Source organism: Girardinichthys multiradiatus, chromosome 14 (genome assembly GCF_021462225.1).
Source record: "Girardinichthys multiradiatus isolate DD_20200921_A chromosome 14, DD_fGirMul_XY1, whole genome shotgun sequence".
In the NCBI taxonomy this organism is placed as follows: Eukaryota; Metazoa; Chordata; class Actinopteri; order Cyprinodontiformes; family Goodeidae; genus Girardinichthys; species Girardinichthys multiradiatus.
Genome location: NC_061807.1, coordinates 26,046,014 through 26,114,929, shown reverse-complemented (window position 1 = coordinate 26,114,929; position 68,916 = coordinate 26,046,014). Strand labels below are relative to the sequence as shown.

The window sequence follows — 68,916 nt, the reverse complement described above, 5'->3', positions numbered from 1 at the left end:
TGTGGTGGGAACAGCTGTAGTTGTGGTTGGAGTAGCTGTGGTTGTGATTGGAGCAGATGTTGTTGTAGTTTGAGCAGCTGTGGTTGATGTCGGAGCAGCTGTGTTTGATGTCAAAGCAGCTGTGGTGGATGACGGAGCAGTTGTGGTTGTAGTAGGAGCGGTTGTGGTAGGAGCAGTTGTGGTTGTGGTTGGAGCAGCTGTAGTTGTGGTTGGAGCAGCTGTGGTTGTTGTAGGAGCAGCTGTGTCTGTTGTCATAGCAGCTGTTGTTGTGGTCGAAGCAACTGTGGTAGTGGTCGAAAGGACAGTTGTTGTGGTAGGAACAGCTGTAGTTATGGTTGGAGCAGCTGTGGTTGTTGTCGGAGCAGCTGTTGTTTTGGTTTGAGCAACTGTGTCTGTTGTTGTTGCAGCTGTTGTTGTGGTCGGAGCAACTGTGGTAGTGGTCGAAAGGACAGTTGTTGTGTTTGGAACAGCTGTAGTTGTGGTCGGAGCAGCTGTGGTTGTGGTAGGTGCAGCTGTTGTTGTGGTTGGAGCATCTGTGGTTGTGGATGGAGCAGCTGTTGTTGTGGTTGGAGCAATTGTGGTTGGGGTCGGAAGGACAGTTGTTGTGGTGGGAACAGCTGTAGTTGTGGTTGGAGTAGCTGTGGTTGTGGTCGGAGCAGCTGTTGTTGTGGTTTGAGCAGCTGTGGTTGTGGTAGGAGCAGCTGTTGTTGTGGTTGGAGCAACTGTCGTTGTGGTCGAAAGGACAGTTGTTGTGGTTGGAACAGCTGTAGTTGTGGTCGGAGCAGCTGTGGTTGTGAATGGGGCAGCTGTCGTTGTAGCTTGAGCAGCTGTGGCTGATGTTAGAGCAGCTGTGGTTGATGTCGGAGCAACTGTGGTTGTGGTAGGAGCGGTTGTGGTAGGAGCAGTTGTGGTTGTGGTTGGAGAAGCTGTGGTTGTGGTTGGAAGAACAGTTGTTGTGGTTGGAACAGCTGTAGTTGTGGTTGGAGCAGCTGTTGTTGTGGTTTGAGCAACTGTGTCTGTTGTCGTAGCAGCTGTTGTTGTGGTCGGAACAACTGTGGTAGTGGTCGAAAGGACAGTTGTTGTGGTTGGAACAGCTGTAATTGTGGTCGGAGCAACTGTGGTTGTGGTAGGAGCAGCTGTGTCTGTTGTCATAGCAGCTGTTGTTGTGGTCGGAGCAACTGTGGTAGTGGTCGAAAGGACTGTTGTTGTGGTTGGAACAGCTGTAGTTATGGTTGGAGCAGCTGTGGTTGTTGTCGGAGCAGCTGTTGTTGTGGTTTGAGCAACTGTATCTGTTGTTGTTGCAGCTGTTGTTGTGGTCGGAGCAACTGTGGTAGTGGTCGAAAGGACAGTTGTTGTGTTTGGAACAGCTGTAGTTGTGGTCGGAGCAGCTGTGGTTGTGGTAGGAGCAGCTGTTGTTGTGGTTGGAGCATCTGTGGTTGTGGATGGAGCAGCTGTTGTTGTGGTTTGAGCAGCCGTGGTTGTGGAAGGAGCAGCAGTTGTTGTGGTTGGAGCAATTGTGGTTGGGGTCGGAAGGACAGTTGTTGTGGTGGGAACAGCTGTAGTTGTGGTTGGAGTAGCTGTGGTTGTGATTGGAGCAGATGTTGTTGTAGTTTGGGCAGCTGTGGTTGATGTCGGAGCAGCTGTGTTTGATGTCAAAGCAGCTGTGGTGGATGACGGAGCAGTTGTGGTTGTAGTAGGAGCGGTTGTGGTAGGAGCAGTTGTTGTTGTGGTTGGAGCAACTGTGATTGTGGTTGGAAGAACAGATATTGTGGTTGGAACAGATGTAGTTGTGGTTGGAGCATCAGTGGTTGTGGTCGGAGCAGCTGTTGTTGTGGTTTGAGTAGCTGTGGTTGTGGTAGGAGCAGCTGTTGTTGTGGTTGAAGCAAATGTGTTTGTGTTCGGAAGGACAGTTGTTGCGGTGGGAACAGCTGTTGTTGTGGTTTGAGTTGCTGTGGTTGTGGTTGGAGCAGCTGTTGTTGTGGTTGGAGCAACTGTGGTTGTGGTCGGAGCAGCTGTTGTTGTGGTTTGAGCAGCTGTGGTTGTGGTAGGAGCAGCTGTTGTTGTGGTTGGAGCAACTGTCGTTGTGGTCGAAAGGACAGTTGTTGTGGTTGGAACAGCTGTAGTTGTGGTCGGAGCAGCTGTGGTTGTGAATGGGGCAGCTGTCGTTGTAGCTTGAGCAGCTGTGGCTGATGTTAGAGCAGCTGTGGTTGATGTCGGCGTAGCTGTGGTTGTGGTAGGAGCGGTTGTGGTAGGAGCAGTTGTGGTTGTGGTTGGAGCAGCTGTGGTTGTGGTTGGAAGAGCAGTTGTTGTGGTTGGAACAGCTGTAGTTGTGGTTGGAGCAGCTGTTGTTGTGGTTTGAGCAACTGTGCTTGTTGTCGTAGCAGCTGTTGTTGTGGTCGGAGCAACTGTGGTAGTGGTCGAAAGGACAGTTGTTGTGGTTGGAACAGCTGTAATTGTGGTCGGAGCAACTGTGGTTGTGGTAGGAGCAGCTGTGTCTGTTGTCATAGCAGCTGTTGTTGTGGTCGGAGCAACTGTAGTTGTGGTCGGAAGGACAGTTGTTGTGGTTGGAACAGCTGTAGTTGTGGTTGGAGCAGCTGTGGTTGTGCTCGGAGCAGCTGTTGTTGTGGTTTGAGCAACTGTGCTTGTTGTCGTAGCAGCTGTTGTTGTGGTCGGAGCAACTGTAGTTGTGGTCGGAAGGACAGTTGTTGTGTTTGGAACAGCTGTAGTTGTGGTCGGAGCAGCTGTGGTTGTGGTAGGAGCAGCTGTTGTTGTGGTTGGAGCATCTGTGGTTGTGGATGGAGCAGCTGTTGTTGTGGTTTGAGCAGCCGTGGTTGTGGAAGGAGCAGCAGTTGTTGTGAATGGGGCAGCTGTCGTTGTAGCTTGAGCAGCTGTGGCTGATGTTAGAGCAGCTGTGGTTGATGTCGGAGCAACTGTGGTTGTGGTAGGAGCGGTTGTGGTAGGAGCAGTTGTGGTTGTGGTTGGAACAGCTGTGGTTGTGGTTGGATGAACAGTTGTTGTGGTTGGAACAGCTGTAGTTGTGGTTGGAGCAGCTGTTGTTGTGGTTTGAGCAACTGTGTCTGTTGTCGTAGCAGCTGTTGTTGTGGTCGGAGCAACTGTGGTAGTGGTCGAAAGGACAGTTGTTGTGGTTGGAACAGCTGTAATTGTGGTCGGAGCAACTGTGGTTGTGGTAGGAGCATCTGTTGTTGTGGATGGAGCAGCTGTTGTTGTGGTTTGAGCAGCTGTTTTTGTGGTTGGAGCAGCTGTTGTTGTGGTTGGAAGGACAGTTGTTGTGGTGGGATCAGCTGTTGTTATGGTTTGAAGGTCAGTTGTGGTTGGAACAGCTATAGTTGTGGTTTGAGCACCTGGGGTTGTTGTCGTAGCAGCTGTTTTTGTGGTCAGAGCAGCTGTGGTTGTGGTAGGAGCAGCTGTTGTGTTTGGAAGGACAGTTGTTGTGGTCGGAGCAGCTGTGGTTATGGTTTGAAGGTCAGTTGTGGTTGGAACAGCTGTAGTTGTGGTTGGAGCATCAGTTGTTGTGGTTGGAGCATCTGTGGTTGTGGTTGGAGCAGCTGTTGTTGTGTTAGGAGCAGCTGTTGTTGTGGATGTAGCAGATGTGGATGTAGTTGTGGTGTTAATGGCTGTCAGGTTTGGAGCAAAACGTCTGTTTTATTATTATGGAATCATTTTAATTAATCCTTTTTTTGAAAATGTCTTGTAATATTTAAGAACTGAAATTATAATATTTGTGATTGTAATATAATCGCTTTCTTACCTGTTAGTATTAGTAGAAACGGAAAAATCTTTTCTGGCCCCATTATTTTTCAATCTTTTTTCTGTAATATTAGGTACAACAACCATCTTATTCAAACATTAATCCTTCACATATCTGAGTTTTTACTACAAGTACCTGTATGTTTTTTTAATACTGAATACAACTTGCAGACATACCCCTAATGTCACCTTTTGCCATTTTTTTAAAAGGTTAATACAGCACAATGAAATCAACAAATTACAGGTTATGCAGTCATTAAGATGAACCCAAAGGCATGCTAAATATCATAAAATATAATAAGAGTAAAAACACAAAAATAACATGAAACAAATAGCATCTTGTTCATTTAAATTGCCAGGATCGATTGTTCGTTTAATTTCTGCTATAGAAATACAGTTTTTTTTTATTGAAAATAAATTGTAATTATTCAGTGACTTTAAAGTTTAAAAAATTGAAAAATATTTAGCCATGAGTGTTGTTCATTACGTACCTATTCACCTATACCCATACTTGACTTATGTAAGTAAGGTAGTTTTTTGAATATATAAATTAGTAAGGTAATTAAATAAGGTTGCAGGTGTTACTTCAGCAATTTCTGACTCTTTTTTCCCAAACCTTTCATTAATGTAATATTTAATTGTAACAGTGATGAACTATTCAGTGTGATTGGTCATGATACACTGACTGGCCAACAAAAAAGTTCCCACTAAAAATTAAAAGGTCACATACATACAAAATATTTCGTTGGACTACCTTTAGCTTTGATTAGCTCTCAATTTTTAGATCAGTTTTCAGACCTTTTATCTGATTTAGTGTTAAATACAGATAAGGTTATTATAGTGGGGGATTTTAACATTCATGTTGACACTGAAAGTGATAGCTTAAATATAGCCTTTAATGCTATCTTAGTCTCAATTGGCTTTGCTCAAAACATTAACAAACCCACCAACCTTTGTCGTCATTCTCTAGACTTTGTGCTGACATATGGCATTGAGTGTAAAGACATAACAATATTTTCTCATAACCCTGTCATGTCTGACCATTTTTTAATAACCTTTGAGTCTAATTTAAACAGAGTACTCCACACCTGAAAGAAAATTTCATTATAGTAGATCACTATCAGACAATGCTGTAACAACCTTTAAAGAATCTGTTCCACTTTTGATTTCCTCATTATCACAGAAAAGCACAGTGGAGGGCAATCATTTTGTTTCTGCCCCTTCACAAATTGATTCTCTTGTTCATAGTGTTACTTCATCATTGTGTGGTGCATTAGACAATGCAGCACCCTTGAAAAAGAATTTAATTATTCATAGGAGGTTAGCTCCATGGTTTAATTCAGAGCTGTGTACTTTAAAGCACAATGTTAGAAAATTGGAGAGAGAATGTTGCTCTACACACCTAGAGGATTCCTACTTAATCTGGAAAAATAACTTACTGTTGTATAAAAAGACACTTCACCAAGCTAGAACAGCTTATTTCTCATCATTAATAGAAGAGAACAAGAATAATCCTAGGTTTCTCTTTAGTACAGTTGCTAAACTTACATAGAGTCATAGCTCTGTTGAGCCATCCATTCCCTTAACTCTCAGCAGTCATGACTTTATGGGATTCTTCTTAAATAAAATTGATTCTATTAAAAATGAAATCTTTGACATACTCCCGAAGATGATTACTTCATCCTCAGCAAGTGAGACAACATTGTAAGTAACTGTAGAGCCTGATCTGTATTTGGACTGCTTTGATCCTGTGGAGCTTCCTGAGTTATCACAAATATTAGCTTCATCTAAACCTTCAACTTGTATGTTAGACCCAATCCCAACCAAATTATTTAAGGAAGTGTTCCCTCTGATTACCAGCTCCATTTTAGGTATGATTAACCTATCCTTATTGAATGGATATGTACCACAGGCTTTTAAGTTAGCTGTATTTAAACCTTTACTTAAGAAACCTTCGCTTGATCGAGATGACTTGAAAAATGACAGACCTATATCCAATCTTTCATTCTTATCTAAAATTCTTGAGAAAATAGTTGCTAATCAAATGTGTGAGCATTTACACAGCAATGACCTGTTTGAAGAGTTTCAGTCAGGCTTCAGAGCTCATCATAGCACTGAAACAGCTCTGCTGAAAGTCACTAATGATATTCTCATGGCCTCAGATAATGGACCCGTGTCTGTACTTGTCCTGTTAGATCTTAGTGCTGCATTTCATACAGTCAATCACAATATTCTCTTAGAAAGGCTGGAACATGCTGTAGGGATCAGGGGAACAGTGCTAGGCTGGTTTAAAACTTATTTGTCTGACAAATTCCAGTTTGTTCATGTAAATGATAAATCATCTTTAAACTCCAGGGTTAATTGTGGAGTACCACAGGGCTCAGTACTTGGACCAATTCTCTTTACTATATATGCTTCCAATAGGTAAAATTATCAGGCAGCATAGAATAAATTTTCACTGTTATGCTGATGACACTCAGCTTTACTTATCCATGAATCCTGATGAGCCCAACCAGTTAAATAGACTACAAGCATGTCTTGTAAACATAAAAACTTGGATGACTTTAAATTTTCTGCTTCTAAATTCAGACAAGACAGAAGTTGTCGTCTTTGGATCGGAGTCTTTAAAAAAGAAACTGCTTAGTCAATCACTTAACCTGGATGGCATTAAATTGACCTCCGATAATAAAGTAAAAAGTCTTGGTGTTATTTTTGACCAGGACATGTCATTTAAATCCTATATTAAACAGGTTTCTAGGATTTCCTTCTTTTTTTGTGTGCCAAAATTAGAAATATCCTGTCCAGGAGTGACACTGAAAAACTAGTCCATGCATTTGTTACTTCAAGGCTGGACTATTGTAATTTGTTACTATCAGGATGTCCACAAAATGCAGTTAAAAGCCTTCAGCTGATTCAAAATGCTGCAGCAAGAGTTCTGATGAAAATTAAAAAGAGAGATCATATTTCTCCTATTTGGCTCCCTGTTAAATCCAGAATAGAATTTAAAATTCTCCTCCTCACATATAAAGCCCTTAATGATTTAACTCCATCATACATCAGAGATCTGATTGTTCCATATGTTCCTAACAGAGCACTTCGTTCTCAGACTGCAGGTTTACTGGTGGTTCCTAGAGTCTCTAGAAGTAGAATGGGAGGCAGATCCTTTAGTTATCAGGCTCCTCTCTTATGGAACCAGCTCCCAGTTTTAGTCCGAGAGGCAGACACCCTGTCTACTTTTAAGGCTAGACTTAAAACGTTCCTTTTTGATAAAGCCTGTAGTTAGAGTGGCTTAGGTTATCCTGAGCTATCTCTGTAGTTATGTTGCTATAGGCTTAGGCTGCTGGAGGACATAACGACCACTTTCACCCTCTTTGCTACATTCTCAGACTACTCTCTAATTCTGCATTATTTGCTGTTATTTCAGTTTTTAACTTTATGTTCTCTCTCTTTTCTCTTCCTAGAAGCTACACCTGGCCTGACTCTGTGTCTACCTGTAACACCTTTCTGGAGAGGGGCATCGTCCGAGCTTCTGCTGGCAACAACTTAATGCTCACCCTCTACCGATGACCCACATGGCCCTGTCTTTCAGTGTTTAACACTTTCTCTCTCCTAGACATGGCAATTGACTGAGCTTTTACTTTGACTAACTCTATGTGCTCTCTTTCAGACTCTAACCTTGAAAACTGGATCAGAGTTTATCTGTTCTTTCTTTCTAGGTGAAACGACTAAAGGAGCTACATCCATTAACATTTACTTTTCCTTCCCATAGAAAGTACTCCTGGATCATTGCTTCTTTGTTCTCTTTGTGTCTCTGCTCTGTTCTCTCAAACCCCCAGTCGGTCGTGGCAGATGGCCGCTCACACTGAGCCTGGTTCTGCTGGAGGTTTATTCCTGTTAAAAGGGAGTTTTTCCTCTCCACTGTCGTTACATGCATGCTCAGTATGAGGGATTGCTGCAAAGTCAACGCCAGTGACTGTCCACTGTCTCTACATGCTCATCCAGGAGGAGTGAATGCTGCAAGTCACTGACTGGATGCAATCTGCTGGGTTTCCTTAGACAGAAAAACTTTTTATCCAATTTGAATAAATAACTGAATCTTAGTGCACTGTTCAATGGTTAGGATTAATTGGAATGTATGTACCTAACTTTTGTGAAGTGCCTTTAGACGACATGCGTTGTGAATTGGCGCTATATAAATAAACTGAATTTAATTTAATTTAATTGATTACAGCACGCATTCGCTGTGGCATTGTTTCGATAAGCTTTTGCAATGTCACAAGATTTATTTCCACCCAATGTTGCATTAATTTTTCTCCAAGATCTTGCATTGATGATGTTAGAGTCTGACCACTGTGCAAAGCCATCTCCAGCACATCCCAAAGATTCTGAATGGGTTAAGGTCTGGACTTTGTGGTGGCTAATCCATGTGTGAGAATGATGTTTCATGCTCCCTGAACCATTCTTTCAAAATTCAAGCCCAATGAGTCCTGGCATTGTCATCTTGGAATATGCCCGTGCCATCAGGGAAGAAAAAAATCCATTCATAGAATAACCTGGTCATTCAGTATATTCAGGTAGTCAGCTGACCTCATTCTTTGAACACATACTGTTGCGGAACCCAGACTTGACCAACAACAGTAACCCCAGATCACATCAGACCGTATGACCTTCTTCCATTGCTCCAGTGTCCAATCTTTATAATCCCTAGCAAATTGAAGCCTTTTTTTCCAGTTACCTCACTGATTAGTGGTTTTCTTAAGGCTACACTGCTGTTCATTCCCAATCCCTTAAATTCCCTTTGCATTGTTTGTGTTGAAATGCTCTTACTTTCACTATTAAGCATAGCCAGGAGTTCTACTGTTGTTCTTCTTTGATTTAATTTCACCAAACGTTTAAGTGATCGCTAACGTTTAAGTGTATCTGGTTTTAACTAATACTCCTCATTAATATAAGCACATTGGAATTTTTGCAAAATGACGAGTGACCATTGTGCTGTAACGGCACTTTCACTTGGTGAACTCCCAAAGGACAGATGTTTCATTGTTTTTAAACAGCATATTAAAAATTTTTGGCCTTTCTTCGTGACCTTTGGGAAATTGACTGGAGAAAAATGTTTCTCATAAATGATGTAGACTTGGCTTCGAAATATTTTTACAATGCTTTCATGCCAGCCATAGACAAACATTTACCTTTTAAAAACTAAAAAGATCAAACCTTTGATTCTCCTCCGATCTGTCTGCTTTGAAACAGGAAAGTGATGTTGCATAGGCAAGACCTAGAAAATCCTCATCCCAGGATGGCTGACTGACCTTTAGACAAGTTAGAAATCATTGTACTTCTCCCGTGAAGAAGACTAAATCAGATTACTATCTTTTAAAAACAACCAACAATTTAAAGAATCCCAAGAACTTCGGTAAGGTAATCAAATCCGCCTATGGAGAAGGACCCATAAATGACAGGTCTATCTAAAATAGGTCTGTGATTTTTGACTCGTAAACACTTTGTTTAATATGGGCACTTGTTTGATTCTGAATAACCTGATCTGCATCAGTCAGGACCAGGGGGTTAGTCAGTGCCTTCCTCATCTGTCTGTGAGGCCCAGTCTGTTATGTTTACTTTTTTACTGTATCTGAAGTTCAAAGAGTTTTAGTAAATCTTGACCTTAGCAAATCTGCAGATTCTGACAAGCTTGAGCCCTTTTTCCTTAAGGTACCTGCTGATATCAATGCGGAACCAATGGCCTTATATTTTTAATTGGCCTCTTGCCAACAATGTCATCCCTGAAATATGGAAGGCAGCATTTGTTCTTCCTCTATTAGGCAATTCCTGTTATTAAGAACTATAGACCAATTTCTAAACTTCTATGTGTCCTGGCTAAAATCCTGGAAAAACTCATCAAGATTTTCTAGACCAAACTGATGTTCTGTCACACAATCAGTCTGGTTTTAGAAAGCAGCACAGTAAGGCCACAGCTGCCATCAAAGTGGTCAATGATATGATTGCGTCATTAGATGACCAGAAACACTGTGCTGCTCTGTTTACGGATCTAAGAGCTTTTAATACTGTAAATCACAATGTTCTGTTAAAAGGCTTTTAGAAATGTACTTGTCTAATGAGGCTGTTCGCTGGTTTACAAACTATTTACATGGTAGAACACAGTGTGTGCAATCAGCACGATTCCTGCTACTCAGTTGTCCACAAAACAAAGGGTGTTCCTCCAGTTTCAACTTTAGAACCACTCCTTTTCATCATTTATGCTAATAATCTATGTTAATTACCAGACCTCATAATGGATTCACTTTCTATGAGCACATAGACAGTCTTGTGTCTAAGTCAAACTGGATTTCTTCTTTAGAAAAAAGTTTTCGTTCTCTTGGAAATTACTTAATTTCAGCAACTTTTCTACCCATGCTGGTCTATGTTGACTTGTTGTATGTGAATTAATCAAAGCAGAATCTAAAGGAATTAGAGCCAGTATACCACTCTGCATTACATTTTATTACTGGGTGTGGACATTGAGTCTGCCGGTGTCATTTGTACACTGTTGACTGTCCTACTCTGTCTGTCCAGGCACATTTACACTGGCTGCTTTTCGCATACAAATGTATTCTGAGGGTACTTCCCTCTGACCTCACTGCTTTAATGACAAGGCCCCTTAATCATCATGGACTCTCTGGTTTTTTATCACCTGACTGTTCCCACAGTCAGAACTGAACTGGGTAAGAGAGCGTCTAAATATTCCAGCCCCTCTGCCTGGAATTCCAGAAACACTCATAGCTGACAGAGCTGGGGTAACATTTATAAACGCTGTGTCCGCACAAAACTGTGCCTGAAATTGCTGTACGTCACTTTCCACAAACAAGAGCGCAAATGCCGTATGGTGAGTTGATCAAGTGTCTTAATAACAAAAGGAAAACTTACAAGGAGGCAGGACAGAGAAAATGAGTAAAGGAACGGGCAGGAAGCAGGCAGTCGACAGTATAGTCCAGTGACAAGAACAGAAAACCAGAGTCTAAATACTGAGGAATGGTGGAGAATGGACCAATGAACATAGGGAGCCAATCAGAACAGAATTAGGAACAAATGGTGGAAAAAGTAATGCAGGCCATTGAAAGAGGCTGGTAAATTAACACTAATGACCAGGGAATCCAGAGAAATAACAAATCCTCTAAGTGGACAGAAACAAGTAAACAATGAAACTAACTGAAGAACATTAACAGGGAGAAATAGAACTTCAAGGACATACAAACTAAAACATCTAACAAAGGAATCCAGGAATTTATTATGATAATTTAAAACATGCTGCTACAGATTTTTAGTCATGTTTATAAATTAGACACGAGAAATGCATAATTAGAGACACCATATCCATCTCTCATATTACTATTTGTATGATTTTATGAAAATGGCACATCAATGACCACATTATTTACATTATTTTACAGTGAATAGTCTACTCAGTGCAGACAATCTTTCTTCAGTGATTAGGATTTGTCCTCCCCTTCATACTGAATGCTTGAAGTGGCAATATACAAAGCACTGAAGTGTCTCTGATGGTGATTTAATTATTGAACATGGAGGAAGTAAAATCATCGCTAATGCATTTTAAATAATTTCTCTGTTACTATCAAATTTAACAGACAAGATATTGTCTTTTTAGCTGACCAGCATTTTAGAACAACTGCTAAAGTAAGAATTCAACAAAAATAGAGATATGTACTCATGACCTCCACTAAGGAAAAGCAGCTCTTTGAAAGTTAAAAAGAATTTTAAAAAAAACTAAAAGTAAAAACGTGTTTATAGTGATAGTAATTTCTATGGTAGAACCTTGAAATACTGTAATCTGTTTTACTCGAAATATGGAATGGGCTCCAATCAGCAATGAAGTATTTTTGATTTTTAAAAATTCCCAAATTTAAAACTGGATTGTACAAAAAAGATAAATAAAAATGTTAAAACAAACATTTCTTAATAAATCAGATCCATATGGCAGAACCTTGCAACAATAGTTTTAAAACTATATTTTAATTTTAAAAATATACCTATTAACACGACTCAGAAATTACTTACCTAAAGCAGTAACTCACTTCAAAAGTTCCTTAAATCTCTCCTGCTGCTCATGAAACTTGTTTTTCTAGACCTTTGTTCAGCCTTATATATTAGCTGCATGTTATTATTAGCATGACGCCAATAAGGAATTTCTTTTGAAACAATTGTAGGTGTCTCAGGAGTGCCTTCATTCCACTCAAGTGAACAACCCAGATATTTTTTGTTTTTTTGGGTGGAGGTGTTACAGTTATGAGACATTCAAATCATAATTACAAAATTGTTAAAAGAACTGTCCTATATCCTTGTCCAATTAATAAAAAAGACAAAAACACTTTTGCATCACCTTAAGGTTTCTTGAGGTTCTCTTTGCTTAATCACAGAAGATTTTAGTCTTAGTACCAATTCTAGAATGTAGAAAGGTCTCTCAGTGGCATCAATTTTAGGTGCATGTACAGAGCTTGATCTGCTTAAAATATAAAAACAATTAATTCACATTGACCTTTTCTTATCATTTAATAAACTAAGTTTTATTTTAACAAGCTGCAAAGCGAATTTGTTGAATGTAAATTACAAGTGAGAAAATGTTAGAAGTGTGGTTGCAATGTCATCTTGTCTGCCATGTTGACATCTTTAGACTCCATGTGTGACTCCATGTTGATTCTTTAGAAAATCCAAATTAAGCATCGATGCTTTATGTTCCAAAAATCCTTAAATTAACTCTGACATTATTCTTATATGATACGTTAGATCAGGTTCAAACCAAACATACTTAAGTTCACAAAAGATTTATGTTGTGGATCTACAAAGTAACAGACATTAAATCAGAAATTTGAAATGTATTTTTATTTTTTACTAGTCCAGTACAATTTAATTTGAAAATAGACTGGCCCAAAACAAAAAGCGGGTCTACTGTTACAGCCTTCATTGCCAGCTGAGAATGTAATGGGGAAAGATACAATAGTATTTATATTGAAGTCAAACAATAGTCAAACATACAATAAAATTAGACCTCAGTGAGTTTTAGAGTTAAAAATAAAACCCTAGTCACATATTAATTAAATTCAGTACAATTTGTAAGAAGATAACATGTATTCACATAATTTCAGCCATATTATTACTGTACTATGTTTATGACAACAAGACAGCATTTTCCCTTAAAACAAAATAACTTTCTGAACAGTGTCATGAGATAGGCACCATTTACCTTACTAAAGTTGTAGATCAACTGACTCTAGATTTCACTATGTAGAAATATGCTTCAGCAAACAAATACAATAATTTGACCACAAGAAATATTCGGAAAGAAATTATAAATTACTCACAGCTTGGAGTGAAAGTTCTGGAAGATCTCTAGCAGTTGAGAGATGTTCAGTTGTAGATATAGCTTTTAAATGTGGCCTTAAAACAGATATTTCAGATTAAATCAAAATAAAACAATTACAGATTAGAGCAAGTTTTAATGATTTATCTGAAATAAATCAGTTACTTGAGATTACCAGAACCAAAAAGGCTATCGATGGCTCACGAAGAACCAGGATGTTCATCACTATCATTAGGTCACCTTTAGCTGAACTGTAAAATTATTCTTTAAACAGAAAAAAATAATAAGAAAAAACAAATAGTGTAGCAATAATCACAATGTAAGATTAAAGTGTTTATCTAAACAAGTAATAGCACAAAACAAACTTTGAATTAAAGTCAAACATGCACAGGTCATTTTGTTTTTTAAACTGGAGTCCAGAATCTGTGGCAAAGTACAACAGTGTAAACTAGGACGAATGTATAAAAACAATAATACAAATCAGAATAAGAGAATCAGGAACGAAAACGGCTTTTAAAAGTCTGGATTCTGAAAATTAACATTCTGAATTGAAATAAAGTGCTCATTAAATTTTCAAATGTTTCTGAGATATGCATGCAAAGAAAATCTTTGCATGCCTGACAGATGCCTGGGTAAAATTTATGTCACCATTCGGCCATCCTACTCTGAGTTATACAAAACGTGACAAATTTACAACACTAGATGGCCCCATTGTCTTACAAATATATATCCTGGAAAGTGCAAAACAGGTATCAGTGAATCTTGGCAGATATCTTCAAAACTAAATCTTGAGACCCTCCATTATATTAGAATATTAATGGCCTAAAATGGGTGTATGATCCAAAACCCCAAACTGTCACCTAACATCAAGAAATGTTTTTAAAAATCCCACATTTGAAATGAACCGATAACAGTTTAACACTATTTTATACAGTTCATCATTGGTTCCATACCCCCTAGTAAAATTCGAAATGTTGCATTGCTCAGTCAGCCGTTTGTATCCGGGATCTCGTTCTTTTGGTCATGACCCTGGATACAAGCGGCTGAAATGAGCTTCCTCCGTAGGGTGGCCGGGCGTTCCCTTAGAGATAGGGTGAGGAGCTCGGCCATCCGGGAGGGGCTTGGAGTAGAGCCGCTGCTCCTCCACATCGAGAGGAGCCAGTTGAGGTGGCTCGGGCATCTATACCGGATGCCTTCTGGACGCCTCCGTTGGGAGGTGTTCCAGCCACGTCCCACCAGGAGGAGGCCCAGGGGACAGCCCAGGACACGCTGGAGGGACTATGTCTCTCGGCTGTCCTGGGAACGCCTTGGGCACCCCCCGGAGGAGCTGGAGGAGGTGTCTGGGGTGAGGGACGTCTGGGTGTCTCTACTGAGTCCGCTGCCCCCGCAACCCGGTCCCGGATAAGCGGAAGACGAGTACGACGAGTACAAGTACGAGCATTGCTCAGTTAAATAAGCAGAAATCAGCATGAGATTTATGCCCCATGATTGAAACTCTCCTGTGTTTCTGTATCAAAATGTATTACCATAATCCACAAGGGGGTGCTAGAAATTTGAGGAACTTGAATTACTGGCTAAAGTGAGCATGGTTTACAGTCATGATTAATAAATTCTAGGCTTTTATATATTTTGCACATATTCATGGTTTTGAGGCTGTATTTGATTTTTAGCTAACCTTTCAATTTGCGCTTTATCTGTTTTTAGTAAATACCAAAACTGCAATCTGTGGTGTGTGATTTTGATCACCTGAGAGTAAAGCAAAAATGACTAGAGAGTCATATCAGAATCACTAGATGTTAAAAACCATGAATAGATAGATGTTGTACTGTTTTTTTATTTACCATGCTTTTATGCACAAGGTTTAGGTAGAAATATATTTGCAACACTTACAAAAATCAAACAGAGCAGCAATTTACAGATTGAATAAATTAATAAAATGCTGCAGTTAAAGGCTGCTGACTAGAATGATGGAAACCCGATCTTCTGGAGCAACTGCAAGTTCAGAAGGAGCCAACCAGAGTTGGACACTCTTCAGGCCAGGTTCTTGAAGACAACACCACCACACATACAGACAGTCAAAGATATTCTTTACAAAATATGACACTCCAAAAACTCACTCACACAGAAAGCAGAGCTCTATGCACTTTCCTGGAATCGCCATGATTGTAATGGTCTACACAGCATGCTGTAATGAAGGGGGGGCAATGTGGCTTTCTCAAATGTGAGCTTGAATATGTATTTTTGTGGCACTATTAGCTTTTAGTTGTCTTATTATTTGACAGTAAGCTGACAGGACATGTGAGGAGAGAGGGGGAAAGCATGCAGCAAAGCTGAGGACTGCCGGACCTCTGAATATAGTTTGCACATTTTACCCCCATCTCCTCCATCTTTGCCATAATCTGCAGTTGAAGTTTCTTCATTTAACTTTATATTAACAGTCTGACAGTGAGGCAACTTAATTATGAATCTACATCTATTATTTCTGATGCTATTTAAAAGGAAATGAGTACAGCCTCATACATGATCAATTTTGGTACGCTTGTGGTGTAGAGGGTGTGGATTAAAATGATCCCCTGTGATGCTTTTGGGTTGTTATGGGAAATTAGCAGTTCTATTGTTAAAGATAAGAGCATTCAACTTTGGTGTGTTGATCTATAAAGCTTCAGTTTGGTCAACCAAAATGCTTATGCCTTCTTGAGATGTCTCACTTGAGTTGTCAGAAGGTGGCACCATTGTAAACATTGGCTTCTGCCCCTGCTAAATGGTGTTGCTGGGCTCCAGACTTCCCTTCGTAGTGATTGAAGGATTTAGCAAATTGAATTTCAACTATTGTTTTTGAAGAACAGTTTAAAACAAAAGGTGTTTTTTTGGTGTTTGCACCACAACAGACAAGTTCAGAATTAAGAATGTCACAACCAAAATAAAATTAGCCTTGTTTTCTTGTTATTGTACAATCAATTGTACAGCCTGTCTTGAGGGTTAGAAGGATTGCTGGTTAGTCAAAGCTTGCTCATATACCTCTCTGACCTAAAAAGCTCTGCTCAAAGGAGCTCTACCGATGAAAACCAAATCCCTCTCTATATTGTGCTAAATTTCTTTTACCATATTTACCATTGTCTTTAACTAAATTATGCCATCACTATTTCTTCTTTATGTACTTATATATGTTTTTCATGTGTCCTGTTGTGGCATTTCAGACATACCATAAAGAGAAGTTGGGTTCTTACATGTGCCTATATGCCACTAGTATTTTTGATGTGATGTGAGATTTATTTGCTCTAGGACATCTTTCACTATAAGTAAATCTCATCTTTTTAAATTTTAATATGGGAAACTTCAAAAATTAAATGAGACATGACAGTGTTTGTCTATATATAAATACCCTTAATGAAAACACCTACAAATGTAACTTTTTTACATGTTTAAACTTTAGATTATTTAAAAAAATATAACAACAATTAATTCCATGGCTTTAGTGTGTGTTTACTTTTTCAAATGATCTTTATTATATTAATAGTTATACAGAAATAATAGCAGAAATAATAGGCGGAATGCTTTACAGAATACTGAATATAGAATATTTTGTGTTATAAATACATTAAATACAAAATAAAAACTGAACGATCATGCGGGACATTCCTTTGACAGCTTACATCTGGTTTACCTTATAATGTTCACTGAGAGAGAAATCTTAAGGATTGCATGATCAGTCACAAAACTAAATAATCCTTAAGAAACTACCTTCATGTTTACGTTTAAAGATGATAAATTATATAACTGTTACATAATAGTTAATTTTGCATAAATAAATAAAACAAAACTGACATGAGCAAGTTTGAAAAGCCCGACATTTTAACTAAACAAACCCTTTGTTCTATGAAATCAAGTTTAAATAAATGTTTTAAAGTTTAATTTTAGGAGTAATTCTTGGTTTCCAATTAGAACAACATCCTGTTTATATGAGTAATAGTTAACATCTCGCAGCAGATTTTCCGATGAAAACCAGCAGAGACGTTATTGATGACTTGACAGAAGCCATGACAACAGGACCATGATGAATGCAGTGATGAGGCTGATCTTGTGGCTTATTCCACTTGACATTTCTGTAAGATTGTAAAAAGGGACACAGGACATTATTTGAAAAACTCCTCTGTGATATTGAAGATTTTGTGTCATTTACATGTTAATTTATATTTTCAATTATGACAATGTAATTTAGCTTACGTATGCCATCCACAACAATATAACTGGTGTCAATGTTGAAAGCTGTGATGTGTGAAGTTTTATTGACCAAAACTTCAATAATTTGGGTTTCAGTAGGAACAAATGCTGGTGAAAATCGAAGATCCACGTAGTTGATGATTGACCCATTGCTGCAAAGGTAATAAGATATCAGTTAGTGTGTACACATTTTTAATTAACAATACTCAGAATTTATCTGCAAATCATACCTGAAAAAAATAACAACAAAAGCGCGTAGTGATGAAAACGTTCGCTGGAAAAGTGGTTCAAGCTGCAGAAAGACAAAAATAAGAGTTTTCTATAAAAGATGAATTTTAACTTTGGGTATGTTAACGTGTAACATTAGAAATATTTAAATACTTAAAATGAATTAGATTTTTTGAAAAACAAGATAAAAGAAATCTTAATCTTATGATAAATGATGCTGCAAACCACCTTTAAGCTTCTCAAAAATGTGAAGAAGTCTGAACCAGTAGTAAAGGGAAACTAAATACTTTTATACAGTTTTTGTTTTGTTTTGCATTTTTGCCACCTTCCGACCTCTTAATAATGGCATGATATAATCATTTTAGGTCTCATGCTTTTTTGTTTTTAATCACCTTTTTCAGCTTTTGCAGAAAGTAAAGCTAGAACATGATTTATTTTGTTACATTTGGTACATCCCACCAAAGCAAACAGAAATATAGAAAAGAGAGTTCAATTTATCTATGAGCTATGATCTCTGTATCAGTGTATAAATTAAGGTGTAGGTTGTTTTTTCATGAGGGATTAAATATTTTAGATATTTTATTGATTGTTATTTGTTACTTAAAGACCCCCCGATTCAACAGAATGGGACAGTGGCAGGCTCCTGCAGTACATTCTAACAGGCTGAGAATATAATCAAACCATTTGGATTACGTATGTTACAGTAAAGACACATCTAAAACATGCAGGACACTGGATCTTCACAACCTTAAATGGCCACCTCTATAGATAGTTTTGTATTATCTGGTTCATTCAGTTTTCATTTTCTGAAGAAAAAATCTATAGATTTTTATTTTTTTGTTTGTTTCAAAACTTTAAGGGTTATCTGCTAAAAAAGTAGTACATTTGAGAAGATTATTTTTGTAAAAGCAGGGTTGCACACATTTTACTAACAGCTGAGATGACACTTACATTGGACTTTAAAAGTGCAGCTCGATTTATGAATGCTGTTGATGATGGGTTGAGCAAATCTTGTGTGAAGGTCTCTCCAGCAGACCTAAAGATCAGCCGCCTTGTTATTGTTGACTCCACTGTTGTAGTTGTGGTTGTGGGTTTAACTGCAGTAGTGGTAGTTGTTGAGGTGGTGGTTGTGGAAGTGGTGGTTAGTTTAGCTGCAGTAGTTGTAGTAGTGTTTGTCAAAGCTGTTGTAGTATTTGTAATGGTAGTCAAAGTGTTGCTTGTAGCATTTGCAGCTGCAGTGATGGCAGTAACTGTAGAATTTGAAGCAGGGTCTGTGGTTGGCAAAGGTGTGCCTGCAAGAAACGAGGATAATAAAAACACATGAAAACAAATTATTGTCATAAAGACTAGCTTTAAAATGATTTTTTGTGTTAAGTCAAAGTTAATATAATCTTGATTACAAATACTGAGCTAGCAAATAAATATTATTAGGTATTTCAAATAATAATAAGCAAATGTAAATGATGGTGTGAAAATTGTTCATTTTTGTCTCTCTTTTACTCTTCTAAAACTCAGAACAATACATTTTTTTGCAAAAATTTTAAACTACAAAGAATCAGTTGAAATTTAGCCCTTTGCATATTTTGTGTGAAAAAAACTACCTCTGCTCTGTTTAATCCAAACTAAACATAAACACAGATGGACGGAAAACATTAATGTTCAAATAAAAAAAAACATTATTGTATAAATAAAGGCCTGCATTACCCTGTTTTCGTGTAATGTTAGACTTCTTTTTACTTACGAATTATTTGGACGGAGCCAGGTTGAAACGTGACATTGAAGGTGACATTAGTGGTGTTTATAGCCTGTACTAAGGCTTCTCGTACAACTTCATTTTTTGGGAGTTCTTCGAGTGGTGTTGTTTTATTAAACTCCACCCCCACCTCTACTTCTGTAGCATTCATTCGTATTATGGAGCTAGAAACCCTGCAATGTAATCACAAATAAAACAAGTTGAGAAAAACAGACATAAAAAGTAGCAACATATATAAATCTGGTTCTTTTTCTATAAATGATGTAGATCAATAAAATTATCACCACTCAGCTTGTAGAAAAAAATAAAGTAGAATCCAAACATTCTGAATCTTACCTGAACGTGATGACAAAACTACCGATGAAAAGGGCTCCAAATCTTTTCGTGTAGATTTGGTTGTACTGTAAGACAAAAAAAGTAAAGAACAATTATAAAAACAATATATGCCTTTGTACATTTCAATATAAATGCAATTTTATTCTCTGTTAATATGACCGTAGCACTTACTGCTGCAATGACTTTTTTCTCAAGAGCCACAAACTCTTTACTTTGTTTATCCTGAAGTTGTTCAACGTATGGCTCAAAAACAGTTGCTGCAACAACAAAATATACAGCAGGAGCTTCAGCTTGTATAGTAGTTGCCACAGTAGGGGAGGCTGTCTGATTAGCTGTGGATGTTGGTGGAGCAGCTGTAGCTGGGAATATAGCAGCGCTGGTTTTGCTTGGATCAGCTGTGACTACTGTTGGAGCAGCTGTGATTATTGTTGGAGCTGTGGTTGTAACATTTGTTGTGGTTGTAGCAGTTGTACTTGTGTTTGGAACAACTGATGTTGCATTGGTAGGAGTTATTGCTGTGGTTGTAGGGGTTATAGTTTTGGTTGGCACAGCTGTTGTGGTTGTAGCAGTTGTACTTGTGTTTAGAACAACTGATGTTGCATTTGTAGGAGTTATTGCTGTGGTTGTAGGGGTTATAGTTTTGGTTGGCACAGCTGTTGTGGTTGTAGCAGTTGTACTTGTGTTTGGAACAACTGATGTTGCATTAGTAGGAGTTATTGCTGTGGTTGTAGGGGTTATAGTTTTGGTTGGCACAGCTGTTGTGGTTGTAGCAGTTGTACTTGTGTTTGGAACAACTGATGTTGCATTAGTAGGAGTTATTGCTGTGGTTGTAGGGGTTATAGTTTTGGTTGGCACAGCTGTTGTGGTTGTAGCAGTTGTAGTTGGGGTTGGAGCAACTGTTGATGTAGTTGTAGGTGTTATACTTGTGGTTGGAACAGCTGTGGTTGTAGTTGAAACAGGTGTAGTTGTGGTAGGAGCAGCAGTGGTCGTGGTAGGTGCGGCTGTTGTTGTGGTTGGAGCAGCTGTGTTTGTGGTTGAAGCAGCTGTGGCTGTGGTTGGAGTAACTGTGGTTGTTGTCTGAGCAGCAGTTGTTGTGGTCGGAGCAGCCGTGGTCGTGGTAGGAGTAGCTGTTGTTGTGGTTGGAGCAGCTGTGGTTGTGGTTGGAGCAGCTGTGGTTGTGGTTGGAACAGCTATAGTTGTGGTTGGAGCAGCTGTGGCTGTGGTTGGAAAAGCTGTAGTTGTGGTTGGAGCAGCTGTGGTTGTGATTGGAAGGACAGTTGTTGTTGTTGGAACAGCTGTAGTTGTGATTGGATTAGCTGTAGTTGTGGTCGGAGGGCCTGCTGTTGTTGTAGGAGCAGCTGTTGTTGTGGTTGGAGCAGATGTGGTTGTGGTTGGAATGACAGTTATTGTTGTTGGAACAACTGTAGTTGTGGTTGGAGAAGCTGTGGTTGTAGGAGCAGCTGTGGTTGTTGTAGGAGCAGCTGTAGTTGTGATTGGAAGGACAGTTGTTGTGGTTGGAACAGCTGTAGTTGTGGTTGTGGTTGGAGCAGCTGTTGTAGGTGGATCAGCTGTGGTTGTTGTAGGAGCAGCTGTGGTTGTGATAGGAAGGACAGTTGTTGTTGTTGGAACAGCTGTAGTTGTGGTTGTGGTTGGAGCAGCTGTGGTTGTTGTAGGAGCAGCTGTTGTTGTGGATGGACGGACAGTTGTTGTGGTTGGAACAGCTGTAGTTGTGGTTGGAGCAGCTGTTGTAGTTGGAGCAGCTGTTGTTGTAGTTGGAGCAGCTGTGGTTGTTGTAGGAGCAGCTGTTGTTGTGGTTGGAGCTGTGGTTGTGATTGGAAGGACAGTTGTTGTTGGAACAACTGTAGTTGTGGTTGGAGAAGCTGTGGTTGTTGTAGGAGCAGCTGTGGTTGTTGTAGGAGCAGCTGTAGTTGTGGTTGGAACAGCTGTAGTTATGGTTGGAGTAGCTGTTGTTGTGATAGGAAGGACAGTTGTTGTTGTTGTTGGAGCAGCTGTGGTCGTTGTAGGAGCAGCTGTTGTTGTGGTTAGAGCAGCTGTGGTTGTTGTAGGAGCAGCTGTTGTTGTGGTTGGAGCAGCTGTGGTTGTGATTGGAAGGACAGTTGTGGTTGGAACAGCTGTAGTTGTGGTTGGAGCAGATGTAGTTGTGGTTGGAGCAGCTGTAGTTGTGGTTGGAGCAGCTGTTGTTGTAGTTGGAGCAGCTGTTGTTGTGGTTGGAGCAGCTGTGGTTGTGATTGGAAGGACAGTTGTTGTGGGAACAACTGTAGTTGTAGTTGGAGCAGCTGTGGTTGTTGTAGGAGCAGCTGATGTTGTGGTTGGAGCAGCTGTGGTTATGATTGGAAGGAATGTTATTGTTGTTGGAACAGATGTAGTTGTGGTTGGAGCAGCTGTTGTGGTTGGAGCAGCTGTGGTTGTGATAGGAAGGACAGTTGTTGTTGTTGTTGGAGCAGCTGTGGTCGTTGTAGGAGCAGCTGTTGTTGTGGTTGGAGCAGCTTTTGTTGTGGTTGAAACCGCTGTAGTTGTGGTTGGAGCAGCTGTAGTTGTGGTTGGAACAGCTGTAGTTGTTGTTGGAGCAGCTGTGGTTGTTGTAGGAGCAGCTGTTGTTGTGGTTGGAAGGACAGTTGTTGTTGTTGGAACAGCTGTAGTTGTGGTTGGAGCAGCTGTGGTTGTGATTGGAAGGACAGTTGTTGTTGTTGGAACAGCTGTAGTTGTGATTGGATTAGCTGTAGTTGTGGTCGGAGGGCCTGCTGTTGTTGTAGGAGCAGCTGTTGTTGTGGTTGGAGCAGATGTGGTTGTGGTTGGAATGACAGTTATTGTTGTTGGAACAACTGTAGTTGTGGTTGGAGAAGCTGTGGTTGTAGGAGCAGCTGTGGTTGTTGTAGGAGCAGCTGTAGTTGTTGTAGGAGCAGATGTTGTTGTGGTTGGAGCAGCTGTGGTTGTGATTGGAAGGACAGTTGTTGTGGTTGGAACAGCTGTAGTTGTGGTTGTGGTTGGAGCAGCTGTTGTAGGTGGATCAGCTGTGGTTGTTGTAGGAGCAGCTGTGGTTGTGATAGGAACGACAGTTGTTGTTGTAGGAGCAGCTGTTGTTGTGGTTGGACGGACAGTTGTTGTGGTTGGAACAGCTGTAGTTGTGGTTGGAGCAGCTGTTGTAGTTGGAGCAGCTGTTGTTGTAGTTGGAGCAGCTGTGGTTGTTGTAGGAGCAGCTGTTGTTGTGGTTGGAGCTGTGGTTGTGATTGGAAGGACAGTTGTTGGAACAACTGTAGTTGTGGTTGGAGAAGCTGTGGTTGTTGTAGGAGCAGCTGTGGTTGTTGTAGGAGCAGCTGTAGTTGTGGTTGGAACAGCTGTAGTTATGGTTGGAGTAGCTGTTGTTGTGATAGGAAGGACAGTTGTTGTTGTTGTTGGAGCAGCTGTGGTCGTTGTAGGAGCAGCTGTTGTTGTGGTTAGAGCAGCTGTGGTTGTTGTAGGAGCAGCTGTTGTTGTGGTTGGAGCAGCTGTGGTTGTGATTGGAAGGACAGTTGTGGTTGGAACAGCTGTAGTTGTGGTTGGAGCAGATGTAGTTGTGGTTGGAGCAGCTGTAGATGTGGTTGGAGCAGCTGTTGTTGTAGTTGGAGCAGCTGTTGTTGTGGTTGGAGCAGCTGTGGTTGTGATTGGAAGGACAGTTGTTGTGGGAACAACTGTAGTTGTAGTTGGAGCAGCTGTGGTTGTTGTAGGAGCAGCTGATGTTGTGGTTGGAGCAGCTGTGGTTATGATTGGAAGGAATGTTATTGTTGTTGGAACAGATGTAGTTGTGGTTGGAGCAGCTGTTGTTGTGGTTGGAGCAAATGTGGTTGTTGTGGGAGCAGTTATGGTTGTGATTGGAAGGACAGTTGTGGTTGGAACAGCTGTAGTTGTTGTTGGAGCAGCTGTGGTTGTTGTAGGAGCAGCTGTTGTTGTGGTTGGAGCAGCTGTGGTTGTGATTGGAAGGACAGTTGTTGTGGTTGGAACAGCTGTAGTTGTTGTTGGAGTAGCTGTGGTTGTGGATAGAGCAGCTGTAGTTGTGGTTGGAGCAGCTGTAGTTGTGGTTGGAGCAGGTGTGGTTGTGGTTGGAGCAGCTGTAGTTGTGGTTGGAGCAGCTGAAGTTGTGGTTGGAGCAGCTGTGGTTGTTGAAGGAGCAGCTGTTGTTGTGGTTGGATCAGCTGTGGTTATTGTAGGAGCAGCTGTTGTTGTGGTTGGATCAGCTGTGGTTGTTGTAGGAGCAGCTGTTGTTGTGGTTGGATCAGCTGTGGTTGTTGTAGGAGCAGCTGTTGTTGTGGATGGAGCAGCTGTAATTTTGGTTGGAGCAGCTGTAGTTGTGGTTGGAGCAGGTGTAGTTGTGGTTGGAGCAGGTGTAGTTGTGGTTGGAGCAGCTGTAGTTGTGGTTGGAGCAGCTGTAGTTGTGGTTGGAGCAGCTGTTGTTGTTGTAGGAGCAGCTGTTGTTGTTGTTGGAACAGCTGTAGTTGTGGTTTGACCAGCTGTGGTTGTTGTAGGAGCAGCTGTCTTTGTGGTTGGAAGGACAGTTGTTGTGGTTGGAACAACTGTAGTTGTGGTTGGAGAAGCTGTGGTTGTTGTAGGAGCAGCTGTGGTTGTTGTAGGAGCAGCTGTGGTTGTGGTTGGAACAGCTGTAGTTATGTTTGGAGTAGCTGTTGTTGTGATAGGAAGGACAGTTGTTGTTGTTGGAGCAGCTGTGGTCGTTGTAGGAGCAGCTGTTGTTGTGGTTAGAGCAGCTGTGGTTGTTGTAGGAGCAGCTGTTGTTGTGGTTGGAGCAGCTGTGGTTGTGATTGGAAGGACAGTTGTTGTGGTTGGAACAGCTGTAGTTGTGGTTGGAGCAGATGTAGTTGTGGTTGGAGCAGCTGTAGTTGTGGTTGGAGCAGCTGTTGTTGTAGTTGGAGCAGCTGTTGTTGTGGTTGGAGCAGCTGTGGTTGTAATTGGAAGGACAGTTGTTGTGGGAACAACTGTAGTTGTAGTTGGAGCAGCTGTGGTTGTTGTAGGAGCAGCTGTTGTTGTGGTTGGAAGGACAGTTGTGGTTGGAACAGCTGTAGTTGTTGTTGGAGCAGCTGTGGTTGTTGTAGGAGCAGCTGTTGTTGTAGTTGGAGCAGCTGTTGTTGTGGTTGGAGCAGCTGTGGTTGTGATTGGAAGGACAGTTGTTGTGGGAACAACTGTAGTTGTAGTTGGAGCAGCTGTGGTTGTTGTAGGAGCAGCTGTTGTTGTGGTTGGAGCAGCTGTGGTTGTGATTGGAAGGACAGTTATTGTTGTTGGAACAGATGTAGTTGTGGTTGGAGCAGCTGTTGTTGTGGTTGGAGCAGCTGTGGTTGTGATAGGAAGGACAGTTGTTGTTGTTGTTGGAGCAGCTGTGGTCGTTGTAGGAGCAGCTGTTGTTGTGGTTGGAGCAGCTTTTGTTGTGGTTGGAACAGCTGTAGTTGTGGTTGGAGCAGCTGTAGTTGTGGTTGGAGCAAATGTGGTTGTGGGAGCAGTTGTGGTTGTGATTGGAAGGACAGTTGTGGTTGGAACAGCTGTAGTTGTTGTTGGAGCAGCTGTGGTTGTTGTAGGAGCAGCTGTTGTTGTGGTTGGAGCAGCTGTGGTTGTGATTGGAAGGACAGTTGTTGTGGTTTGAACAGCTGTAGTTGTTGTTGGAGTAGCTGTGGTTGTGGATGGAGCAGCTGTATTTGTGGTTGGAGCAGCTGTAGTTGTGGTTGGAGCAGGTGTGGTTGTGGTTGGAGCAGCTGTAGTTGTGGTTGGAGCAGCTGTAGTTGTGGTTGGAGCAGCTGTGGTTGTTGTAGGAGCAGCTGTTGTTGTGGTTAGATCAGCTGTGGTTGTTGTAGGAGCAGCTGTTGTTGTGGTTGGATCAGCTGTGGTTGTTGTAGGAGCAGCTGTTGTTGTGGATGGAGCAGCTGTAATTGTGGTTGGAGCAGCTGTAGTTGTGGTTGGAGCAGATGTAGTTGTGGTTGGAGCAGCTGTAGTTGTGGTTGGAGCAGCTGTAGTTGTGGTTGGAGCAGCTGTTGTTGTTGTAGGAGCAGCTGTTGTTGTGGTTGGAAGGACAGTTGTTGTGGTTGGAACAGCTGTTGTTGTTGGAGCAGCTGTTGTTGTAGTTGGAGCAGCTGTTGTTGTGGTTGGAGCAGCTGTGGTTGTGATAGGAAGGACAGTTGTAGTTGGAACAGCTGTAGTTGTGGTTGGAGCAGTTGTGGTTGTTGTAGAAGCAGCTGTTGTTGTGGTTGGAACAGCTGTAGTTGTGGTTGGAGCAGCTGTGGTTGTTGTAGGAGCAGCTGTTGTTGTGGTTGGAGCAGCTGTGGTTGTGATAGGAAGGACAGTTGTAGTTGGAACAGCTGTAGTTGTTGGAGCTGCTGTGGTTGTGGATGGAACAGCTGTGGTTGTTGTTGGAGCAGCTGTGGTTTTTGTGGGGGCAGCTGTTGTTGTGGTTGGAGCAGCTGTGGTTGTTGTAGGAGCAGCTGTTGATGTGGTTGGAGCAGCTGTGGTTGTTGTAGGAGCAGCTGTTGATGTGGTTGGAGCAGCTGTGGTTGTTGTAGGAGCAGCTGTTGTTGTGGTTGGTGAAGTTGTGGTTGTGATTGGAAGGACAGTTGTTGTTGTTGGAGCAGGTGTGGTCGTTGTAGGAGCAGCTGTTGTTGTGGTTGGAGCTGTTGTGGTTGTGGATGGAATAGCTGTGGTTGTTGTAGGAGCAGCTGTTGTTGTGGTTGGAGCAGCTGTGGTTGTGATAGGAAGGACAGTTGTTGTTGTTGGGACAGCTGTAGTTGTGGTTGGAGCAGCTGTGGTTGTTGTAGGAGCAGCTGTTGTTGTGGTTGGAACAGCTGTTGTTGTTGTAGGAGCAGCTGTTGTTGTGGTTGGAGCAGCTGTGGTTGTGATTGGAAGGACAGTTGTTGTGGTTGGAACAGCTGTAGTTGTGTTTGGAGCAGCTGTAGTTGTGGTTGGGGCAGCTGTGGTTGTTGTAGGAGCAGCTGTTGCTGTGGTTGAAGCAGCTGGGGTTGTGACTGGAAGGACAGTTGTTGTGGTTGGAACAGCTGTAGTTGTTGTAGGAGCAGCTGTTGTTGTGCTTGGAGCAGCTGTGGTTGTGATAGGAAGGATAGTTGTAGTTGGAACAGCTGTAGTTGTGGTTGGAGCAGCTGTGGTTGTTGTAGGAGCAGATGTTGTTGTGGTTGGAGCAGCTGTGGTTGTGATTGGAAGGACAGTTGTTGTGGTTGGAACAGCTGTAGTGGTGGTATGAGCAGCTGTTGTTGTGGTTCGAGCAGCTGTGGTTGTGATTGGAAGGACAGTTGTTGTGGTTGGAACAGCTGTGGTTGTTGTAGGGGCAGCTGTTGTTGTGGTTGGAGCAGCTGTGGTTGTTGTAGGAGCAGCTGTTGATGACGTCGGAGCAGCTGTGGTTGTTGTAGGAGCAGCTGTTGATGTGGTTGGAGCGGCTGTGGTTGTTGTAGGAGCAGCTGTTGTTGTGGTTGGAACAGCTGTAGTTGTTGTTGGAGCAGCTGTTGTTGTGGTTGGAGCAGCTGTGGTTGTGATTGGAAGGACAGTCGTTGTTGTTGGAGCCGGTGTGGTCATTGTAGGAGCTGCTGTTGTTGTGGTTGGAGCAGCTGTGGTGTTTGATGGAACAGCTGTGGTTGTTGTAGGAGCAGCTGTTGTTGTGGTTGGAGCAGCTGTGGTAGTGATAGGAAGGACAGTTGTTGTTGTTGGAACAGCTGTAGTTGTGGTTGGAGCAGCTGTGGTTGTTGTAGGAGCAGCTGTTGTTGTGATTGGAGCAGCTGTGGTTGTTGTACGAGCAGCTGTTGTTGTGGTTGGAGCAGCTGTGGTTGTTGTAGGAGCAGCTGTTGCTGTGGTTGAAGCAGCTGTGGTTGTGATTGGAAGGACAGTTGTTGTAGTTGGAACAGCTGTAGTTGTTGGAGCAGCTGTGGTTGTGGATGGAACAGCTGTGGTTGTTGTAGGAGCAGCTGTAGATGTTGTAGGAGCAGCTGTTGTTGTGGTTGGAGCAGCTGTGGTTGTTGTAGGAGCAGCTGTTGCTGTGGTTGAAGCAGCTGTGGTTGTGATTGGAAGGACAGTTGTTGTGGTTGGAACAGCTATAGTTGTTGGAGCAGCTGTGGTTGTGGATGCAACAGCTGTGGTTGTTGTAGGAGCAGCTGTAGTTGTTGTAGGAGCAGCTGTTGTTGTGGTTGGAGCAGCTGTGGTTGTGATTGGAAGGACAGTTGTAGTTGGAACAGCTGTAGTTGTGGTTGGAGCAGCTGTGGTTGTTGTAGGAGCAGCTGTTGTTGTGGTTGGAGCAGCTGTGGTTGTGATTGGAAGCACAGTTGTTGTGGTTGGAACAGCTGTAGTTGTTGTAGGAGCAGCTGTTGTGGTTGGAGCAGCTGTAGTTGTTGTAGGAGCAGCTGTTGTTGTGGTTGGAGCAGCTGTGGTTGTGATTGGCAGGACAGTTGTTGTTGTTGGAACAGTTGTAGTTGTGGTTGGAGCAGCTGTGGTTGTTGTAGGAGCAGCTGTTGTTGTGGTTGGAGCAGCTGTGGTTGTTGTACGAGCAGCTGTTGTTGTGGTTGGAGCAGCTGTGGTTGTTGTAGGAGCAGCTGTTGTTGTGGTCGGAGCAGCTGTTGTTGTGGTTGGAACAGCTGTAGTTGTGGTTGGAGCAGCTGTTGTTGTGGTTGGAGCAGCTGTGGTTGTGATTGGAAGGACAGTCGTTGTTGTTGGAGCAGGTGTGGTCGTTGTTGGAGCAGCTGTGGTTGTTGTAGGGGCAGCTATTGTTGTGGTTGGAGCAGCTGTGGTTGTTGTAGGAGCAGCTGTTAATGTGGTTGGAGCAGCTGTGGTTGTGGATGGAACAGCTGTGGTTGTTGTAGGAGCAGCAGTTGTTGTGGTTGGAGCAACTGTGGTTGTGATAGGAGCATCTGTTGTTGTGGTTGGAGCAGCTGTGTTTGTGATTGGAAGGACAGTTGTTGTGGTTGGAACAGCTGTAGTTGTGGTAGGAGCAGCTGTTGTTGTGGTTGGAGCAGCTGTGGTTGTGATTGGAAGGACAGTTGTAGTTGTTGGAGCAGCTGTGGTTGTTGTAGGGGCAGCTGTTGTTGTGGTTGGAGAAGCTGTGGTTGTTGTAGGAGCAGCTGTTGATGTGGTTGGAGCAGCTGTGTTTGTTGTAGGAGCAGCTGTTGATGTGGTTGGAGCAGCTGTGGTTGTTGTAGGAGCAGCTGTTGTTGTGGTTGGAAAAACTGTAGTTGTGGTTGGAGCAGCTGTTGTTGTGGTTGGAGCAGCTGTGGTTGTGATAGGAAGGACAGTTGTTGTTGGAGCAGCTGTGGTTGTTGTAGGGGCAGCTGTTGTTGTGGTTGGAGCAGCTGTGGTTGTTGTAGGAGCAGCTGTTGATGTGGTTGGAGCAGCTGTGGTTGTTGTAGGAGCAGCTGTTGATGTGGTTGGAGCAGCTGTGGTTGTTGTAGGAGCAGCTGTTGTTGTGGTTGGAACAGCTGTAGTTGTGGTTGGAGCAGCTGTTGTTGTGGTTGGAGCAGCTGTGGTTGTTGTAGGAGCAGCTGTTGTTGTGGTTGGAACAGCTGTAGTTGTGGTTGGAGCAGCTGTTGTTGTGGTTGGAGCAGCTGTGGTTGTGATAGGAAGGACAGTTGTTGTTGGAGCAGGTGTGGTCGTTGTTGGGGCAGCTGTGGTTGTTGTAGGGGCAGCTATTGTTGTGGTTGGAGCAGCTGTGGTTGTTGTAGGAGCAGCTGTTAATGTGGTTGGAGGAGCTGTGGTTGTGGATGGAACAGCTGTGGTTGTTGTAGGAGCAGCAGTTGTTGTGGTTGGAGCAACTGTGGTTGTGATAGGAGCATCTGTTGTTGTGGTTGGAGCAGCTGTGTTTGTGATTGGAAGGACAGTTGTTGTGGTTGGAACAGCTGTAGTTGTGGTAGGAGCAGCTGTTGTTGTGGTTGGAGCAGCTGTGGTTGTGATTGGAAGGACAGTTGTAGTTGTTGGAGCAGCTGTGGTTGTTGTAGGGGCAGCTGTTGTTGTGGTTGGAGAAGCTGTGGTTGTTGTAGGAGAGGCTGTTGATGTTGTTGGAGCAGCTGTGTTTGTTGTAGGAGCAGCTGTTGATGTGGTTGGAGCAGCTGTGGTTGTTGTAGGAGCAGCTGTTGTTGTGGTTGGAACAGCTGTAGTTGTGGTTGGAGCAGCTGTTGTTGTGGTTGGAGCAGCTGTGGTTGTGATAGGAAGGACAGTTGTTGTTGGAGCAGGTGTGGTCGTTGTAGGAGCAGCTGTCGTTGTGGTTGGAGCAGCTGTGGTTGTGGATGAAACAGCTGTGGTTGTTGTAGGGGCAGCTGTTGCTGTGGTTGGAGCAGCTGTGGTTGTGATAGGAAGGACAGTTGTTGTTGTTGGAACAGCTGTAGTTGTAGTTGGAGCAGCTGTGGTTGTTGTAGGAGCAGCTGTTGTTGTGGTTGGAGCAGCTGTGGTTGTTGTAGGAGCAGCTGTTGTGGTTGGAGCAGCTGTGGTTGTGATTGGAAGGACAGTTGTTGTGGTTGGAACAGCTGTAGTTGTTGGAGCAGCTGTGGTTGTGGATGGAACAGCTGTGGTTGTTGTAGGAGCATCTGTAGTTGTTGTAGGAGCAGCTGTTGTTGTTGTTGGAGTAGCTGTGGTTGAGATAGGAAGGACAGTTGTAGTTGGAACAGCTGTAGTTGTGGTTGGAGCAGCTGTGGTTGTGACAGGAAGGATACTTGTTGTTGTTGGAACAGCTGTAGTTGTGGTTGGGGCAGCTGTAGTTGTGGTAGGAGCAGCTGTTGTTGTGGTTGGAGCAGCTGTGGATGTGATTGGAAGGATAGTTGTTGTTGGAACAGCTGTAGTTGTGGTAGGAGCAGCTGTTGTTGTGGTTGGAGCAGCTGTGGTTGTTGTAGGAGCAGGTGTTGATGTGGTTGGAGCAGCTGTGGTTGTTGTAGGAGCCGCTGTTGTTGTGGTTGGAACAGCTGTAGTTGTGGTTGGAGCAGCTGTTGTTGTGGTTGGAGCAGCTGTGGTTGTGATTGGAAGGACAGTTGTTGTTGTTGGAGCAGGTGTGGTTGTTGTAGGAGCAGCTGTTGTTGTGGTTGGAGCAGCTGTGGTTGTGGATGGAACAGCTGTTGTTGTTGTAGGAGCAGCTGTTGTTGTGGTTGGAGCAGCTGTGGTTGTGATAGGAAGGACAGTTGTTGTTGTTTGAACAGCTGTAGTTGTGGTTGGAGCAGCTGTGGTTGTTGTAGGAGCAGCTGTTGTGGTGGTTGGAGCAGCTGTGGTAGTTGTAGGAGCAACTGTTGTTGTGGTTGGAGCAGCTGTTGTTGTGATTGTAAGGACAGTTGTTGTTGTTGGAGCAGGTGTGGTCGTTGTAGGAGCAGCTGTTGTTGTGGTTGGAGCAGCTGTTGTGGTGGTTGGAGCAGCTCTGGTAGTTGTAGGAGCAACTGTTGTGGTTGGAGCAGCTTTTGTTGTGATTGTAAGGACAGTTGTTGTTGTTGGAGCAGGTGTGGTCGTTGTAGGAGCAGCTGTTGTTGTGGTTGGAGCAGCTGTGGTTGTGGATGGAACAGCTGTGGTTGTTGTAGGAGCAGCTGTTGTTGTGGTTGGAGCAGCTGTGGTTGTGATAGGAAGGACAGTTGTTGTTGGAACAGCTATAGTTGTGGTTGGAGCAGCTGTGGTTGTTGTAGGAGCAGCTGTTGTGGTGGTTGGAGCAGCTGTGGTAGTTGTAGGAGCAACTGTTGTTGTGGTTGGAGCAGCTGTTGTTGTAGGAGCAGCTGTTGTTGTGGTTGGAGCAGCTGTTGTTGTTGTAGGAACAGTGGTGTTAGTAGATACTCATATTTACTTTTTTAACAAATATTCACTTTTTCTTATTTAATTATTTAATATTGCTTACCTGGGTCACTCACAACAATTGAATTGGTTTCAATTGAGAAATTTGCTATGCTTGAAGCTGCATTAAATAAAACTTCTTCAATGGCTGTGTCAGTAGGAGTGTATGATGCAAAATCAAGCTCCAGTGTGTTGATGATTGATCCAAACCTGAAAAAAAAGTAAGACATAACTTCATTTGCAAGGATTTCCTAATATGAAATTTGACATTTTAATAGTAAATCCTCAAAAAATTACCTGAACGAAATAATTCTTATCGTGCGGAATGAAACAAATGCTTGTCGGAAAAGTGGTTCAAGCTGTAGACAGATTAGTAGAAATAAATTAAATCATATCTCAATTGTCAAATTACATTTTTTTTTGTAATTAAAGGATTCAGAAACCAATTATTTAAAAGTGTAAGACTTTTCTGTATACTGTTTAATAATCTGTGGACAATTCTTTATAGCAATAAAAGCTTATTTGTCTTATTTGATGGGCTCGACATCTTTCTGGATACTGGCCCACCTTGCATTTACCTCAATCCATAGCTCTCTGCACCAGACTCTGACTAAGCTACTCTAAAAACTTAATTTTGCATTTGTTAAGGAATCTGTTGGCAAAGCTAAGAGATATTTTTGCACAACCTAAATGCATATTTTTAAAAGGAAGGTTGAGAATCTACTATAAACAGGTATAATTTGCACAGTAGTGTCCTCTACATAAAATCAAGATTTTGAAAATTTTGATGTTGGATGATTTAAAGATTAAAACTTACATTATTTAATAACAGACCAACACGATGTTTAAACTGTGACGACGATGGTTCTTCCAAATCAGAGATGAAGGTATCTGTATGAGACCTAAAAACCAATTGCCGTGTTATGATTGCCTCTGCAGTTGGTGTGCTTAATGTTGTCATAACATTTGTTGTTATGGTTGGAAGAGCTGTAGTTGTGGTTGGAGCAGCTGTGGTTGTGGTTGTAGTAGCTGTGGTTGTAGGAGCAACAGTTGTAGTGGTTGGAGCAGATGTGGTTGTGGTTGGAAGGGCAGTTGTTGTATTTGGAACAGCTGTAGTTGTTGTAGGAGCAGCTGTTGTTGTGGTTGGAGCAGCTGTGGTTGTGATAGGAAGGATACTTGTTGTTGTTGGAACAGCTGTAGTTGTGGTTGGAGCAGCTGTTGTTGTGGTTGGAGTGGTTGTGGTTGTTGTAGGAGCAGCTGTAGTTGTGGTCGGAGCATCTGTAGTTGTGGTGGGAGCAGCTGTGGTTGTGATTGGAAGGACAGTTGTTGTGGTTGGAACAGCTGTAGTTGTGGTTGAAGCAGCTGTGGTTGTGATTGGAAGGACAGTTGTTGTGGTTGGAACAGCTGTAGTTGTTGGAGCAGCGGTGGTTGTGGTAGGAGGAGCTGTGGTTGTGATTGGAAGGACAGTTGTTGTGGTTGGAAGAGCTGTAGTTGTGGTTGGAGCAGCTGTAGTTGTGGTTGGAGCAGCTGTGGTTGTTGTAGGAGCCGCTGTTGCTGTGGTTGAAGCAGCTGTGGTTGTGATTGGAAGGACATTTGTTGTGGTTGGAACAGCTGTAGTTGTTGGAGCAGCTGTGGTTGTGGATGGAACAGCTGTGGTTGTTGTAGGAGCAGCTGTAGTTGTTGTAGGAGCAGCTGTTGTTGTGATTGGAGCAGCTGTGGTTGTGATAGGAAGGACAGTTGTAGTTGGAACAGCTTTGGTTGTTGTTGTTGGAGTAGCTGTGGTTGTTGTATGGGCAGCTGTTGTTGTGGTTGGAGAAGCTGTGGTTGTTGTAGGAGCAGCTGTTGATGTAATTGGAGCAGCTGTGGTTGTTGTAGGAGCAGCTGTTGTTGTGGTTGGAACAGCTGTAGTTGTGGATGGAGCAGCTGTTGTTGTGGTTGGAGCAGCTGTGGTTGTGATTGGAAGGACAGTTGTTGTTGGAGCAGGTGTGGTCGTTGTAGGAGCAGCTGTTGATGTGGTTGGAGCAGCTGTGGTTGTTGTAGGAGCAGCTGTTGTTGTGGTTGGAACAGCTGTTGTTGTGGTTGGAGCAGCTGTGGTTGTGATTGGAAGGACAGTTGTTGTTGTTGGAACAGCTGTAGTTGTGGTTGGAGCAGCTGTGGTTGTTGTAGGAGCAGCTGTTGTGGTGGTTGGAGCAGCTGTGGTAGTTGTAGGAGCAACTGTTGTTGTGGTTGGAGCAGCTGTGGTTGTTGTAGGAGCAGCTGTTGTTGTGGTTGGAGAAGCTGTGGTACTGATTGGAAGGACAGTTGTTGTGGTTGGAACAGATGTAGTTGTGGTTGGAGCAGCTGTTGTTGTGGTTGGAGCAGCTGTGGTTGTGATTGGAAGGACAGTTGTTGTTGTTGGAGCAGGTGTGGTCGTTGTAGGAGCAGCTGTTGTTGTGCTTGGAGCAGCAGTGGTTGTGGATGGAGCAGCTGTGGTTGTGATTGGAAGGACAGTTGTTGTTGGAGCAGCTGTGGTTGTTGTAGGGGCAGCTGTTGTTGTGGTTGGAGAAGCTGTGGTTGTTGTAGGAGCAGCTGTTGTTGTGGTTGGAGCAGCTGTGGTTGTGATAGGAACGACAGTTGTAGTTGGAACAGCTGTAGTTGTGGTTAGAGCAGCTGTGGTTGTTGTAGGAGCAGCTGTTGTGGTGGTTGGAGCAGCTGTGGTAGTTGTAGGAGCAGCTGTTGTTGTGGTTGGAGAGGCTGTGGTACTGATTGGAAGGACAGTTGTTGTTGTTAGAGCAGGTGTGGTTGTTGTAGGAGCAGCTGTTGTTGTGGTTGGAGCAGCTGTGGTTGTGGATGGAACAGCTGTGGTTGTTGTAGGAGCAGCTGTTGTTGTGGTTGGAGCAGCTGTGGTTGTTGTAGGAGCAGCTGTTGTTGTGGTTGGAGCAGCTGTGGTAGTTGTACGAGCAACTGTTGTTGTGGTTGGAGCAGCTGTTGTTGTGGTTGGAACAGATGTAGTTGTGGTTGGAGCAGCTGTTGTTGTGGTTGGAGCAGCTGTGGTTGTGATTGAAAGGGCAGTTGTTGTTGGAGCAGGTGTGGTCGTTGTAGGAGCAGCTGTTGTTGTGCTTGGAGCAGCAGTGGTTGTGGTCGGAACAGCTGTGGTTGTTGCAGGAGCAGCTGTTGTTGTGGTTGGAGCAGCTGTGGTTGTGATAGGAAGGACAGTTGTTGTTGTTGGAACAGCTGCAGTTGTGGTTGGAGCAGCTGGGGTTGTTGTAGGAGCAGCTGTTGTGGTGGTTGGTGCAGCTGTGGTAGTTGTAGGAGCAGCTGTTGTTGTGGTTGGAGCAGCTGTGGTTGTAGTAGGAGCAGCTGTTGTTGTTGTTGGAGCAGCTGTGGTTGTGATTGGAAGGACAGTTGTTGTGGTTGGAACAGATGTAGTTGTGGTTGGAGCAGCTGTTGTTGTGGTTCGAGCAGCTGTGGTTGTGACTGGAAGGACAGTTGTTGTTTTTGTTGGAACAGCTGTAGTTGTGGTTGGAGCAGCTGTGGTTGTTGTAGGAGCAGCTGTTGTGGTGGTTGGTGCAGCTGTGGTAGTTGTAGGAGCAGCTGTTGTTGTGGTTGGAGCAGCTGTAGTTGTAGGAGCAGCGGTTGTTGTGGTTGGAGCAGCTGTGGTTGTGATTGGAAGGACAGTTGTTGTGGTTGGAACAGCTGTAGTTGTTGTTGGAGCAGCTGTTGTGGTTGGAGCAGCTGTGGTTGAGATAGGAAGCACAATTGTTGGAACAGCTGTAGTTGTGGTTGGAGCAGCTTTGGTTGTTGTAGTAGCAGCTGTTGTTGTGGTTGGAGCAGCTGTGGTTGTGATTGGAGCAGCTGTTGTTGTGGTCGGATCAGCTGTGGTTGTTGTAGGAGCAGCTGTTGCTGTGGTTGAAGCAGCTGTAATTGTGATTGGAAGAACAATTGTGGTTGGAACAGCTGTAGTTGTTAGAGCAGCTGTGGTTGTGGATGGAACAGCTGTGGTTGTTGTAGGAGCAGCTGTACTTATTGTAGGAGCAGCTGTTGTTGTGGTTGGAGCAGCTGTGGTTGTTGTTGGAGCAGCTGTGGTTGTGGTCGGAGCAGCTGTGGTTGTGATTGGAAGGACAGTTGTAGTTGGAACAGCTGTAGTTGTAGTTGGAGCAGCTGTGGTTGTTGTAGGAGCAGCTGTTGTGGTGGTTGGAGCAGCTGTGGTAGTTGTAGGAGCAACTGTTGTTGTGGTTGGAGCAGCTGTGGTTGTTGTAGGAGCAGCTGTTGTTGTGGTTGGAGTAGCTGTGGTACTGATTGGAAGGACAGTTGTTGTTGTTGTTGGAGCAGGTGTGGATGTTGTAGGAGCAGCTGTTGTTGTGGTTGGAGCAGCTGTGGTTGTGGATGGAACAGCTGTGGTTGTTGTAGGAGCAGCTGTTGTTGTGGTTGGAGCAGCTGTGGTTGTGATAGGAAGGACAGTTGTTGTTGGAACAGCTGTAGTTGTGGTTGGAGCAGCTGTGGTTGTTGTAGGAGCAGCTGTTGTGGTGGTTGGAGCAGCTGTGGTAGTTGTACGAGCAACTGTTGTTGTGGTTGGAGCAGCTGTTGTGGTTGGAACAGATGTAGTTGTGGTTGGAGCAGCTGTTGTTGTGGTTGGAGCAGCTGTGGTTGTGATTGAAAGGGCAGTTGTTGTTGTTGGAGCAGGTGTGGTCGTTGTAGGAGCAGCTGTTGTTGTGGTTGGAGCAGCAGTGGTTGTGGTCGGAACAGCTGTGGTTGTTGCAGGAGCAGCTGTTGTTGTGGTTGGAGCAGCTGTGGTTGTGATAGGAAGGACAATTGTTGTTGTTGGAACAGCTGCAGTTGTGGTTGGAGCAGCTGTGGTTGTTGTAGGAGCAGCTGTTGTGGTGGTTGGTGCAGCTGTTGTAGTTGTAGGAGCAGCTGTTGTTGTGGTTGGAGCAGCTGTTGTACTGATTGGAAGGACAGTTGTTGTGGTTGGAACAGATGTAGTTGTGGTTGGAGCAGCTGTTGTTGTGGTTGGAGCAGCTGTGGTTGTGACTGGAAGGACAGTTGTTGTTGTTGTTGTAACAGTTGTAGTTGTGGTTGGAGCAGCTGTGGTTGTTGTAGGAGCAGCTGTTGTTGTGGTTGGAGAAGCTGTGGTTGTTGTAGGAGCAGCTGTTGTTGTGGTTGGAGCAGCTGTGGTTGTTGTTGGAGCAGCTGTGGTTGTGGTCGGAGCAGCTGTGGTTGTGATTGGAAGGACAGTTGTAGTTGGAACAGCTGTAGTTGTAGTTGGAGCAGCTGTGGTTGTTGTAGGAGCAGCTGTTGTGGTGGTTGGATCAGCTGTGGTAGTTGTAGGAGCAACTGTTGTTGTGGTTGGAGCAGCTGTGGTTGTTGTAGGAGCAGCTGTTGTTGTGGTTGGAGCAGCTGTGGTTGTGGATGGAACAGCTGTGGTTGTTGTAGGAGCAGCTGTTGTTGTGGTTGGAGCAGCTGTGGTTGTGATAGGAAGGACAGTTGTTGTTGGAACAGCTGTAGTTGTGGTTGGAGCAGCTGTGGTTGTTGTAGGAGCAGCTGTTGTGGTGGTTGGAGCAGCTGTGGTAGTTGTACGAGCAACTGTTGTTGTGGTTGGAGCAGCTGTTGTTGTGGTTGGAACAGATGTAGTTGTGGTTGGAGCAGCTGTTGTTGTGGTTGGAGCAGCTGTGGTTGTGATTGAAAGGGCAGTTGTTGTTGTTGGAGCAGGTGTGGTCGTTGTAGGAGCAGCTGTTGTTGTGGTTGGAGCAGCAGTGGTTGTGGTCGGAACAGCTGTGGTTGTTGCAGGAGCAGCTGTTGTTGTGGTTGGAGCAGCTGTGGTTGTGATAGGAAGGACAATTGTTGTTGTTGGAACAGCTGCAGTTGTGGTTGGAGCAGCTGTGGTTGTTGTAGGAGCAGCTGTTGTGGTGGTTGGTGCAGCTGTTGTAGTTGTAGGAGCAGCTGTTGTTGTGGTTGGAGCAGCTGTTGTACTGATTGGAAGGACAGTTGTTGTGGTTGGAACAGATGTAGTTGTGGTTGGAGCAGCTGTTGTTGTGGTTGGAGCAGCTGTGGTTGTGACTGGAAGGACAGTTGTTGTTGTTGTTGTAACAGTTGTAGTTGTGGTTGGAGCAGCTGTGGTTGTTGTAGGAGCAGCTGTTGTTGTGGTTGGAGAAGCTGTGGTTGTTGTAGGAGCAGCTGTTGTTGTGGTTGGAGCAGCTGTGGTTGTGATAGGAACGACAGTTGTAGTTGGAACAGCTGTAGTTGTGGTTAGAGCAGCTGTGGTTGTTGTAGGAGCAGCTGTTGTGGTGGTTGGAGCAGCTGTGGTAGTTGTAGGAGCAGCTGTTGTTGTGGTTGGAGCAGCTGTGGTACTGATTGGAAGGACAGTTGTTGTTGTTGGGGCCGGTGTGGTTGTTGTAGGAGCAGCTGTTGTTGTGGTTGGAGCAGCTGTGGTTGTGGATGGAACAGCTGTGGTAGTTGTACGAGCAACTGTTGTTGTGGTTGGAGCAACTGTTGTTGTGGTTGGAGCAGCTGTGGTTGTGATTGAAAGGACAGTTGTTGTTGTTGGAGCAGGTGTGGTCGTTGTAGGAGCAGCTGTTGTTGTGGTTGGAGCAGCAGTGGTTGTGGATGGAACAGCTGTGGTTGTTGCAGGAGCAGCTGTTGTTGTGGTTGGAGCAGCTGTGGTTGTGATAGGAAGGACAGTTGTTGTTGGAACAGCTGTAGTTGTGGTTGGAGCAGCTGTGGTTGTTGTAGGAGCAGCTGTTGTGGTGGTTGTTGCAGCTGTGGTATTTGTAGGAGCAGCTGTTGTTGTGGTTGGAGCAGCTGTGGTACTGATTGGAAGGACAGTTGTTGTGGTTGGAACAGATGTAGTTGTGGTTGGAGCAGCTGTTGTTGTGGTTGGAGCAGCTGTGGTTGTGACTGGAAGGACAGTTGTTGTTGTTGTTGGAACAGCTGTAGTTGTGGTTGGAGCAGCTGTGGTTGTGATAGGAAGGACAGTGGTTGTTGTTGGAACAGCTGTAGTTGTGGTTGGAGCAGCTGTGGTTGTTGTAGGAGCAGCTGTTGTTGTGGTTGGAGCAGCTGTTGTTGTTGTAGGAGCAGCTGTTGCTGTGGTTGAAGCAGCTGTAGTTGTGATTGGAAGAACAGTTGTGGTTGGAACAGCTGTGGTTGTTGGAGAAGCTGTGGTTGTGGATGGAACAGCTGTGGTTGTTGTAGGAGCAGCTGTAGTTGTTGTAGGAGCAGCTGTTGTTGTGGTTGGAGCAGCTGTGGTTGTGATTGGAGCAGCTGTTGTTGTGGTTGGAGCAGCTGTGGTTGTTGTAGGAGCAGCTGTTGCTGTGGTTGAAGCAGCTGTAGTTGTGATTGGAAGAACAGTTGTGGTTGGAACAGCTGTAGTTGTTGGAGCAGCTGTGGTTGTGGATGGAACAGCTGTGGTTGTTGTAGGAGCAGCTGTAGTTGTTGTAGGAGCAGCTGTTGTTGTGGTTGGAGCAGCTGTGGTTGCTATAGGAAGGACAGTTGTAGTTGGAACAGCTGTAGTTGTGGTTGGAGCAGCTGTGGTTGTTGTAGGAGCAGCTGTTGTTGTGGTTGGAGCAGCTGTGTTTGTGATTGGAAGGACAGTTGTTGTGGTTGGAACAGCTGTGGTTGTGATTGGAAGGACAGTTGTTGTTGTTGGAGCAGCTGTGGTTGTTGTAGGGGCAGCTGTTGTTGTGGTTGGAGCAGCTGTGGTTGTTGTAGGAGCAGCTGTTGATGTGTTTGGAGCAGCTGTGGTTGTTGTAGGAACAGCTGCTGATGTGGTTGGAGCAGCTGTGGTTGTTGTAGGAGCAGCTGTTGTTGTGGTTGGAACAGCTGTAGTTGTTGTAGGAGCAGCTGTTGTTGTGGTTGGAGCAGCTGTGGTTGTGATAGGAAGGACAATTGTAGTTGGAACAGCTGTAGTTGTGGTTGGAGCAGCTGTGGTTGTTGTAGGAGCAGCTGTTGTTGTGGTTGGAGCAGCTGTGGTTGTGATTGGAAGGACAGTTGTTGTTGGAGCAGCTGTGGTTGTTGTAGGGGCAGCTGTTGTTGTGGTTTGAGAAGCTGTGGTTGTTGTAGGAGCAGCTGTTGATGTGGTTGGAGCAGCTGTGGTTGTTGTAGGAGCAGCTGTTGATGTGGTTGGAGCAGCTGTGGTTGTTGTAGGAGCAGCTGTTGTGGTTGGAACAGCTGTAGTTGTGGTTGGAGCAGCTGTTGTTGTGGTTGGAGCAGCTGTGGTTGTGATTGGAAGGACAGTTGTTGTTGGAGCAGGTGTGGTCGTTGTAGGAGCAGCTGTTGTTGTGCTTGGAGCAGCTGTAGTTGTGGTTGGAGTAGCTGTGGTTGTTGTAGGAGCAGCTGTTGTGGTGGTTGGAGCAGGTTTGGTAGTTGTAGGAGCAACTGTTGTTGTGGTTGGAGCAGCTTTGGTTGTTGTAGGAGCAGCTGTTGTTGTGGTTGAAGCAGCTGTGGTTGTTGTAGGAGCAGCTGGTGTGGTTGGAGCAGCTGTAGTTGTTGTAGGAGCAGCTGTGGTTGTTGTAGGAGCAGCTGTTGTGGTGGTTGGTGCAGCTGTGGTAGTTGTAGGAGCAGCTGTTGTTGTGGTTGGAGCAGCTGTGGTTGTTGTAGGAGCAGCTGTTGTGGTTGGAGCAGCTGTAGTTGTTGTAGGAGCAGCTGTGGTTGTTGTAGGAGCAGCTGTTGTGGTTGGAGCAGCTGTGGTTGTGGTTGGAACAGTGGTGTTATTAGAGACTCATATTTAATTTTTTAACAAATATTGACTTTTTCTTATTTAATTATTTAATATTGCTTACCTGGGTCACTCACAACAATTGAACTGGGTGCAATTGAGAAATCTGTTATGCTTGAAGCCGCATTAAATAAAACTTCTTCAGTGGCTGTGTCAGTAGGAGTGTATGATGCAAAATCAAGCTCCAGTGTGTTGATGATTGATCCATTCCTGAAAAAAAGTAAGACATAACTTCATTTGTAAAGATTTCCTAATATGAAATTTGATATTTTAATAGTAAATCCTCAAGAAATTACCTGAACGAAATAATTCTTATCGTGCGGAATGAAACAAATGCTTGTCGGAAAAGTGGATCAAGCTGTAGACAGATTAGTAGAAATAAATTAAATCATATCTCAATTGTCAAATTAGATTTTGTTTTTGTAATTAAAGGATTCAGAAACTAATCATTTAAAAGTGTAAGACTTTTCTGTATACTGTTTAATAATCTGTGGACAATTCTTTATAGCAATAAAAGCTGTAAAGAACTACTTATCAAAACTGAGGATTTTTTTGTAAATTTCCGCAGAAATTCTGATTATTTGTCTTATTTGATGGGCTTGACGTCTTTCAGGATACTGGCCCACCTTGCATTTACCTCAATCCATAGCTCTCTGCACCAGACTCTGACTAAGCTACTCTAAAAACTTAATTTTGCATTTGTTAAGGAATCTGTTGGCAAAGCTAAGAGATATTTTTGCACAACCTAAATGCATATTTTTAAAAGGAAGGTTGAGAATCTACTATAAACAGGTATAATTTGCACAGTAGTGTCCTCAACATAAAATCAAGATTTTGAAAATTTTGATGTTGGATGATTTAAAGATTAAAACTTACATTATTTAATAACAGACCAACACGATGTTTAAACTGTGACGACGATGGTTCTTCCAAATCAGAGATGAAGGTATCTGTATGAGACCTAAAAACCAATTGCCTTGTTATGATTGCCTCTGCAGTTGGTGTGCTTAATGTTGTCATAACATTTGTTGTTATGGTTGGAAGAGCTGTAGTTGTGGTTGGAGCAGCTGTGGTTGTGGTTGTAGTAGCTGTGGTTGTAGGAGCAACAGTTGTTGTGGTTGGAGCAGATGTGGTTGTGGTTGGAAGGGCAGTTGTTGTATTTGGAACAGCTGTAGTTGTTGTAGGAGCAGCTGTTGTTGTGGTTGGAGCAGCTGTGGTTGTGATAGGAAGGATACTTGTTGTTGTTGGAACAGCTGTAGTTGTGGTTGGAGCAGCTGTTGTTGTGGTTGGAGTGGTTGTGGTTGTTGTAGGAGCAGCTGTAGTTGTGGTTGGAGCATCTGTAGTTGTGGAGGGAGAAGCTGTGGTTGTGATTGGAAGGACAGTTGTTGTGGTTGGAACAGCTGTAGTTGTGGTTGAAGCAGCTGTGGTTGTGATTGGAAGGACAGTTGTTGTGGTTGGAATAGCTGTAGTTGTTGGAGCAGCGGTGGTTGTGGTAGGAGGAGCTGTGGTTGTTGTAGGAGCAGCTGTTGTTGTGGTTGGAGCATCTGTAGTTGTGGAGGGAGAAGCTGTGGTTGTGATTGGAAGGACAGTTGTTGTGGTTGGATGAGCTGTAGTTGTGGTTGGAGCAGCTGTAGTTGTTGTAGGAGCAGCTGTTGTTGTGGTTGGAGCAGCTGTGGTTGTTGTAGGAGCAGCTGTTGTTGTGGTTGGAGCAGCTGTAGTTGTGGTTGGAGCAGATGTGGTTGTTGTAGGAGCAGCTGTTGTTGTGGTTGGAGCAGCTGTGGTTGTGATTGGAAGGACAGTTGTTGTTGTTGGAGCAGCTGTGGTCATTGTAGGAGCAGCTGTTGTTGTGGTTGGAGTAGGTGTGGATGTTGTAGGAGCAGCTGTTGTTGTGGTTGGAGCAGCTGTGGTTGTGATTGGAAGGACAGTTGTTGTGGTTGGAACAGCTGTAGTTGTTGTTGGAGCAGCTGTGGTTGTGAATGGAACAGCTGTGTTTGTTGTGGGAGCAGCTGTTGTGGTTGGAGCAGCTGTAGTTGTTGTAGGAGCAGCTGTTGTTGTGGTTGGAGCAGCTGTGGTTGTGATACGAAGGATAGTTGTTGTTGTTGGAACAGCTGTAGTTGTGGTTGGAGCAGTTGTAGTTGTTGTAGGAGCAGCTGTGGTTGTGGTTGGAGCAGCAGTGGTTGTGGTTGGAGCAGCAGTGGTTGTTGTAGGAGCAGCTGTTGTTGTGCTTGGAACAGCTGTAGTTGTGGTTGGAGTAGCTGTGGTTGTGATTGTAAGGACAGTTGTTGTGGTTGGAACAGCTGTAGTTGTTGGAGCAGCTGTGGCTGTGGTTGGAGGAACTGTGGTTGTTGTAGGAGCAGCAGTTGTTGTTGTTGGAGCAGCTGTGGTCATTGTAGGAGCAGCTGTTGTTGTGGTTGGAGCAGCTGTGGATGTTGTAGGAGCAGCTGTTGTTGTGGTTGGAGCAGCTGTGGTTGTGATTGGAAGGACAGTTGTTGTGGTTGGAACAGCTGTAGTTGTGATTGGAGCAGCTGTAGTTGTGGTTGGAGAAACTGTGGTTGTTGTAGGAGCAGCTGTGGTTGTGATTGGAAGGACAGTTGTTGTGGTTGGAACAGCTGAAGTTGTTGATGGAGCAGCTGTGGTTGTGGATGGGACAGCTGTGGCTGTTGTAGGAGCAGCTGTTGTTGTGGTTGGAGCAGATGTGGTTGTGATTGGAAGGACAGTTGTTGTGGTTTGAGCAGCTGTGGTTGTTGTAGGAGCAGCTGTTGTTGTGGTTGGAGCAGCTGTGGTTGTGATTGGAAGGACAGTTGTTGTGGTTGGAACAGCTGTAGTTGTGGTTGGAACAGCTGTAGTTGTGGTTGGAGCAGCTGTGGTTGTTGTAGGAGCAGCTGTAGTTGTGGTTGGAGCAGCTGTGGTTGTGATTGGAAGGACAGTTGTTGTGGTTGGAACAGCTGTAGTTGTTGTAGGAGCAGCTGTTGTGGTTGGAGCAGCTGTAGTTGTTGTAGGAGCAGCTGTTGTTGTGGTTGGAGCAGCTGTGGTTGTTGTAGGAGCAGCTGTTGTGGTTGGAGCAGCTGTAGTTGTTGTAAGAGCAGCTGTTGTTGTGGATGGAGCAGCTGTGGTTGTTGTAGGAGCAGCTGTTGTTGTGGTTTGAGCAGCTGTGGTTGTGGTTGGAGCAGCTGTAGTTGTAGTTAGAGCAGCTGTGGTTGTTGTAGGAGCAGCTGTTGTTGTGGTTGGAGCAGCTGTGGTTGTTATTGGAAGGACAGTTGTTGTTGTTGGAGCAGCTGTGGTCGTTGTAGGAGCAGCTGTTGTTGTGGTTGGAGCAGCTGTGGATGTTGTAGGAGCAGCTGTTGTTGTGGTTGGAGCAGCTGTGGTTGTGATTGGAAGGACTGTTGTTGTGGTTGGAACAACTGTAGTTGTGGTTGGAGCAGCTGTGGTTGTTGTAGGATCAGCTGTTGCTGTGGTTGGAGCAGCTGTGGTAGTTGTAGGAGCAGCTGTTGTGGTTGGAGCAGCTGTAGTTGTTGTAGGAGCAGCTGTGGTTGTTGTAGGAGCAGCTGTTGTTGTGGTTGGAGCAGCTGTGGTTGTTGTAAGAGCAGCTGTTGTTGTGGTTGGAGCAGCTGTGGTTGTGATAGGAAGGACAGTTGTAGTTGGAACAGCTGTTGTTGTGGTTGGAGCAGCTGTAGTTGATGTAGGAGCAGCTGTTGTTGTGGTTGGAGCAGCTGTGGTTGTGATAGGAAGGATAGTTGTTGTTGTTGGAACAGCTGTATTTGTTGTTGGAGCAACTGTGGTTGTGAATGGAACAGCTGTAGTTGTTGTAGGAGCAGCTGTTGTGGTTGGAGAAGCTGTAGTTGTTGTAGGAGCAGCTGTTGTTGTGGTTGGAGCAGCTGTGGTTGTGATAGGAAGGATAGTTGTTGTTGTTGGATCAGCTGTAGTTGTGGTTGGAGCAGCTGTGGTTGTTGGAGCAGCTGTTGTTGTGCTTGGAGCAGCTGTGGTTGTTGTAGGAGCAGCTGTTGTTGTGGTTGGAGCAGCTGTGGTTGTGATTGGAAGGACAGTTGTTGTGGTTGGAACAGCTGTAGTTGTGGTTGGAACAGCTGTAGTTGTGGTTGGAGCAGCTGTGGTTGTTGTAGGAGCAGCTGTAGTTGTGGTTGGAGCAGCTGTGGTTGTGATTGGAAGGACAGTTGTTGTGGTTGGAACAGCTGTAGTTGTTGTAGGAGCAGCTGTTGTGGTTGGAGCAGCTGTAGTTGTTGTAGGAGCAGCTGTTGTTGTGGTTGGAGCAGCTGTGGTTGTGGTAGGAGCAGCTGTTGTGGTTGGAGCAGCTGTAGTTGTGGTTAGAGCAGCTGTTGTTGTGGGTGGAGCAACTATGGTTGTGGTAGGAGCGGTTGTGGTTGTGGTTGGAGAAGCTGTGGTTGTGGTTGGAGCAGCTGTAGTTGTAGTTAGAGCAGCTGTGGTTGTTGTAGGAGCAGCTGTTGTTGTGGTTGGAGCAGCTGTGGTTGTTATTGGAAGGACAGTTGTTGTTGTTGGAGCAGCTGTGGTCGTTGTAGGAGCAGCTGTTGTTGTGGTTGGAGCAGCTGTGGATGTTGTAGGAGCAGCTGTTGTTGTGGTTGGAGCAGCTGTGGTTGTGATTGGAAGGACTGTTGTTGTGGTTGGAACAACTGTAGTTGTGGTTGGAGCAGCTGTGGTTGTTGTAGGATCAGCTGTTGCTGTGGTTGGAGCAGCTGTGGTAGTTGTAGGAGCAGCTGTTGTGGTTGGAGCAGCTGTAGTTGTTGTAGGAGCAGCTGTGGTTGTTGTAGGAGCAGCTGTTGTTGTGGTTGGAGCAGCTGTGGTTGTTGTAAGAGCAGCTGTTGTTGTGGTTGGAGCAGCTGTGGTTGTGATAGGAAGGACAGTTGTAGTTGGAACAGCTGTTGTTGTGGTTGGAGCAGCTGTAGTTGATGTAGGAGCAGCTGTTGTTGTGGTTGGAGCAGCTGTGGTTGTGATAGGAAGGATAGTTGTTGTTGTTGGAACAGCTGTATTTGTTGTTGGAGCAACTGTGGTTGTGAATGGAACAGCTGTAGTTGTTGTAGGAGCAGCTGTTGTGGTTGGAGAAGCTGTAGTTGTTGTAGGAGCAGCTGTTGTTGTGGTTGGAGCAGCTGTGGTTGTGATAGGAAGGATAGTTGTTGTTGTTGGATCAGCTGTAGTTGTGGTTGGAGCAGCTGTGGTTGTTGGAGCAGCTGTTGTTGTGGTTGGAGCAGCTGTGGTTGTTGTAGGAGCAGCTGTTGTGGTTGGAGCAGCTGTGGTTGTGATAGGAAGGATAGTTGTTGTTGTTGGAACAGCTGTAGTTGTGGTTGGAGCAGCTGTGGTTGTGATTGGAAGGACAGTTGTTGTGGTTGGAACAGCTGTAGTTGTTGTTGGAGCAGCTGTGGTTGTGGATGGAACAGCTGTGGTTGTTGTAGGAGCAGCTGTTGTGGTTGGAGCAGCTGTAGTTGTTGTAGGAGCAGCTGTTGTTGTGGTTGGAGAAGCTGTGGTTGTTGTAGGAGCAGCTGTTGTTGTTGTTGGAGCAGCTGTGGTTTTTGTAGAAGCAGCTGTTGTGGTTGGAGCTGCTGTAGTTGTTGTAGGAGCAGCTGTTGTGGTTGGAGCAGCTGTAGTTGTTGTAGGAGCAGCTGTTGTTGTGGTTGGAGCAGCTGTAGTTGTGGTTGGAGCAGCTGTGGTTGTGATTGGAAGGACAGTTGTTGTGGTTGGAACCGCTGTAGTTGTTGGAGCAGCTTTGGTTGTGGTTGGAGGAACTGTGGTTGTTGTAGGAGCAGCAGTTGTTGTGGTTGGAGCAGATGTGGCTGTTGTAGGAGCAGCTGTTGTTGTGGTTGGAACAGCTGTTGTTGTGGTTGGAACAGCTGTGGTTGTGATAGGAAGGATAGTTGTTGTTGTTGGAACAGCTGTAGTTGTGGTTGGAGCAGCTGTGGTTCTGATTGGAAGGACAGTTGTTGTGGTTGGAACCGCTGTAGTTGTTGGAGCAGCTTTGGTTGTGGTTGGAGGAACTGTGGTTGTTGTAGGGGCAGCAGTTGTTGTGGTTGGAGCAGATGTGGTTGTGGTTGGAGCAGCTGTGGTTGTTGGAGCAGCTGTTGTTGTGGTTGGAGCAGCTGTGGTTGTTGTAGGAGCAGCTGTTGTTGTGGTTGGAGCAGCTGTGGTTGTGATTGGAAGGACAGTTGTTGTGGTTGGAACAGCTGTAGTTGTTGTTGGAGCAGCTGTGGTTGTGGATAGAACAGCTGTGGTTGTTGTAGGAGCAGCTGTTGTGGTTGGAGCAGCTGTAGTTGTTGTAGGAGCAGCTTTTGTGGTGGTTGGAGCAGCTGTGGTTGTTGTAGGAGCAGCTGTTGTTGTGGTTGGAGCAGCTGTGGTTGTTGTAGGAGCAGCTGTTGTGGTTGGAGCAGCTGTGGTTGTTGTAGTAGCAGCTGTTGTTGTGGTTGGAGCAGCTGTGGTTGTTGTAGGAGCAGCTGTTGTGGTTGGAGCAGCTGTAGTTGTTGTAGGAGCAGCTGTTGTTGTGGTTGGAGCAGCTGTGGTTGTTGTAGGAGCAGCTGTTGTTGTTGTTGGAGCAGCTTTGGTTGTTGTAGGAGCAGCTGTTGTTGTGGTTGGAACAGCTGTAGTTGTGGTTGGAGCAGCTGTGGATGTGATAGGAAGGATAGTTGTTGTTGTTGGAACAGCTGTAGTTGTTGTTGGAGCAGCTGTGGTTGTGAATGGAACAGCTGTAGTTGTTGTAGGAGCAGCTGTTGTGGTTGAATCAGCTGTAGTTGTTGTAGGAGCAGCTGTTGTTGTGGTTGGAGCAGCTGTGGATGTTGTAGGAGCAGCTGTTGTTGTGCTTGGAACAGCTGTAGAAGTTGTAGGAGCAGCTGTTGTTGTGGTTGGAGCAGATGTGGATGTTGTAGGAGCAGCTGTTGTTGTGGTTGGAGCAGCTGTGGATGTTGTAGGAGCAGCTGTTGTTGTGGTTGGAGCAGCTGTGGTTGTTGTAGGAGCAGCTGTTGTTGTGGTTGGAGCAGCTGTGGTTGTTGTAGGAGCAGCTGTTGTGGTTGGAGCAGCTGTAGTTGTTGTAGGAGCAGCTGTGGTTGTTGTAGGAGCAGCTGTTGTGGTTGGAGCAGCTGTAGTTGTTGTAGGAGCAGCTGTTGTTGTGGTTGGAACAGCTGTAGTTGTGGTTTGAGCAGCTGTAGTTGTGGTTGGAGCAGCTGTGGTTGTGAATGGAACAGCTGTGGTTGTTGTAGGTGCAGCTGTTGTGGTTGGAGCAGCTGTGGATGTTGTAGGAGCAGCTGTTGCTGTGGTTGGAGCAGCTGTAGTTGTGGTTTGAGCAGCTGTGGTTGTGGATTGAGCAACTGTAGTTGTGGTTGGAGCAGCTGTGGTTGTTGTAGGAGCAGCTGTTGTTGTGGTTGGAGCAGCTGTGGTTGTGATTGGAAGGACAGTTGTTGTGGCTGGAACAGCTGTTGTTGTTGTTGGAGCAGCTGTGGTTGTAAATGGAACAGCTGTGGTTGTTGTAGGAGCAGCTGTTGTGGTTGGAGCAGCTGTAGTTGTTGTAGGAGCAGCTGTTGATGTGGTTGTAGCAGCTGTGGTTGTGATAGGAAGAATAGTTGTTGTTGTTGGAACAGCTGTAGTTGTAGTTGGAGCAGTTGTAGTTGTTGTAGGAGCAGCTGTGGTTGTTGTAGGAGCAGCTGTTGTTCTGCTTGGAACAGCTGTAGTTGTTGGAGCAGCTGTGGTTGTGGTTGGAGGAACTGTGGTTGTTGTAGGGGCAGCAGTTGTTGTGGTTGGAGCAGATGTGGTTGTGGTTGGAGCAGCTGTGGTTGTTGGAGCAGCTGTTGTTGTGGTTGGAGCAGCTGTGGTTGTTGTAGGAGCAGCTGTTGTTGTGGTTGGAGCAGCTGTGGTTGTGATTGGAAGGACAGTTGTTGTGGTTGGAACAGCTCTAGTTGTTGTTGGAGCAGCTGTGGTTGTTGTAGGAGCAGCTGTGGTTGTGATAGGAAGAATAGTTGTTGTTGTTGGAACAGCTGTAGTTGTAGTTGGAGCAGTTGTAGTTGTTGTAGGAGCAGCTGTGGTTGTTGTAGGAGCAGCTGTTGTTCTGCTTGGAACAGCTGTAGTTGTTGGAGCAGCTGTGGTTGTGGTTGGAGGAACTGTGGTTGTTGTAGGGGCAGCAGTTGTTGTGGTTGGAGCAGATGTGGTTGTGATTGGAGCAGCTGTGGTTGTTGGAGCAGCTGTTGTTGTGGTTGGAGCAGCTGTGGTTGTTGTAGGAGCAGCTGTTGTTGTGGTTGGAGCAGCTGTGGTTGTGATTGGAAGGACAGTTGTTGTGGTTGGAACAGCTCTAGTTGTTGTTGGAGCAGCTGTGGTTGTTGTAGGAGCAGCTGTTGTTGTGGATGGAACAGCTGTGGTTGTTGTTGGAGCAGCTGTGGTTGTGGATGGAACAGCTGTGGTTGTTGTAGGAGCAGCTGTTGTGGTTGGAGCAGCTGTAGTTGTTGTAGGAGCAGCTGTTGTTGTGGTTGGAGCAGCTGTGGATGTTGTAGGAGCAGCTGTTGTTGTGGTTGGAGCAGCTGTGGTTGTTGTAGGAGCAGCTGTTGTTGTGGTTGGAGCAGCTGTGGTTGTTGTAGGAGCAGCTGTTGTGGTTGGAGTAGCTGTAGTTGTTGTAGGAGCAGCTGTTGTTGTGGTTGGAACAGCTGTAGTTGTGGTTTGAGCAGCTGTAGTTGTGGTTGGAGCAGCTGTTGTTGTGGTTGGAGCAGCTGTGGTTGTGATAGGAAGGATTGTTGTTGTTGGAACAGCTGTAGTTGTTGTTGGAGCAGCTGTGGTTGTGGATGGAACAGCTGTGGTTGTTGTAGGAGCAGCTGTTGTGGTTGGAGCAGCTGTAGTTGTTGTAGGAGCAGCTGTTGTTGTGGTTGGAGCAGCTGTGGTTGTGATAGGAAGGATAGTTGTTGTTGTTGGAACAGCTGTAGTTGTGGTTGGAGCAGTTGTAGTTGTTGTAGGAGCAGCTGTGGTTGTTGTAGGAGCAGCTGTTGTTGTGCTTGGAACAGCTGTAGTTGTGGTTGGAGCAGCTGTGGTTGTGATTGGAAGGACAGTTGTTGTGGTTGGAACAGCTGTAGTTGTTGGAGCAGCTGTGGTTGTGGTTGGAGGAACTGTGGTTGTTGTAGGGGCAGCAGTTGTTGTGGTTGGAGCAGATGTGGTTGTGGTTGGAACAGCTGTGGTTGTGGATGGAACAGCTGTGGTGGTTGTAGGAGCAGCTGTTGTGGTTGGAGCAGCTGTAGTTGTTGTAGGAGCAGCTGTTGTTGTGGTTGGAGCAGCTGTGGATGTTGTAGGAGCAGCTGTTGTTGTTGTTGGAGCAGCTGTGGTCGTTGTAGGAGCAGCTGTGGTCGTTGTAGGAGAAGCTGTTTTTGTGGTTGGAGCAGCTGTGGATGTTGTAGGAGCAGCTGTTGTTGTGGTTGGAGCAGCTGTGGTCGTTGTAGGAGCAGCTGTTGTTGTGGTTGGAGCAGCTGTGGATGTTGTAGGAGCAGCTGTTGTTGTGGTTGGAGCAGCTGTGGATGTTGTAGGAGCAGCTGTTGTTGTGGTTGGAGCAGCTGTGGTTGTTGTAGGAGCAGCTGTTGTTGTGGTTGGAGCAGCTGTGGTTGTTGTAGGAGCAGCTGTTGTGGTTGGAGCAGCTGTAGTTGTTGTAGGAGCAGCTGTGGTTGTTGTAGGAGCAGCTGTTGTGGTTGGAACAGCTGTAGTTGTGGTTTGAGCAGCTGTAGTTGTGGTTGGAGCAGCTGTGGTTGTGAATGGAACAGCTGTGGTTGTTGTAGGAGCAGCTGTTGTGGTTGGAGCAGCTGTAGTTGTTGTAGGAGCAGCTGTTGTTGTGGTTGGAGCAGCTGTGGTTGTGATAGGAAGGATTGTTGTTGTTGGAACAGCTGTAGTTGTTGTTGAAGCAGCTGTGGTTGTGAATGGAACAGCTGTGGTCGTTGTAGGAGCAGCTGTTGTGGTTGGAGCAGCTGTAGTTGTTGTAGGAGCAGCTGTTGTTGTGGTTGTAGCAGCTGTGGTTGTGATAGGAAGGATAGTTGTTGTTGTTGGAACAGCTGTAGTTGTGGTTGGAGCAGTTGTAGTTGTTGTAGGAGCAGCTGTGGTCGTTGTAGGAGCAGCTGTTGTGGTTGGAGCAGCTGTGGATGTTGTAGGAGCAGCTGTTGCTGTGGTTGGAGCAGCTGTGGTCGTTGTAGGAGCAGCTGTTGTGGTTGGAGCAGCTGTGGATGTTGTAGGAGCAGCTGTTGTTGTGGTTGGAGCAGCTGTAGTTGTGGTTGGAGCAGCTGTGGTTGTTGTCAGAGCTGCTGTGGTTGTTGTCAGAGCAGCTGTAGTTGTTGTCTGGGCAGCTGTGGTTGTAGTTTGAGCAGCTGTGGTTGTGGTTGGAGCAGCTGTGGTTGTTGTAGGAGCAGCTGTTGTTGTGGTTGTAGCAGCTGTGGTTGTGATAGGAAGGATAGTTGTTGTTGTTGGAACAGTTGTAGTTGTGGTTGGAGCAGTTGTAGTTGTTGTAGGAGCAGCTGTGGTCGTTGTAGGAGCAGCTGTTGTGGTTGGAGCAGCTGTGGATGTTGTAGGAGCAGCTGTTGCTGTGGTTGGAGCAGCTGTGGTCGTTGTAGGAGCAGCTGTTGTTGTGGTTGGAGCAGCTGTGGATGTTGTAGGAGCAGCTGTTGTTGTGGTTGGAGCAGCTGTAGTTGTGGTTGGAGCAGCTGTGGTTGTTGTCAGAGCTGCTGTGGTTGTTGTCAGAGCAGCTGTAGTTGTTGTCTGGGCAGCTGTGGTTGTGGTTGGAGCAGCTGTAGTTGTGGTAAGAGCAGCTGTGGTTGTCAAAGTTGCAGCTGACGTTGTTATGGTTGCGACAGCTGCTGTTGGAAAAAAAATGTATTGAAATTGAAAATATTTCAAAGCTACATTTAGCCTTTTAAATGTTTATACTTCCTGGCTTACCTGTAAGTATTAGTAGTTTCATCAAAATGGGTCCAGCCCCCATTTTCAATCTTTCACCTGCAGTATTTAACATCATAAAAATTGTAACTTCACAGAATATTATTACTTCCAGTTACTGAATGATCATTTTGCGTTATTGTTTATTGAATAAACTGACATTTTTTGTGCATCTGTATAACTACTGTTCTTCCAAACCAAGCCAAATAGTTTCATTCACCATTTGTAAAACAACTGCTTTTAATCAAGCAACAGTGCATATTTACACCCCCCCACACACTCACTAAAGAAACTATTTAAAAACAACTAAATATGAATAGCAAAAAAAAAAGTACTTTAGATTCATAGAAAACAATGAAGTGTACTATTGTTTAAATCAGACATGGGTCTGGGTTATTCTAAAAAACACAAGAAAATATTGAATTAAAGCTACTGAGGTGATCTGAAAAGCACACCTCAAATTACGACGTCAGCAGTAAACACACTAAAAGTGTTTGTTTTTAATTCATTTATTTATCTGCTTTGGTTGTTTTAGTTTTTCTCAGGTTTTTAACAATAGAAACAATGTTTTTTTTTTAAATCAAGAAAAATTTAAATAAGCAGTTCACATTGCCAAATCAACGCAAAGAAAATAACCTTGAATATTATGTTTAGAATAGTTTGAGTTCTTAACAAGTTTTAGCAATTTCAGGGCTAATGTTTCATATGAAACCAATATACCAATATTTACCAACATAGTTTGTAAGGAATATTTTTGTCATCGTTTTTCCAATCATAGTCTAAACATTCTTACTAATTAAACATTGTTCAGTTGTTGTCAAATATAATAACCCAACGTAAAGCCCAATTAAGATTTTGCCACTCATTACACTTCCCTGTCACAACTTTATCTTGCATCTATAAATGTAAATGTTCAACAAGCTTGCCAATATTAACAAAGAACACATAAAAGATACATAAAATTGTTTTATGTTGATTAATTTGTTCTAATTAACATTTTATTCCAATTGGAAATTTTCCCATGTATGGTTTATTAATTTAGAATTTTATTAATATTTTGTTTTCTGTCAAGTTAAAGGAAATTTGATGGTGGCAGAAATATTTTACATAGCAAGCTAGCTTTTTGTTAGCTTTTCAAAGTGGGGTTAAGCATTTAAAGATAAACTGAACAATGACAGTCAGAACCTAAAACCTTACCTATTAATACACACGAAAGTTGCATAAACTTTTAATAATTTACCCTAAGAGTTATAAATTGTTACTTGATCTGTGATCAGTCATGTATTATACATTTATAGAAGAAATTATCAACACCTGCTGGTTATGTGTTTATCATAGATTTGAAATGTACTTACCCATAGCAGCGATTAATTTCTAAAGTCCTCTAAGCCTCTCCTGCTTCTTCTCAAACTCTTGGTTAACCACTCTGCTGCGAAACCTTATATATTACCTTTGTATTGCAAGTATGACGCAGGTAAAGAAATTCATTTTGAACTGTAGACAACTCACGCAACAACCACAATTTCGGACTATTGTCTAATCATTCCATTCAGGTGAACAAACCAGACCAGATTATTTTGTCTTATTTATGGAAAGGGTGTGACACATACTAATATAATAAGGTTTCATACCTACGTAAGTCATTATATTACATGATTATATAAAATCCAAACTAATTTTAACAAATTTTTGCTTCACAATTTTTTTGCAAAGACTGGTGTTTCCATATTCCTTAGCTTTAGCACAGAGTCTATGAAATCTATAATACATTGTAATAGGTATAATAGACTTTTTGGTGCATATGTTTAAGCTACACATAAAGAGGTTGATGTTCTTAATCTCTTAAACTCACACAACAATGCCTTTAAATTGACCTTTAGTCAAAGATAAATAGCTGCAAATGTTTTTTATTTTTATTTTTAATAGCATTCACAAGAATGGAATGCAAAGGTGTGGCAGCAACGTCACATATTTATTGCAATCCAACATTACCAAATGTATTTTTCCTGGCACAAAATAATTAAATGAAATACATTTCAGCTTCAACTAAAATAATCATATTAGGATTTGATAATCCTGAAATACATGTGTAAGCGTGTATAGATGTATGACCATAAAATTTACTCTAATAACAACAAAAGAAGTTTCTGTTGTAGATGCAGACAGTAAGAAATTCCTGGAGTTTATTTATTCTGTCATACACCTTCAGCATATACAGACATGAGATACTGTTCTCCATGGATCATACTGCTCAATAAAACAATGATTGAAAGAGACTACACACATACAAGTCGTCAAAAGTGAAAAACGTAAAATAAATAACACTTATGATTTGGTCTTTATATTAGTCTGCCAGGGCAGGAAGGGGGCACTGTTTATCTTTTCTGTCATTCTAACAATTCTTTGTAGGGTTTTCTTGTCTGCAGCAGAGCAGTTGCCATACCATGTCATGTTGTCCAGAATGTTTTCATTTAGCCACATCTCTGTAAAAACATAGACACAGCAGTCTCTCATCTCACATTGTTCTTCTGTAGTCTTAGATGATACAGTTTGCTGTCCAGGAAGCAAACGTTAGCCAGTTGGATGGTTTGTAGTGGATTCAACTGTAGCATAGCATGAATACATACATGCTTACCGCACTTTGAATTTTAATTAGAGGGCCTGTGTTCATACATTCAGGCAGTTTTATTGTGACTAGCAACAATTGGCGACTGGAGATGTATTTACCGGAGCTGTCTTTAATGAAACAGCTGAAAGACTCAGACATAAACGTGGATATGCTGCACCGCGAGTGTGCAGCTAGGTAAAATAACATATAAGTATTTGTTATAAAACATTCTATTTTGACCTATTCTACTGACATGTTGGTTATAAATCAGCTGGACCAAAAGAGTAATAGAAAAGTTATAACTAGTAACAAAACAGAACACTGGATGTATTAAATAGGTAGTTTATTGCAGATTTTTGACCACTAACAAGTCCTTGAGTTCAGAAGATTATCACAAAATGTAAATAGAGCACAAACCATTTCAATATATTAAACAGCAAAAGCGTCTTAACTCAACTTAGAAAGGGCATGAACAAAATCAAAATAACAAAGATGGTTTATCTCCCAACATTTCAGATAACTTGTCAATGGTGGTAGAAACAAAACCTTCCTCTTTTTGTTTTCTTCATAATTAAAAGGAAAACATTTTAACAGTAACGTCAGCTGGACTTTCAATGTAAAGATGTACTAAAATTAATTGTAAATCTTTTATTTCAAATATGTCTAATTGTTAACAGGAAGTATTTTCTTCAAATAGGTAACAATATAGAAATTGTCTTTTGGGACTTAAATAGTAGCAAAACTGGCTGAACCACCACAAATATGCAGGAAGATCATAAAATAATAGAGTGCTGTGTTCATGTCAACATCAGTTTCCTGTTTCATGACAGCAGAAGGACGTAACATTTCAATACTCGTATTAAAGAGATTAATCCTGTGAGTATGAGCAACATCATCAACAGCAAACAATGAATTATTTTAGTTAGAAAAACAGAGTAGAAGATACTATCAACAGTTGGATGCGTCCAGGTGGCTACGTTGAGAATCGTAGCACTAGACATGGCCCTTCCTTTTAAGCTGGATAGATAAATATACTGTATAAAAAGACATTTAACTGTTTTTATTTTCAGTGTCTAAATTTAAAGCGGACATATGCTTTTAAATAATTCCTTTTCACACTTAAAGGGGACCTATTATATGGAAAATTCACTTTTTGATCGTTTTTATACTTCCATTTGGGTTTCGAATCCTTCTACAAACAGTCCAAATGCAAAACAAACCAATTAATGTTTTATTTTTTCTAGCGTAATTGTGACGTTATAGTTACACTGGCACCCAGCAACGTCACCTGAGTCCCGTCCCTGACTAGCAAGTGAAGCGGAGCTCCAGCAAATTAATTTTCAGTAGAGGATCACGTCTTACCGGCTGGTTTTACCTTGCGCGCCCTTTACAGTGGCTACCCTCAAAGGCAGATGTTCTGTTGTTGGCTGCAAAGACCCACATGTGTCCATGCACATTCGCACGCAGTCGGATAACAGAGATTTGTGGCTTAATTTTAGTTTTGAGGGCAATGTTCCAGTCACATTGTTTGCGCGAATTACTTCACCACGGACTGCTTTGAGTACGCTTCAGGATTTGCATAAAGACTTCTGCTCCTTTTCTACTCGCTCGATTTGCCCCTACTCGCGATGTGAACCTTTCCATCACTGTTTTTTTTTTTTTTTCCGTACAGGTGTGCGAAAGTCTGTTCCCCTGAAATAATCTTTTTTCCCTGTGTCGGGAGCGCGCACTGCAGCCAGAGTGGCGGATCCGACCGTATTCACAGCTTTTCTGATCGATTTGTCGGTAAAACGAGGAAACGTATTCATGTCAATGTTGTTACTTTATTTTTAATCGACAGCTCCTAGAAAAAATACAAAATAAATACAAAATGAACCTGGTCTTGTGAGGGTTTTTTTTTTTTTGCACAGCTTCGTGTTGTTTCACCGAAAGAATCCATGTCTTTTCCAACTTGTGTCATGTTCACTTTAACCTGACGGACATCAGTCAGCCACCAAACACTGTTTTATTACTTTTTTATTACTGATATAAAACAATGGATGCTCACTCTGCTGGACACGAAAAGTCAGGCTTCTTGAATAGATGAGAGTGTAGGTTATTTTTCTGGTAAATCGCGTTCTACTGTAAAATATGACAAAATACTGGATTCACAAAAAATATTTCTACTAGATATTATTTGAGCATTTTTGATAATGGTAATGTCTGAAGTTGGTTTGTTTAAAACAAGTCCAGTATTTCAGCTGTCTGAAATACTCTGTTCCGGACTGTAACTCTGGCAAACAAAGAGCACGTTTCCAAATTCACACGACTTGTTGTCCATGATGAGAGAAATAAACACAGTTAAGGACTTGTTGAAAAAATAATTTGTTTCCATGTTATCGAGGGGGAACTCATTATTTCAGCTGTCTGAAATATTCAGTTCCCCCCTGTAACTCTGGCATATAAAGAGCAAATGTCTCCAAATTCACAGGACTTGTCCATGATGCGAGGAATAGGCACAGTAAAACACTTGCCTGTAAGCTATTTTTGTTCCAATGTTATGAGGGGGAAACAGAATATTTCAGATGGCAGAAATATTTTGTTCCCCCTGTAGTTCTGGCAAATAAAGAGCAAATGTGTCCACATTCACAAGAATAGTTGTGTTTGATGTGAGGAATGACCGACCCAAAATATAAGCTGATTGGTTAATCCGTGTCCCATGGGATAACAAAACATTAAGAGTGTGTGAGCGTCAGGCTGGAATATTGTGTTCCCCTTTGATGTTCCTATAAACATTTTTACCCCTTTTTAAAAGAGAGGAAATATGTTCTCATACATGACAGGGACAGTATGTTTGATATAGGAATATGTAAAGTACTTAAATAATACTAGAGCTGATTATTTTAAACAAACCAACATCATACATTACCATTATCAAAAATGATCAAAAACTAGCTAGTAGAAATATCTTTTGTGAATCCAGTATTTTGTCATATTTTACATTAGAACGCGATTTACCAGAAAAATAACCTACACTCTCATCTATTCAGGAAGCCTGATTTTTCGTGTCCAGCAGAGTGAGCATCCATTGTTTTATATCAGTAATAAAAAAGTAATAAAACAGTGTTTGGTGGCTGACTGATGTCCGTCAGGTTAAAGTGAACATGACACAAGTTGGAAAAGACATGGATTCTTTCGGCGAAACAACACGAAGCTCTGCAAAAAACCTCACAAGATCAGGTTCATTTTGTATTTATTTTTTATTTTTTGTAGGAGCTGTTGATTAAAAATAAAGTAACAACATTGACATGAATACGTTCCGTCGTTGATCGATCAGAAAACCTGTGAAGACGGTCGGATCTACTCTCTGGCTGCAGTGCGCGCTCCCGACACAGGGGGAACAGATTATTTCAGGGGAACAGAATTTCGCAAAACACCGGTACCTACTTTTTTGGTCCCTACTACTGAACAGGTACGACCGGGGCTGAGTCCGGACTACACGTGACGTGAACAGACTGCTGTTCACTGATTGGCCATGGAACCAGGAGAAACGAGAAGGTTGTGTCTGAAGTAGTGCAGGGAAAACACTACAATGACATTAAGGACCAAATTTGCAGAGCGGTCACACCAAAATATAATACTATTATTTACAAATCATAAACTGTGCCTGAAGGCTGAAAGAAGATTACACACCAGCTTTCAGAGTTACACACACACGCTGTATTTAATAACATCATAGATCAGCTCAAACATAAAATCAGCTGTTCAGACGCACAAGCACTTCCCCCAAAACAAACAAAACAACACCACCATGGTTTAAAAATGTAATGACGTTCCTTAAGCGAACTAGCGTCTGCAGGAGGGAGCTGGTAGAGAGCAGCTGCCCGTAATCAGACTGCCTATGTCACGGTGTGACATTTTGGACTTTCTTTGTGGTTTTTGGTTTGTGTCTTTTTATTAATTAATCCCTTCGCCCATGTTTAGTCTATGCATTAGTTTCACCTGTTCCTTCTGTCTCCCTGCCTCCTTGTCTCACCTGTTCCCTCTTCCTTTGATTAACTGCCCTTTGTATTCCCTTAGTATATTAGTTAGTCTGTTTCATGTGTTGATTGCTGGTTCCTCGTCTCTCAACTCGGGTCTCTGTCCTTGACTGCCATGTGCTTCATGTTCCTGCAGTGATTTATGTTACGTTTGGATACCTCTGAATAAAGCTGAAGATCACTCAACATGCGGCTGCCCAGGTCTTACCTGCACTTTGGTCCGACAACAAATATTAATGTGACAGCCTTCTTCAGATCACACGGGAGGAAGACCTTGCTGAATCAGCGGGGCACGAATATCTAATGTCCCACCTAAAACTAACTGAACCGCGGTCAGAAGTTCTTGTCCTCATTATCGCCATGGCTGAGACAAAAACGTCCTCATAAAACCCAAAATTTTAACTTCCTCAGGCAAACCTTTTAGCTTAACCTGTCCAGACAGCGGCGTCTCCTCTCTGTTTCTACTGCCCCCATTCCAGAACCCCTGAACCTCATTTTATGTGAAATGCACAAAAACAATCAATTGTCCCATTAAATCAAAAATTTAAATGATTGCATTAAATAAAAACATTTAATAAAAAAAATTAATAAATCCATTTAAAAATACATAAATATTTCACTCTGTATTTATTTTTTCAAACTGTCAATGTCCCAGCCTCCACCTGTCAGTGGATCAACAGCTTCCTGACTGACCGACAGCAGCAGGTGAGACTGGGGAGCATCTTCTCCCGATCCAGATCAATAAGAACTGGTGCCCCCCAGGGATGTGTTCTATCCCCACTCCTCTTCTCTCTGTACACAAATGACTGCACCTCATCAGACTCGACCATGAAACTCCTTAAGTTTGCAGATGACACCACTGTCATTGTACTGATCCAGGACGGTGATGAGTCTGCATACAGACAGGAGGTGGATCGGCTGGTACACTGGTGCGGTCAGAACTACCTTGAACTGAACCCACTCAAGACTGTGGAAATGGTGGTGGACTTTCGGAGAACACCACCCCCATACACCCCCCTCACCATCCTCAACAACACTGTATCGGCCGTGGACCACTTCAGGTTCTTAGGAACCACCATCTCTGAGGACCTGAGATGGTCTTCGCACATAGACACTGTTCGAAAGAAGGCCCAGCAGAGACTGTACTTCCTGAGGCAACTCAAGAAGTTCAACCTTCCACAGGAGCTGCTGGTCATCTTCTACACTGCCATCATTCAGTCTGTCCTGTCTTCATCCATCTCAGTGTGGTTTGGCTCATCCACAAAACAGGACAGGTCCAGACTGCAACGAATAATCAGGACTGCAGAGAGAATAATCAGAGCTGACCTTCCCTCCATCCAGGACTTATACAGGTCTAGGGTCAAGAAAAGAGCTGCCAAAATCTCTGCAGACCCCACATACCCTGCACATAAACTGTTTAGAGTTTTACCTTCAGGCCGCCGCTACAGAGCACTGTTCACTAAAACCAGCCGCCACAAAGACAGTTTCTTCCCCCAGGCTGTTTCTCTGTTGAACATTCAATAGATTACAGAACAACAGCATACAGATGTTGCAAATGCACCTTTTTATTATATATGTGTATATTGTACATTGTACATTGTACATTGTAAATTGTAAATTTGTATATTCTGTAATGCAAAAACAGAACAAAAGAGCAAAGTGTACCGGAGTCAAATTCCTTGTTTGTATGCACGAACTTGGCAATAAAGCTGATTCGGATTCTGATTCTGATTCTGATCCATCAAACTCAGTGGGCAAGGCGAAATCTTATCCTGTGATCCCGTGGCAGCTACTTCCCTGCAGGACCTCAATGAGCTCTGGTTGAACTAGTTAGAGATATTTTAAACCAAGCTAAGGATATAGAAGCTGGAGAGCTCACCAAGAGTTTCTGGTGAATAAACAGAAATAATTTCTTGAAGTTATTGGATTTATCTCTGCACTTTACAGAAAAGACAACCTCCGCTCCATAACAAACTTAGAAGAACTTGCCTTGACTTGTTGTGTGAAGCAGCCAATCAGACGTGAGGGTATGTTGAGGAGCCGCTCAAAGCCCGTGTACTGAGTTTGATGGGTCAAGTTGACAGTTTAAATAATTTCATGATGATAGTGCTGCAGGGAGCCATGAAATAAATAAGTACAGAGTTAAATAGATATGTATTTTTAAATCAATTTATAAAAAAAAATACATTTAATTATTTAATGTCATAATTTAAAAGGTATATTTAATTCGGTTCGCAGCCGAGTGTGAAGCGGCTGGGATGAAGATCAGATCCTCCAAGTCCGAGGCCATGGTTCTCGACCGGAAAAGGGTGGCTTGTCCTCTTCAGGTTGGAGGGGAGTTCCTGCCTCAAGTGGAGGAGTTCAAGTATCTCGGGGTCTTGTTCACGAGTGAAGGAAGAATGGAGCGGGAGATCGACAGACGGATCGGTGCGGCTGCCGCAGTAATGGGGGCGCTGTGCCGGTCCGTTGTGGTGAAGAGAGAGCTGAGCCGAAAAGCAAAGCTCTCGATTTACCGGTCGGTCTACGTTCCTACCTCACCTATGGCCATGAACTTTGGGTCATGACCGAAAGAACGAGATCAGGCACTCCCTTAGAGATAGGGTGAGGAGCTCTGCCATCAGGGAGGGGCTCGGAGTAGAGCCGCTACTCCTCCACATCGAGAGGAGCCAGTTGAGGTGGCTCGGGCATCTATACCAGATGCCTCCTGGATGCCTTCCTCGGGAGGTGTTCCAGGCACGTCCCACAGGGAGGAGGCCCAGGGGACGGCCCAGGACACGCTGGAGGGACTATGTCTCTCGGCTGGCCTGGGAACGCCTTGGGCTCCACCCGGAGGAGCTGGAGGAGGTGTCTGGGGAGAGGGACGTCTGTACGAGTACGAATATTTAATTATTTAACCGGACATTTAATTATTTCATAATTTAATGGTAAATTTAATTATTTAATGATGTATTAAATAAATACATGATACATTATATGTGACATTTAATAGTGCATTTATTTATTTAATGGTACATGTATTTATTTCCTAGGACATTTATATTTATTTATTTCATTATGTATTTATTTATAAAATTTTGTCCCTTTTAACCCTCCTTAGGGATACCCTTAAAAGGGAAAAGACATAAAAAAAAATGAAAATTCTCTGCATAGCTGCAAAAGGGGGATCCCTCACCGGGCTGAGGGAAATAGAGCACAAATATGGATAAAACTTTGTAAAGCCAAAAGAGGGGTCTACATGGTCCAAACAAGCCTGCCAACCAGAGCCGCCACAAAATAAAATAGTCCCAACCCCCAATGGGTTCCGATCCCAAACCCATTAGCCCTCCACCCTCAATGAACCCAACATGAATCTCCCCACTGGGCCACCCCCAACCGGTACATTTTAGAATTCATTTTAAAATTTTTGTCTTTACTTTGAGAGCCCTATGTGGTCAAGCCCCAGCCTAAATATCTGAACTTCTAGAGCCCTACACGTCTTGCAGCTGAGGTCCCCAGATTGTAAAAAGCAAAGCCCCCACAAGAGTGGGAGACAAAGAATAAAACAGCCCCAATAAGTTGTACTGGAAAACCTCTATTAGATAAGATCAGAACCATTGAACTCCATTGCCTTTAATGCAAAAATGATGATCCGGCTATGACGACTAGACATTGTGGTTGCTGACCAAGTTGACATGAAAGTGACAGGATAAAAAAAAAAATATCAAGGGCCCCAAAGAAAAGTAGAGACATTTTAGAAAATCAGTGGTTATTGAGTTTAATTTTACATAATCATGTATTTTGGCTGCGATCTGTCTCATGAAACTGCTGTTCTTGTTTAAGACAGGCACCAATTGAAACCAAAATGTTACTTCTGCATTCATTGTTTTTGACACCCTTGGTAAACATGTGCAAAAAGCCTATATTGCAGCAGCAGAATGTACCAATGAAAATGTGGCGAGTCTCTAACAATGTCAGTCAGTCATTTTCTACCACTTATTCCATAGTGGGTCATGGGGAAGCTGGTGCCTATCTCCAGCAGTCTATGGGCGAGAGGTGGGGCACACCCTGGACAAGTTGCCAGTCCATCGCAGGGCAACACACAAACAACCACACACACACTCATTCACCTAAGGGCAATTTAGAGAGACCAATTAACCTAACAAGCATGTCTTTGGACTGTGGGAGAAAGCTGGAGTACCTGGTGAGAACCCATGCATGCATGGGGAGAACATGCAAACTCCATGCAGAAAGACCCCCAGACAGGAATTGAACCCAGGACCTTCTTGCTGCAAGGCAACAGTGCTACCAACTGCACCACCGTGCAGCCCCGTTGGTTGTTCAGTTGTTTTAAGTTAGTAAGCTAGTAAACTTTATTTATAAAGGGAAAAATAGAAATACAATGTGCTTTGTAATAAAAATATTAAACAACTATACAGAAAATACAAAGGCACTAAAGATAAAACCAAAGGCCTTAAAAGTAAAGATAAAACAGCATCACACAAAAACATTAAATACAGACAAATGCAGACAGCATGCAGTCTAGCCTATCTAAATGAATTCTTTGTTGCTTTTAAAAAGTAATATAACAGAATAAAGACAGTGTAAGGATAGAGCAAAAGCAGCCCGAAATCTGTGCTCCAGTGCTCTAAAAAATCTGTCTCATCTTGTCTTAAGCTGTGTTCGTGGAACTACTAGCAGCCTGGCAAGATTTGCAGGTATTTGTTTTTCTGGGTTTGTTTTCAGCATTTCCATCTATTCATCCATCCATTTTCTATACCTGCTTCTTCCATACCGGGCCACAGGTAAGCTAGTGACTATGTCCAGCGGTCTACAGGTGAGAGGCGGGGTACACCCTGGACAAGTCGCCTGTCTATTGCAGGGCAACACAGAGACACACAACCATGCACACACCTATTCATACCTAAGGACAATTGGGAGAGACCAATTAACCTAACAGTCATAGTTTTGGACTGTGGGAGGAAGCTGGAGTACCCGGAGAGAACCCATGCATGCACAGGGTGAACATGCAAACCCCATCCACAAAGACCCCCAGCTGGAGGACGACCCTCTTCACATTGCTGTTGCGGAGTTCTTCAAGGGGGTTGAGAATGACTCACCATGTTTCTCTGTTCAAGAGTTTTCCAACTAGGATGTCCATGTGGACATGCCTCATGTTCCTGACTCAGAACTATGTCGAGGGTTCCAGCAGTTCTACTGCCATTCTCTAGGGTCCCGTCAAGGCTTTTCCAGTCTTCCATGGTGCTTTCCAGAGCTAATTCGAGGGTTCTTTAGGCTTTCACATGACTCTCCAGAGCTCTTTGAGAGTTCTCCGGGCTTCCACGCCTCTCCATCATGGTTTCCTGTCTCCAGGGCTCCACTGTAGTTCACCATGGATCATCCAGTCCTCCCAGTCAGTCTCCAGACAGACTTCTTCGCTGGTTCTTGATGCCCCATGGTTGACTTTCTGACTTCCTGAGCAGTTATAGTCAGCCTCCAAGGTTCATGCGCTGCCGTCACCGGCCTACAGATCTTCATGCCTACTCTGGACAATCTTGGAACTCTGGGATTTTTTTAGGCCCTCCTTTATAGGCCCCATCAACCCACCCAGTTTGGGTGGTTTTTGTTTGATAGACTTTTTGCAGCATCTAGTATCTGCCCTTAAGGGAGGAGTTCTGTCACGATCTCAAGGTGTTTGGGTTTTGTTTTTATTTTCAATTTGTTTACATTTCTTTGTTAATTATTTTTTTTAGGTCAATTTATTCATTTAATTTCCCTGTGCTCATTCTTGTTTATGTTCTCTAGGTGGTGCTTTCTTAGTATATTCTTCGGTTTATTTCTATTTATTTATTTTCTTCTTTATTATTTTAATGGTGTATTTTAATTTATTTTCTGTTACATCTGTTAATATTTTTCCTTTTGGTTAGATAGTTCCAATGTATTCTGTTCAGCTCCATTTATGCTTGTTAACTACTCACTGCCACAGCCACAATGCAATCATGTTGATTCCATTCACCACCTCACTGACTCCACAGGCTGCACCTGTTCCATCACCCTGCCTCAGTGTATTTAAGTTCCTGGTTTCTCATTGTTCCTCCCCAGATTATAGTGTTTCTGTCCATGCCTTGCCTGTCCATACCTGTTGTTACCGTGCTTGCCTTGTACGTTTTTGTATTTATTTTATTAAAAAATTCAACTTGGCATGCTGCTTCTGTCTGCAATTGCCTTTAACAAAAAAACATCTCAGACTGCGAGAAGAACTATTTAAATTATTCCTCTGACTATAATAATAGACATGTTTAGGCACGTAGATATTTTCTTGGGTCTGTTTCCTGACTATTGAAAAGCAATACTCAGTTGGAGTACATTAATGACGTGTTACCTTGTCTTTTAGATTTTAAAGAGTGGCTAAGAGAAAAAGCCTTTTGTGTTGTATCACATTTATATGTCAGGCGAGCAAGAAGTCATGCATTACTAAGAAAAGTTTATGAAGCAGAATTTATTTTAAAGGGACTTTGTTATGATCCTTGAGTGTTACGGTTCTCTGTATCCCCTGTTGGTCATCATGTTCCTTATTCTTCCAATAATCTATATCATTTCTCTGTTCTTTTGTGTCAGTTAGTTCTTATCTTATTAGTATTCCGTTTGAGCTTAGTCTCTTAGTTTATCCTTGTGTTCCATGCCTTGTGTATAATAGTTTATTCCCCTTAGATTGGTTATTTGTCCGTTCCCCTTGATGTAGTGTTTTTGAGCATTTCCTGTCATTGCTATCCTTGTCCTGTCTTCCTTGTGCCTCCCTGCAAGTTCTCAGTCTTATTTAATTAATAATCAAGTTCTTCCATGCGTCCATCTGTGTCTGGGTCCTACTCCACACCCAAACAAGTTGGCAATGTTAAGCGCCAGAAAAATGGCAAATGTGATTCCATAAAAATCAATCAATTAATTATTATTTGGAGTTAAAAAAATGCTGCTGTGTTAAAAAATTATTTAATTTTAACCCTTTTTAAACAAGGACATCCAATATATTCAGAGGACACCAACAGCTCTGGTGATTTCTAACAAACTCATATGATCTAAACAATATGTTGGTACAATATAATTCTAGTTTTGATTGGGTTATGAAATAAATATTTGATTTTAGAATATATTTTACACATTTTACACAAGAATCTCTAAGGTTTAGTTTTCCAACTACATAAGGTGCATTTTTCTTTGCAAAATAAGGTGTGCTTTTTCTCTCAATCAAAACACATGACGAATTAACCTGATACATTCGTTGCATTGAATAGAAACAATGGTTTTATATATCAGGTTCTTTATTGAAAACACCTACATTGAGTTTCATACACATTTGCTCATCTTACACCCTAAAGCTAAATATTACACAGAAATAAGCTTGAGAAACTTTTAAGAGAATACTGAATACAGAAATATCAATTGTCATACATTTCTTTTCATAAATAAGAACAAGTAGATAAGCCCAATATCCTTCATTTCATTTATCCCACAAAATACATTTAAAGGGATCTCTTAAGGGTTTGCAGGAACAGTACCCATTAAGGTCATTTTTCATCATTATTTTAAATAATTGTAAATTATAATGAAAACAATAAATAAATTTTGTATAAGTGTAAAGTGCCATGACTTTGAGATAAGAGATTTAAATCCTTCACACAAGTTCCTACAATAGAGGTGGAACTTTTTCCAGGGAACCGTGAACTACAAAACATGTTTGTTTTCTTCATTGACTGGACTTAGTGTTTCACGGTCAAATAAATAACATCCTAACAATGTAGTACCAACAAGACTTTACACTGATAACTTGCTAAAACATACTTGGAAAATGTTGTTCATACAATTATTTATTTTTAAAAATGCCCTTTCATGAGATCTTTTCAATTTCCAGTTCGGAAAACTTTTTTAGCAAATTATCCACTAGAGATCAACAGAGATGATAGTGCTGGCTGGACAACAACCACGACAACAGGACCATGCAGAATGCCGTGATGAGACTGATCTTGTGGTTTACTCCGCTAGACACTTCTGTAAATGTTGAGAAAGAAAAACTGTTCAATAATAAAACACTTTTTAAATATGTTTGATGATTTTCTATGAGTATAAAGTAATATATAACTGTTTAATATCTGAATTTATTTTAGCTTACGTGTTCCATCCACGAAAATATTAGTGGTATCAATGTTGAAGGCGGTGATTTGTGAAGCTGCATTGACCAAAACCTCTGCAATTTTGGAGCCAGTAGGAACAGATGCTGATGCAAATCGAAGGTCCATGTTGTTGATGATTGACCCATTGCTATAATACAAATATAGTATATGAATTATAAGAACATTTGACAAAACAGTCTTAGAGGTAGAATACCATAGACAAATTACCTGAATGAAATCACAGTTAAATCACGGAATGAAGAAAATGCTCGTTTGTAGAAGGGTACAAGCTGAAGAAAGAAAAAGAAAAGTACGTTACAGTTCAAACTATAAGACGTTGAATCGGAAAGTACAAACTCCACAAAATGGCATCCCTGCAAAACTCTGTCTATGCTGTTCACCACACAGCTTCTACACAAAACCAACGTGTTTGCTGAAAGCAAAGGTCTCACAGATTCCAATAATATACATATTGTCATAATCCACCCAGGATTTACTCAACCAGTAGCAAAGAAAGACCAGAACTATCACTCACCATTGAAAAACACAATTATTAACATACTGATTGATTAAATAAAGTTTGTGATTTCTGAGAAAAACTCAATTGGATTTGGGTGTGTTATGTCGAGCACATACTTATAGAAAACCCCTTGGGACTCAAGAGGCTAAAGTTCACCTTGGACACTGTGTGTCTTTTTGGATTTTGGATTTGTCAAGCTGTTTTTAATCTTTTCTACTGAAGCGACAACTTCTTGGACCTGACCGCCAAACTCTGAAATGACTAATAAACGATGAATTTATACTCCACTTGATGCCTACGTTTTACTTTTTTCTTGAAGATTATTTAATTTTATTTAAAAACAAAGAGGTGTGCATTTGAAGTATTACTTTATATAAATAATGATATCTCATCTGGGAAAACAATATTGCAATCATTTGGTTGTTATACGTCTCAAAGAAAAGGACTTACAGTGGACTTTAAAAGCGCAGCCCTGTTCGTGAATGCTGATGAAGATGGGGTGAGCAAATCAGTTGTAAAGGTCTCTCCAGCAGACCTAAATCTCAGCCACCTCGTTACTGTTTGCTCCACAGTTGTGATTGTTGTTGTTGTTGTTGTTGTTGTTGTGGTTGTGGTTGTAGAAGTGTTTGTTGATGTAATTGTAGTAGCTGTTGTAGTTGATGCAGTGCTACCAGCTGATGATCCAGGGTTTATTGTTGCTGCCGTTACATTTTGGGAAAGTGTTGTATTTAAAGCTGGGGCCACAGTTGTTGCAGGTGTACCTGCCAAAAAAAAAACAAGCATTAAAACATATTTTGCATTAAAAAAGTAAAGTAAATGTAACCATTTCACAAAAAACAAAACTGAATTTGATTCATTTTCCTTTGCATTAAAATACATGAATTATTTTTTTTTCATTCAAAAGAAAGTACTCATCTTAATAAGTATCACAGTGACAATGAACTATTAAGTTTGTATATTCTTCTCCAATGAGTCTGTGCATACTTTGGTCTTTCTTTTAGTGACCACAGTACTAATAAATAAAAAGATACATTATTTCATTAATTGTTTTATAATAAACAAGTGATAATAAACTAATAAACATCTCATTTAAAGAGATGTTGTCAACTGGCTTCTTTGTATCTGAGACTGGGTTATGAGACTGGGATATAGTCCCTCGGCATGGTCGAATTCTGCCTGAAATTCTGCTCCCAGTGGGACACACCTGTAAACCCTCCAAACAGATTTGCAGCATCCATATACCCCAAACACCTCAGGTTTCTCCTTTTGACATGGAGGAGCAGTGGCTATACTCCAATCTCCTCCTAGATGAAAGAGGTCCTCACCCTTTCTCTATCTCTTGTAAAATCCTAATTCTGAGAAGTTTAACCTTCAAACACAGAAGGCTACAATTCTTGGTAAATTATTTGCTCTGCTTTCATTATCATGTTTACCATTTTTCAGCTAACTAAAAGCTTGCGCTTTAGGTGTAGCACTTTACTTGACAGCTAGTTATTGTGTAACAGCAATTTCTGGAGTCATGAAATTAGATTGAAAAAACAGCTTGCATATCTTTTCTTATTAAATGATTTTTAATGATTTTAATCATTTAAATATTAAATAAAAACTATATTTGAATTTTTACATTTAATAATCCCAAATGTTGATGATGTTGTAGTATTTGTATATAAAAATTAAACAAAGTCTGTTGTTTCAAAGCTCCAAAACTACTATTGATCCAAAAATATGCATAAATGATGAAGATATCAGAAAATAAATGTTTTGGGTTAGAGCAAAAGTCAGTGACAGCAGTATCAGATCTCCATTAAAATTTTACTTTTAACAGGTTTTTGTGATTTAAAACCAAACATTTCATAGTTTGAAACTATCTATTTAAACTACACCTCTGCTAATTTAAAAAGAGTAGATGTTGAGTGTCATGCTACACCAGAGAGAATTAGGATAATTAAAAACACAATGACTGAGTAAGAATACCTGAGTGACTTGAAATACAGTACAGTACTAATATTTTGTGTGTTTCAAACACTTTTTACTTACGTATTATTTGAATAGACCCCGCCTCGAAGCTGATATTCAAGGTGCTGTTGGGGTTAGACACAGCCTGTACTAATGCTTCTAGAACAGTTTCAGCCTTGGGGATTTTCTCAGCTGGTGTGCTTTGATTGAACTCTACCCCCACCTCTGCTTCGGTAGCATTCATTCGTGACCTGGCTATGGCTGGTCTGAAAGAAATCAAAACACAAACGGAAATCAATCTTGTTGTTAGTAACCACTATTAATATAAATAGGATACGAATAGAAATATGCTTTGGTTGTCCCACAATGGGGAAATCAGAAATAAGTAACACCTTGTGATGTAACCAGGAATCAAACCTGAAGCCCCTGTACCCCACTACACCACAATGTAGATTAACTTAAATAATAAAGTGAGAAGCTAACATACCTAAATGCAATGATGAAACTTCGAATGAAGAAGATTCCAAAGGCTTCTCTGTAGATGATGTCATACTGGAAAATTGAAAGACATGATAAAACGTACGGTAAAATAATCATTACATTAAAACATTTTGCTGCTGAAAGACTTCGAAA

The 68,916-nt window shown here is 42.8% G+C and overlaps 5 protein-coding genes across 5 annotated transcripts in view; all 5 read right to left on the bottom strand.

Annotated features, from left to right (window-relative positions):
- LOC124880319 (mucin-2-like) overlaps window positions 1-255 on the bottom strand; it is a 20,004-nt gene extending 19,749 nt beyond the window's left edge. The window contains exon 1 of the mRNA XM_047385364.1: window positions 1-255. This exon is cut by the window's left edge and continues 187 nt beyond it. Within this exon, the coding sequence (XP_047241320.1) occupies window positions 1-255 (255 nt within the window).
- A 16,365-nt stretch (window positions 256-16,620) lies between these two features.
- On the bottom strand, window positions 16,621-26,051 carry LOC124880318 (mucin-2-like; the record flags this gene model as incomplete). The annotated part of the gene is made up of 13 exons (XM_047385363.1): window positions 16,621-17,241; window positions 17,363-17,511; window positions 17,590-17,651; window positions 18,539-18,879; window positions 19,329-19,513; window positions 19,677-19,741; window positions 19,848-20,929; window positions 21,018-21,034; window positions 21,099-21,118; window positions 21,294-21,773; window positions 22,017-23,320; window positions 23,750-23,789; window positions 25,248-26,051. Coding segments are annotated over 13 exons (4,638 nt in total), but the record flags the coding sequence as incomplete, so codon positions are not given.
- Window positions 26,052-28,817: 2,766 nt separating this feature from the next.
- Window positions 28,818-38,835, bottom strand: LOC124880316 (mucin-5AC-like; the record flags this gene model as incomplete). The annotated part of the gene is made up of 5 exons (XM_047385362.1): window positions 28,818-29,516; window positions 29,835-30,568; window positions 30,969-31,053; window positions 33,253-33,312; window positions 38,776-38,835. Coding segments are annotated over 5 exons (1,638 nt in total), but the record flags the coding sequence as incomplete, so codon positions are not given.
- Window positions 38,836-46,230: 7,395 nt separating this feature from the next.
- Window positions 46,231-50,025, bottom strand: LOC124880315 (mucin-5AC-like; the record flags this gene model as incomplete). The annotated part of the gene is made up of 2 exons (XM_047385361.1): window positions 46,231-46,689; window positions 48,547-50,025. Coding segments are annotated over 2 exons (1,938 nt in total), but the record flags the coding sequence as incomplete, so codon positions are not given.
- Window positions 50,026-64,940: 14,915 nt separating this feature from the next.
- Window positions 64,941-68,916, bottom strand: part of LOC124880233 (mucin-2-like) — a gene marked incomplete at its 5' end in the record, with an annotated part of 8,821 nt that continues 4,845 nt past the window's right edge. The window contains 6 exons of the mRNA XM_047385200.1: window positions 64,941-65,685; window positions 65,807-65,955; window positions 66,036-66,097; window positions 66,778-67,088; window positions 68,365-68,549; window positions 68,771-68,835. Coding sequence (XP_047241156.1) covers window positions 65,585-65,685; window positions 65,807-65,955; window positions 66,036-66,097; window positions 66,778-67,088; window positions 68,365-68,549; window positions 68,771-68,835 — 873 coding nt within the window. The remainder of the gene's footprint in view (window positions 65,686-65,806; window positions 65,956-66,035; window positions 66,098-66,777; window positions 67,089-68,364; window positions 68,550-68,770; window positions 68,836-68,916) is intronic.